The sequence below is a fragment of the Bombina bombina genome, chromosome 9 (assembly GCF_027579735.1).
Source record: "Bombina bombina isolate aBomBom1 chromosome 9, aBomBom1.pri, whole genome shotgun sequence".
Lineage (NCBI taxonomy): Eukaryota > Metazoa > Chordata > Amphibia > Anura > Bombinatoridae > Bombina > Bombina bombina.
The window spans coordinates 262,187,818-262,259,906 of NC_069507.1; the positions used below are offsets into that span (position 1 = coordinate 262,187,818).

A 72,089-nucleotide genomic window follows, 5' to 3' on the forward strand; every position below is an offset into this window, starting at 1 on the left:
GAGTTCAGCAACAATATGGCAATCAGCAGTTCAGGGGTTAATCAGGAGAATGGTCTGAGACAGGCAGATTTCAGCAACAATAAGGCAATCAGCAGCTAAGGGGTTAATCAGTAGGGTGGTCTGAGACAGGCAGAGTTCAGCAACAATAAGGCAATCAGCAGTTCAGGGGTTAATCAGTAGAGTGGTCTGAGACAGGCAGATTTCAGCAACAATAAGGCAATCAGCAGTTCAGGGGTTAATCAGTAGAGTGGTCTGAGACAGGCAGATTTCAGCAACAATAAGGCAATCAGCCGTTCGGGGGTTAATCAAGAGAATGGTCTGAGACAGGCAGAGTTCAGTAACAATAAGGCAAACAGCAGTTCAGGCAAAAAATAAGCACCCTGGAGCACACAAAGTAACACCTATACTTGGGCGCTGAAGGTAAGTAAAGCAGGTACTTATATAGGCACAGATTCGCACCAAGGAGGACTCACAGGATCAGACCGGCATGAGAGGGGAATTGAAGTGCGGCGATGACGTCATGGCCGCACGACCACAGCAACCGCCACAGCAACCGCCGCATCCCTGGCAACAGTCAAAGCAACGGAGCGGCATGACAATATCTTTGATAAATATGATAAACAAAAGAGGCCCCAGAACTGACCCCTGGAGAACATTACTAGTAACAGCCCCCTCGGCTGAATGTACTCCATTTACTAAGACACCCAGTTCTCTATCCTTAAAGGGACATTCTACTCCAAATGTTTTATTGTTTAAAATTATAGATAATGCCTGTATTACCCATTCCCGAGTATTGCATAACCAACACGGTTATATTAATACACTTTTTACCTTTGTGATTACCTTGTATCTAAGCCTTTTCTGACAGCCCCCTGATCACATGACTTTTGATTTATTATCTATTGACTTGCATTGTATCCAATTAGTGCAGTGTCTGCCACAACTTACCAGCGTTAGCACAATGTTATCTATATGGTTCACATAAACTAGCACTCCCCTGTTGTAAAAAGCAAAAAAAAAATACATGTGATAAGAGGCCGTCTGTAGTGCCTTAGAAACAGGCAGATATTTAGAGGTTTAAATGTAAAGTATATTAATATAACAATGTTGGTTGTGCAAAGCTGGGGAATGGGTACTAAATGCATTATTTTACTTTTTAAACAGTAACAATTCTGGAGTAGACTATGCCTTTAAGTCAGCATTCTACAAGTCTAGACCAAGGAGATACAGTTTGTGAATTAGTTTGTTGTATGGGACGGTGTGAAATGTTTTCTGAAATCTAGATATGCTACATCAACTGCTCCACCCTGGTCTAATACATTTGTTACATAATCAAAGAAGTCAATTAGATAAGTTCAAAATAAACAATCTGAAAAGTAACAGACAATTCAAGTAAACAACTATTTAAAATAGAAATGTTATATACCCCTTGAAATAACTCCAATATACTTATTTGTCTGATTTTTTTTTAAGCTTGATCCTTTTTTTAGCTAGCAGAGATAATGTAGAGCCCTTTAAATACCCACAGAAGGATAGGGTGGGTCCCTCCTAATTGCTCACCTTTGCAAAACAATCTAATTGTTATCTTACTGCAATACTAAAAGCCAGAATACACAAGATGTAAATTAACTCTACCTTTAACTATTAAATTGCTGTAGTGAAAATCTATTTCACAGTTCAGGCATACCACCTCCTGAAATAACTCCAACATCCTTATTTATCTGATCCTTTTATAAGCTTGATTCCTTTTTTTAGCTAGCAGAGCTAATGTTCATATTTGAAGGGACAGTGGAAGTAAATTAGAAAGTCAGTTGTTGTAAAAAGTTGCATTTTCTTATGGACATGCAGGATGCTTTAGAATTGTGATACAGGCACAAATATGGAGCAGCTTTTACAGTTCGCTGTTGAGTAAAGTGTCACATTGATGGAAGGAAAATGTCACCCCTTTTAGGGGATAACAAAAATTAATATTCAGGAAAAAAGGGGGAGCTGGTTCTCTTGAACTTGCTGATAGCTATCCTTTGGGAGAAGGGAGAAGACAGCTATTACATTGGACAATGCCTTAAGAGAGCACACCGTGTTTTTTAAATGGTTGTGTTGCTCAGGGCCTGCTCCATAATTAGACCGGGCAAAACCAGGGGACCGAAACAGCATGTAACATAGGGAAAGCACATAACATATATTAGTGGGTTTTTTTTAAGAAAATCAACTCTTATATAGGGTCCATCAGCTGGGTATCATCATGTTCTCATGTGCTAAACTTAAAGGGACAGTCTACACCAGGATTTTATATTGTTTTAAAAGACAGACAATCCCTTTATTACCCATTCCTCAGTTTTGCATAATTAACGGTTATATTAATACACCTTTTACCTCTGTGATTACCTCGTATCTAGGCCCCTTATTTCAGTTCTTTTGACAGACTTGCATTTTAGATAATCAGTGCTGATTACTAATTAACTCCACGTGCATCAGCTCAATGTTATCACATGTACTAACACCCTCTAGTGGTGAAAAACTTTCAAAATGCATTCAGATAAGAGGCGGCCTACCTAGGTTTAGCTTTCAACTAAGAATACAAGAGAACAAAGCAAAATTGGTGATAAAAGTAAACTGGAAAGTTGTTTAAAAGTATGTGCCCTATCGAAATCATGAAAGTTTAATTCTGACTAGACTGTCCCTTTAAGTCTTTGAGACTGATAACTATAATTGGGTATAGAATGTAGTAAATAGAGAGATAAGCTAGGCAACTATTTCATTCTTGGACCCAGGCAGCACAGTGTCTTGAGATATTCGGTTTCGGCATAAAGCTTTTATCGTATCAGACAATATACTTTAATGTTCAAAAAAGAGGAGAGAGACGCTGCCTGTCATGAATTAGTGAATAGGCAAGGCTTAAAGGGATATGAAACCCAAACTTTTTCTTTCATGATTCAGATAGAGCTAAATGTAGCCACCACGCAGCAGGCGCTACCCCCAGGGTGCTGAACCCTGGGAAGCATCCTAAGCTTACATTCCTACTTTTTCAAATAAAGATACCAAGAGAAATTGATAATAGGAGTAAATTAGAAAGTTGCTTCAAATTGCTGCTTTTCCTGAATCATAAAAGAAAATAAATTGGGTTTAATATCCCTTTAAAGGACCAGTAAATACAATAAATGTGCATAATCAACAAAGACAATGCAATATCACTTAGCCTGAACTTCCAATCGGTAATAGATTTTATTTCTGAAAATAATTCTGACAACAATATAAACAGACTGCACATTTAGTTAATTGACGTAAATTGGAAATTTGTTTCAAATTGCTGCTCTATCTGAATAATGAAAGTTTAATTTTGACTCATGGCCCTTTAAGGCTAAAATTAGGCTATTTTTTATCAGGTTGGGTTTTATGAAACATAGTTATTGATTATGTTGCAAGAGAGCTCTGGTACCTGATGCTGCTGGTGTCAGCTGCCTCGGGCTTAGTCAGCTAGACATGATGTAATGTAGAAGGGAAAATCCCGCTTCACTTTAGTTGCATTGCTAGCGTTTGTGTACACAGTGCTGGTGATGAAATAGCTGCTGGTATTGTCTTTATCTCTCAAAGCAAAATCATTTCAATGAAAGTCATTTCCTCAGCTGCTTCCCCCTTAGGAGATTCTGAACAGATAACATTTATTTTTGGTCTATAAATGTAAACTTAACATTCTACAATATGCCAAGCTTGCAGATAACCTTCATTTTGTTACTAATAGGATTAGTCATGAGGCTGACTAAAATGTGTGTTTTGCTCTTCCGTTGATCTGAAGAAAAGAATCAGGGTTGACTCTGTAAAATCATTGTGTGCATTAACATTTCACAGTGTAATTAGAGATAAGGAGGGTCCCGTATAGAAAAAAAATGCGTTTGCTGTTACAGAACATTTTTCCTACAGTTGCAAATATTCTTCTTTAATAAAATTCTTGATCAGAACAATGAAACGCATTTGAAGTATAATAATAATAGCTGAGTGAACGGTGGATCCCCCCCGAGTACAAAATAATTAAAGTGATTTATAAAGTTTCAGATATTGTATTCTGTTACAATGTTCTGTGTTTGTGTTAGTCACTAAGTTTTTATGTTAATATATAATCTCTTTATAAAATAATAAACGTACTATTCAGTTTCAGCATTCTTATACTCCGCACCCCTTCTACTTGCTTTTATTGGTGCTGATGCACTGCTGACGTTCGCAAAATTTATTCTGCATGTTCTATGCTTCCCATCCGGCTATTAATCGGCTATTAATAATGTTTTAATGTTCTTATTTATATGTATTCAAATGTATTATTCATCATTATACTAAATATGATTGTGTTGCATTTATATACTTACAATTATATTTCATAAAATATCTGCTTTGTTTATTCCCTGTATCGCAATAACTGTATGCATTTGGGTCTTCAAAAATGTTAATGCGCATGTGATGCACGCAGAGAAGAAGCATGCCGTTGTAAACGCATGCGCAAACATCCTGTTTTTTATTGTTTTCGTTTATTTTCATTAAAATATGCCAAAATGCCACAATCATCGTGATTGGAGAACGTGAAAACATCCGGAAAGATAACATTTACTAAAGTAAGTTTGCAAATTGTGTTTTCATGATTTATTATTAATTTTAATATTTACATCGAATGGCAAAAAAAAAAAAAAAACGGTTTTGAATTTACCATCACTTTAATCTTCAACATTCTTTAATTTGCACAGAAAACCCTTTTTTTTCAGCTCTGAATAATTTACTTGTATTCTATTGTATAGATTTGCTGGAAGGCTGTACACAGTGCAAAATGCTAGTGTTAAAAGATACCTTTTGGATTTATTAAAAAAATGTCAAAGGAAAAAAGCAGATAGAGAAAAATGGAAAAAGGTATAAATTAAAATACTTGAGAAACATCTTTTTAAAATTTTAATATTAAATGTGACATTTAAATGTTGGAATGCAACACTGAATGTTCAGCTGTAAAGAAAACAAACATTTGATAATTGAATATACCAAGTATCTGTGTATTCCGATTATCAAGAGCTCATCACTGGCTGTTCTAATCCAGCCCGCTCTATCTTGTATGGGGACAACTAAATGATGTAGTAATAATCAGAGCACAGAAAGAACAACATACAAATGTGTGGTAGCAAGATGTGGCATGTGCAGCCAGGTGGCAAGAGGGGATACCTTAAACAATTCAGATGGATCTAAGAAATTTAAGATGAAATATAAATGCTACTGCAGTACTACATACATGGTATATATTTTAAGCTGCAGATGCAATCTAATCTATATAGGCAGGACCAAAAGACACATATGCACCAGGTTCAATGAACATGTCACCAATATAACAAAAGGGCTTAAAACCCATAGTGTGTCAGAACATTTTCGGGTCCATCACAACTCAGACCCAGGAAGCTTAAGAATAAAAGTCATTGACTGGATACCACCAAACAGATTTCCAAATAGACTACTAACTCTATGACGTAGAGAGTCTTTCTGGATATATCAGTTAAATTCTATGCACCCACAGGGACTTAATATTGAATTGGACCTCCAAGCATTCATGTAATTGGGTTTGGGATATATCAGAGCTATACACATTACTCTTTTGATATCCCTTCTTTATATTTAGGCATTTTTTACACTTGGGCACATTTACTTAGAGATCCTACATTTGGTTTTTAGCGTACTATTAACTAGTTTCATATGCATATGTTGTTGTTGTCACCTTTCTTTTGTGTCATTTTAATGTGCATTTTTTATGAACTTGATATATGTTTTCTATGTACTTGATAAATCATTTTTTGCATTTTAATATTCACAGTGCTTGTATCCTTTTAACAAAGGGAGTCATGTATATGAGATGAAGTTGTTCATACTTAGGGGTTATACCCCTTATGAGTACTTCATAATCCAGCACACACACTGTCTATTGAGCAGTGTGACTATTAGTACTCTGTCGCAAGTAATTTATGAGCAATGATTCAACAGCATTCCATACATTTGTTGTGCAGAAAAAAGGGTCTCAGGGTCATAAATGTTTTTGAAAACCTTCATGAGAAGGGGACATTTATTTCTAAATAGAAACCAGTTACAAAGCTTCTATAATCATAATGTTGACTAATATCCCCACTCTATAATGTTATGTCCCTTTAAGTCTATGGATATCTTTTATTTTATGCATCAGGGTGTTAGCTGTGAGAAGCCAGACCTCATACGATGGATATGAATTCTCAAAATATGTATATTTTGTCCAAACGCTGCTATAGGAGAAGAAAAAAATAAGCTTTAATTTAACAAATATTTTTTTTAACTCTGATATCAAAAAGTTAAACAAATTATAGATAAGATTTTGTAAGTTTAAAACCATTTTTTTTGCTAGGTATATGAATGCAGAAGCCTTGTGTGAACATCATTACATATAGATCATTCATGTAGCGATAAAAAAAAAAACAGTTATAAAATAATAAAGTTGACAAATAAATTAATATCTAGGTTATCTTCGTTCTACCTGAATTTTTGGAACTGTTCCATAGTATTTAACTCAATAGGCCTTAGGGCTAAAGCTTAGTCTCACATTTCGTGTCATCTTAATCGCACGTGTTTGTTCTATTTTTGCAAATGTTACTTTAATTAAAGGGCAGCTGTTATGTAGCATATCCTTCAAGAAGACGACTGCTATTTTCTTTAGGTTTTGGGATTGTCAAAGTAATTATCTAGCAAGGTTTCCAAACAGCCTTGTTTGTACAGTCTCTTTATTGCCTGATTTATTTCTATCCCTAATTACCCTTAGCAGAGGAGCGGTAAATAGGAAACTTAAGTTTAAATATGGCGGCACCAATTACTTTATAGCAACTAAAGTACTTTAGAGAAACTAAACCTTTACGTTTACTTGTTTTATATCTGAACAACTAATATTAAAACAAAGTTACATATTACGCTATGCTATTTATTGCTTTAAACACATAATTATGTATACATGTATTTACTGTTAAACATTAACTAAGAGGTTCCTCCAGCCTCTCTGGTCTCATCAGTCTGACAGGTGCATTTAATATTGCAAACGTGGCTGCTTGTGCAGTGCTGCTCCCTGATCACGGAAGGCCAATCCGGTGTGATTTCAATACACCAGCTAAGAGATGATGTACACATTAGGAAACAGTGGTCTGATGGATGAAGGCGCTTAAATGCTGCACATGCATCTTAATAAATAAAGCCTATGGGGCCGAATTATCAAGCTCCAAATGGAGCTTGATGCCCCTGTTTCTTCACAAGCCTTCAGGCTCGCTGGAAACAGCAGTTATAAAGCTGTCGGCATTCATCAATGTCTGACGGACATGATACGCTGAGCGAATCATGTCGGAGAGACCGATGATAAATCGGCCCCTATAGCTTTAGTATGTTGCTTACAGTAACTTATGAACCAGGAGAGAGGCTGGTGAGAGCCACTATCTAATACCATTTGCTGTTGTTCTTCGCTCTGGCAACCAAATGGTTAAGGCAAAAGAGAATTATTTTATCTTTATACCAATCCTCTAACACAATAAGCAATTGCAGTGCTATATAAATGTAAAAGGAATCATACAAGATCAGTAAATGTAAATTTAATTTATATTCTGTTATTTTTCTCCTTTGTAAAAGAACTAAGTGCAATTTAAAAAAAATACTGAAACAGGATGTGGTTTTATAATGTTTTGTGGAAAATGGTTACATTATTGTTTAGTTATTAACCATTTGGCTGCTAGAGGGCACATCCCTATTAAATGAGCCCTAATATGATAGAAGAAACTCCTATAACTCCTACCTACCTGTATTTATAGTATTAAGTGAGGACAGAGCAGAGTTGCTGGGCATAAGGTTCTTATCTGCTTTCAAAATCTATCGCCTAGATTACGAGTTGTGCGGTAACAGGGGTGCATTGCTAACGCAGTTTATTGTCACCGCTCACTTACCTGCAGCGCTGGTATTACAGGTTTTTATCAACCCAGCGTTAACAGGCAAGAAGTGAGCGTAGAGCAAAATTGTGCTACACACGGCACTCCAATACCAGCGCTGCTTAAGTGTGCAGTGAGCTGGTTATACGTGCTCGTGTACGATTTCCCCATAGACATTAATGAGGAGAGCCGGCTGAGAAAAAGTCTAACACCTGCAAAAAAGCAGCGTAAAACTCAGTAACGCAGCCCTATTGATTCCTATGGGGAAACACATTTTATGTTTACACCTAACACCCTAACATGAACCCCGAGTCTAAACACCCCTAATTTTACACTTATTAACCCCTAATCTGCCGCCCCCGACATCGCTGACATCTACATTATATTCATTAACCCCTAATCTACCGCCCCAACATCACCGCCACCTACATTATACTTATTAACCCCTAATCTACTGCCCCCAACATCGCCGACACCTACATTATATTTATTAACCCCTAATCTGCTGCCCACAACATTGCCGACACCTACATAATGTTATTAACCCCTGATCTGCCGCTCTCAACTTCGCCACCACTATAATAAATATATTACCCCTAAATCGTCGTACTCCCGCATCGCAAACACTAGTTAAATATTATTAACCCCTAATCTGCTGCCCCTAACATCGCTGCCACCTACCTACATTTATTAACCCCTAATCTGCCCCACCCAAAGTCACCGCCACTATATTATATTTATTAACCCCTAAATCTAAGTCTAACCCTAACCCTAACACCCCCTAACTTAAATATAATTAAAATAAATATAAAGAAAAATTCCTATCATTAACTAAATAATTCCTATTTAAAACTAAATACTTACCTATAAAATAAACCCTAAGCTTGCTACAATATAACTAATAGTTACATTGTATCTAGCTTAGGGTTTATTTTTATTTTACAGGCAAGTTTGTATTTATTTTAACTAGGTAGAATAGTTACTAAATAGTTATTATCTATTTAATAACTACCTAGCTAAAATAAATACAAATTTACCTGTAAAATAAAACCTAACCTAAGTTACACTAACACCTAACACTACACTACAAATAAATTAATTCCCTACATTAAATACAAATAAATAAATTAAATAAAATTAGCTAAATAACCACAAACAAAACACAAAATTACAGAAAATAAAAAACAAATTACAAGATCTTTAAACTAATTACACCTAATCTAATAGACCTATCAAAATAAAAAGCCCACCCAAAATAAAACAAAACCCTAGCCTAAACTAAACTACCAATAGCCCTTAAATGGGCCTTTTACGGGGCATTGCCCCAAAGAAATCAGCTCTTTTACCTGTAAAAAAAAAAAATACAAACCCCCCAACAGTAAAACCCACCACCCACACAACCAACCCCCCATATAAAAGACTAACTAAAAAAACCTAAGCTTCCCATTGCCCTGAAAAGGGCATTTGGATGGGCATTGACCTTAAAATGGCATTTAGCTCTATTGCAGCCCAAAGCCCTAACCTAAAAGATAAACCCACCCAATACACTCTTAAAAAATCCTAACACTAAGCCCCAAAGATTCACTTACCAGGAGAAGTCTTCATCCAAGCGGCAAGATGTCCTCAAGGAAGACAGGAGAAGTGGTTCTCCAGACGGGCAGAAGTGGTCCTCCAGACGGGCAGAAGTCTTCATCCAGACGGCATCTTCTATCTTCATCCTTCCGATGCGGAGCGGCTCCATCTTCAAGACATCCAGCACGGAGCATTCTCTTCTTTCAATGGCTAGCAACGAATGAAGGTTCCTTTAAATGACATCATCCAAGATGGCGTCCCTTAGATTCCGATTGGCTGATAGAATTCTATCAGCCAATCTGAATTAAGGTTGAAAAAATCCTATTGGCTGATGCAATCAGCCAATAGGATTGAGCTCGCATTCTATTGGCTGATTTGTATCGATTTGTGTATGTATGTGATAATATTTGTAGTTAGATGTAGCTAGATGAGTGGATGTTCCCGTCTGTCTATGTAAGTCAATGTAAAATGGATTTGTGTGCCTTTTTTTTCAAACACCCGAGATTTTGTAACTTTGATCCATTCTATTTTGACATGAAAATTTTAAATCTGAATAATAAATATTGTGGCATGTTTGTATGAGTGTAGGTGTATTTTGTGTAATGTTTTTGAAGTGATTTGTGGATGTTTTTGTTAGCGGTATATGATTAACTACTGGGTCTGGGTTTACCTTATGGATTTGAGCGTAGATGGTTATTTTTGTTGCGTTACGGATTTTTGTTGCGTTACGAAGTTCAATCCTATTGGCTGATTGCATCAGCCCATAGGATTTTTTTTTCAACCTTAATTCCGATTGGCTGATAGAATTCTATGACTACGGGTAACACCTGAAATGCGTCAGTGACGTCATCGGGCCCAGATTGTAGCCGTTAAACGTTTTAACTGAGCAGTCAGCTGTTTGGTAAGATTGCCTTTTTGGTGTGCTAACCATCTTTTAATAATATTTTTGTACAATAAAGACGCTCCTTTTAATACTCAAGATGTGGTGCCGGTCTGGGTTTTTCTGCATTGATAGAATTCTAAAAAAATAGAAAATACACAGATTGAACAGCGCTAACTGCTACTGGAGGATGATCAACAACACAATAATTTAAAAGCAAAAATCAGTGGTGGTATAAAACACTAACGGCTAGATTTAGAGTTTTGTCGGTAACGACCCGCGTAGCTAACGCTGGCTTTTTTCTGGCCGCACCTTTAAAATAACTCTGGTATTGAGAGTCCACAGAATGGCTGCGTTAGGTTCCAAAAAAGGAGCGTAGAGCATATTTAACGCCACTGCAACTCTCGATACCAGAGTTGCTTACGGAAGCGGCCAGCTTCAAAAAGGTGCTCGTGCACGATTCCCCCATAGGAAACAATGGGGCTGTTTGAGCTGAAAAAAAACCTAACACCTGCAAAAAAGCTGTGTTCAGCTCCTAACGCAGCCCCATTGTTTGCTATGGGGAAACACTTCCTACGTCTGCACCTAACACTCTAACATGTACCCCGAGTCTAAACACCCCTAACCTTACACTTATTAACCCCTATTCTGCCGCCCCCGCTATCGCTGACCCCTGCATATTATTATTAACCCCTAATCTGCCGCTCCGTAAACCGCCACTACTTACATTATCCCTATGTACCCCTAATCTGCTGTCCCTAACACCGCCGACCCCTATATTATATTTATTAACCCCTAATCTGCCGTCTACAACATCGCCTCCACCTGCCTACACTTATTAACCCCTAATCTGCCGACCGGACCGCACCGCTATTATAATAAAGTTATTAACCCCTAATCCGCCTCACTAACCCTATAATAAATAGTATTAACCCCTAATCTGCCCTCCCTAACATCGCCGACACCTAACTTCAAACATTAACCCCTAATATGCCGACTGGAGCTCTCCGCTATTCTAATAAATGTATTAACCCCTAAAGCTAAGTCTAACCCTAACACTAACACCCCCCTAAGTTAAATATAATTTTAATCTAACGAAATGAATTAACTCTTATTAAATAAATTATTCCTATTTAAAGCTAAATACTTATCTGTAAAATAAATCCTAATATAGCTACAATATAAATGATAATTATATTATAGCTATTTTAGGATTTATATTTATTTTACAGGTAACTTTGTATTTATTTTAACCAGGTACAATAGCTATTAAATAGTTAAGAACTATTTAATAGCTAAAATAGTTAAAATAATTACAAATATACCTGTAAAATAAATCCTAACCTAAGTTACAATTAAACCTAACACTACACTATCAATAAATAAATTAAATAAAATACCTACAATTACCTACAATTAAACCTAACACTACACTATCAATAAATGAATTAAATACAATATCTACAAATAAATACAATTAAATAAACTAACTAAAGTACAAAAAATAAAAAAGAACTAAGTTACAAAAAATAAAAAAATATCTACAAACATTAGAAAAATATTAAAACAATTTTAAACTAATTACACCTACTCTAAGCCCCCTAATAAAATAACAAAGCCCCCCAAAATAAAAAAATCCCCTACCCTATTCTAAATTACAAAAGTTCAAAGCTCTTTTACCTTACCAGCATGCCCCAAGAAATTCAGCTCTTTTGCCTGTAAAAAAACACATACAATACCCCGCCCAACATTACAACCCACTACCCACATACCCCTAATCTAACCCAAACCCCCCTTAAATAAACCTAACACTAAGCCCCTGAAGATCTTCCTACCTTATCTTCACCTCACCAGGTATCACCGATCCGTCCTGGCTCCAAAATCTTCATCCAAGCCCAAGCGGGGGCTAGACATCCATCATCCGACGGCTGAAGAAGTCCAGAAGAGGGTCCAAAGTCTTCATCCTATCCGGGAAGAAGAGTAGATCCGGACTGGCAACCATCATCTTCCAAGCGGCATCTTCTATCTTCATCCGATGAGGACCGGCTCCATCTTGAAGACCTCCATCGCGGATCCATCCTTCTTCTCCGACGACTAGACGACAAATGACGGTTCCTTTAAATGACATCATCCAAGATGGCGTCCCTCGAATTCCGATTGGCTGATAGGATTCTATCAGCCAATCGGAATTAAGGTAGGAATATTCTGATTGGCTGATGGAATCAGCCAATCAGAATCAAGTTCAATCCGATTGGCTGATCCGATCAGCCAATCAGATTGAGCTCGCATTCTATTGGCTGATCGGAAGAGCCAATAGAATGCGAGCTCAATCTGATTGGCTGATTGAATTAGCCAATCGGATTGAACTTGATTCTGATCAGAATTTTCCTACCTTAATTCCGATTGGCTGATAGAATCCTATCAGCCAATCGGAATTCGAGGGACGCCATCTTGGATGACGTCCCTTAAAGGAACCGTCATTCGTCGGGAAGTCGTCGTCGGAAGAAGATGGGTCCGCGGTGGAGGTCTTCAAGATGGAGCCAGTCCTCATCGGATGAAGATAGAAGATGCCGCTTGGAAGATGATGGTTGCCGGTCTGGATCTACTCTTCTTCCCGGATAGGATGAAGACTTTGGACCCTCTTCTGGACTTCTTCAGCCATCGGATGATGGATGTCTAGCCCCCGCTTGGGCTTAGATGAAGATTTTGGAGCCAGGACCGATCGGTGATACCCAGTGAGGTGAAGATAAGGTAGGAAGATCTTCAGGGGCTTAGTGTTAGGTTTATTTAAGGGGGGTTTGGGTTAGATAAGGGGTATGTGGATGGTGGGTTGTAATGTTGGGGGGGGGTAGTGTATGGTTTTTTTTACAGGCAAAAGAGCTGAATTCTTTGGGGCATGCCCCGAAAAGAGCCCTGTTCAGGGCTGGTAAGGTAAAAGAGCTTTGAACTTTTGTAATTTAGAATAGGGTAGGGCATTTTTTTTATTTTGGGGGGCTTTGTTGCTTTTATTAGGGGGCGTTTAGTGTAGGTGTAATTATTTTAAAATTGTTGTAATATTTTTCTTATGTTTGTGAATATTTTTTTATTTTTTGTAACTTAGTTCTTTTTTATTGTTTTGTACTTTAGTTAGTTTATTTCATTGTAGTTATTTGTAGGTATTGTATTTAATTAATTTATTGATAGTCTAGTGTTAGGTTTAACTGTAGGTAATTGTAGGTATTGTATTTAATTAATTTATTGATAGTGTAGTGTTAGGTTTAATTGTAGGTAATTGTAGGTATTGTATTTAATTAATTTATTGATAGTGTAGTGTTAGGTTTAATTGTAACTTAGGTTAGGATTTATTTTACAGGTAATTTTGAAATTATTTTAACTATTTTAGCTATTAAATAGTTCTTAACTATTTAATAGCTATTGTACCTGGTTAAAATAAATACAAAGTTACCTGTAAAGTAAATATAAATCCTAAAATAGCTATAATATAATTATGATTTATATTGTAGCTATATTAGGGTTTATTTTACAGGTAAGTATTTAGTTTTAAATAGGAATAATTTATTTAATAAGAGTTAATTAATTTCGTTAGATTTAAATTATATTTAACTTAGGGGGGTGTTAGTGTTAGGGTTAGACTTAGCTTTAGGGGTTAATACATTTATTAGAATAGCGGCGAGATTTGGTCGGCAGATTAGGGGTTAATAATTGAAGTTAGGTGTCGGCGGCGTGCGGACGGCAGATTAGGGGTTAATAAGTGTAGGTAGCTGGCAGCGACGTTGTGGGGGGCAGATTAGGGGTTAATAAATATAATATAGGGGTCGGCGGTGTTAGGGGCAGCAGATTAGGGGTACATAAAGATAACGTAGGTGGCGGTCAGCAGATTAGGGGTTAAAAAAATTTAATTGAGTGTCGGCGATGTGGGGGGCCTCGGTTTAGGGGTGCATAGGTAGTTTATGGGTGTTAGTGTACTTTAGGGCACAGTAGTTAAGAGCTTTATGAACCGGCGTTAGCCCAGAAAGCTCTTAACTACTGACTTTTTTCTGCGGCTGGAGTTTTGTCGTTAGATTTCTAACGCTCACTTCAGCCACGACTCTAAATACCGGAGTTAGAAAGATCCCATTGAAAAGATAGGATACGCAATTGACGTAAGGGGATCTGCGGTATGGAAAAGTCGCGGCTGAAAAGTGAGCCTTAGACCCTTTTTTGACTGATTCCAAATACCGGCGGTAGCCTAAAACCAGCGTTAGGAGCCCCTAACGCTGCTTTTCACGGCTACCGCCAAACTCCAAATCTAGGCCTTAGAGAATAAATTTACAATATTAAACATACAATACATATGAATTGAATGAAAAGTAAAAAATAATAAATGCTGCAAGTTATATGCTAGTGCCGCCCAAAATAAAAAACAATAACATGTAAACCACAATAAATGAAATAAATATAATATAATTGAATACGAGACCTGCTGCTGCCGCTTTACCGGTGGTGTCCTGCGTGCCTCCCAGAGTACAATAGAATCCCAAAAATCGGTGAAAAAACAAAGCGCAAACAGACTCAAGTGTAGATAGGTAAGGCGCAAGATACCACGCTATTGAATTACACTTACAATGTTGAAAGTTTAATCAGGCATTTATTTAAAAGCATCAAGGATCCGGATGTATCATACAAAAATGATAAAAACAATATCAGTCCATAAAACTGTGCGAGTCCCTCAGGATGGTCGTCACAGAACAGGATAGTTCAAACCCTTGCTGGCTTCCATAGTCGCGGCTCTGGTAGCAATTGCCGTGTCAGAGTGTCAGATGCCAGTAACTTCTTCCACAGAGCACTACGGGTCCTCAGGTAGTCCTAACTTAACCCCAACGCATTTCAACCGCCAGCGTGCGGTCTTTCTAAAGAGGTAGGAACAGTTTTATGGACTGATATTGTTTTTATTGTTTTTGTATGATACATCCGGATCCTTGATGCTTTTAAATAAATGCCTGATTAAACTTTCAACATTGTAAGTGTAATTCAATAGCGTGGTATCTTGCGCCTTACCTATCTACACTTGAGTCTGTTTGCGCTTTGTTTTTTCACAGATTTTTGGGATTGATAGAATTCTATCAGCCAATTGGAATCTAAGGGATGCCATCTTGGATGATGTCATTTAAAGGAACCTTCATTCATCGTTAGCCATCGAAAGAAGAGGATGCTCCGTGCCAAATGTCTTGAAGATGGAGCTGCTCCGCATCGGAAGGATGAAGATAGAAGATGCCATCTGGATGAAGACTTCTGCCCGTCTGGAGGACCACTTCATCCCGTCTGGAGGACCACTTCTGCCAGCTTCCTTGAGGACATCATGCCGCTTGGATGAAGACTTATTCTGGTAAGTGAATCTTTAGGGGTTAGTGTTAGGATTTTTTAAGGGTGTATTGGGTGGGTTTATTTTTCAGGTTAGGGCTTTGGGCTGCAATAGAGTTAAATGCCCTTTTAAGGGCAATGCCCATCCAAATGCCCTTTTCAGGGCAATGGGGAGCTTAGGTTTTTTTACTTAGGCTTTTATTTGGAGGGTTGGTTGTGTGGGTGGTGGGTTTTACTATTTGGGGGGTTGTTTGTATTTTTTTTTACAGGTAAAAGAGCTGCTTTCTTTGGGGCAATGCCCAGCAATAGGCCCTTTTAATGACTGTTGGTAGTTTAGTTTAGGCTAGGGTTTTTTTTATTTTGGATGGGCTTTTTTTATTTTGATAGGGCTATTAGATAAGGTGTAATTAGTTTAAAGATCTTGTAATTTGTTTTTTATTTTTTGTTATTTAGTGGGGTTTTTTTTGTATTTTAGCTAATTTAATTTAATTTATTTAATTGTATTTAATATAGGGAATTTATTTAATTGTAGTGTAGTGTTAGGTATTATTGTAACTTAGGTTATACAGCTTAGGATATACACAATCTACACATACATACATACAAACACTGCACACATACATACACACACTACACACATACACACACAAAAACACATACACACATACATATATACACATATGCAAATTAAACACACACTCATACAGACATGAACTCACAACATATGCACATACACACACACTGCATACACAGAGACACACACACTGCATATACACACACACAGATACACACACTGCATATACACAGACATACACACAGAGACACACATGCAAGTAAAGACACACTGCATATACACACACACACACTGCATACACACACACACACATATACACACACTGCATATACACAGACATAAAAACAGAGACACACATGCAAGTAAAAACACACTGCATATACACAGACACACACACACACTGACGTGCAAGTACACACACACACAAAAATGAACAATGTAATCTTTTCTTCAATAGCATTAAAAATAAGACAATAAAAATGCAATATCCTGAGTTTGACACAGCCCAGAGAAGCCCTAGTAATATACCTCCTTATGGCTACAAAATTAATTATTGCCAGAATGTGGAAACATAAAGACCCACCCCCATATCTCAAGTTCTCACTGCGGTTCATTATATCAAACAGATGGAACTATACTCCCATAGAATTTTAGACAAAGTTGACTTCTACCAAGAGACCTGGTCCCCATGGATCGAGAAATACCCGGACTGATGTAGACTTTTATTTGCTGCCCTTGAGATGAAGTGGATTTCCACTAAGACACCTGGTCCCTAAGGACGAGACTTGCTCTAACTGACTTAGACTACTAGTAGCTCCATCTGAGACTTTCTCCCCTTTTTCGCCTTTTTTCCTCTTCCCCCCACTTCCTTTTTTTTTTCCTTTTATTATCCTTTCCCAAATACTCTGTCCCTTACACCACACACGGACCTCTATATATATTTTTGGAATTGTTCCTATTAAAGAAGCCTTTGTACTCTTTAGGTTTAGCTGCAAATGATATGATATTTTTTTTTTCCCTCTAGTAGTCTTTATGAAAAACTTTTTTCCTTTGGATATATATCTGAACCTGCTCCTCAAACAAAATACAAATGTAATAAAAAATAAAAAAATGCAATATCCACCTTCTGAAGAACAAATTCAAGCAATAAAAACAAATGTTTTATCTGTATTAACATGAATGTAATTTGTGTTGAAATTATGTAATAAAATGACTCCATACTATTTTTTTGTATTGCTTTTATTAGAACCAAGAACAAATCCTTCTCAGAACACCTGGCTGAGATGAAAATAAAGCTGTCAGCACTTATGGTTAGTCCCAGACACTTTGTATATTCTAATGTAGAAACTAAAGAGTTTAACATCATAAAGGTGTTGCTCACAAGCCTGTAGAAAAACTTGTCAACTCAGTTATCTAAAAAATGCCCATAGAAATTATTATTATTATTTTTTTTTAAACATTATACATATTTTTCTAAAGGATTATGGTTGACCCCTGAATGCCATCAGAGGTGCTGACTGTTAATAAATGGACATGAAACCTAAATATTGTCTTTAACAATTCAGGTAGAGCATGTCATTTTATAATTTTTCCAATGTACTTCTATTATCTAATTTGTTTTGTTCTCCTGGTATCCTTTGTTGAAAAGCATACCTAGGTTGGCTCAGAAGCTGCTTATTCTCAGGGGTAGGTAGATTCTAGACAAATCCTATTATTATATTTATTTTTTCTTCTGATTACCCTGGGAGAAAACCTGCACCTCTGGTATAGGGGTCAATTTATTAAAGCGTCAATCTCAGTGCATTCACCAGCGTCAATACACTCGGCAGACATTGCTGACGCTGAACTGAACATGCGCATCAAGTACGGTGTGAAGAGCATCGAACTTTTGTTAACTAACAGTCATCAATGTCACAGTTATTCAGGTTTTCCCCAACTTTATTTTACATCTTAGTACGGCTAACCTGCCGTGTTGGGAACATGGCAGGTTAGTCATACTAAGATGTAAAATTTGTCTTGAAGAAGGTTCAAGGATAGAGCCAAAACGTCGACTATGACTTCACATGCACTTTGTAATAAATTATTTGATTATTCAAATCCTGTGAGTGCCCTCCTTCTCCACATACTTTATATATATATATATATATATATATATATATATATATATATATATATATATATATATATATATATATATATATATATATATATATATACTGTATATATATATATATATATATATATATATACTGTATATATATATATATATATATACTGTATATATATATATATATATATATATATATATATATGTGTGTGTGTTGTTATGTCATAAATCTTTTGCTAACATATTTACATGTCCCTAAATTCCTTTTTTGGTCTAAACAATGTTGTCTTTCATATCTCTGTGTTTATTTTACCACTATATGTATATAGTGTAAATTTATTATTATTCTGAGGAGGAATAATTGCAAATATAACATGTAATCAGGGTATCATATGTATTTATTTGCAATCAATGTATATTTTAAGAGCTGGGCAAGTTTTCTCTCTGTACCTGTGTAACCCCTCCTGATTGCAATCTAGTTTTAAAAACCACCCCTAAAAAGGTGTTATAAAATGGGCTGGCATATAAGATGACATTTCTTACTGAAAAATAAATTCAAGAGAAGGAAGAAATACCCTGAACATAGCATGACAGTAAAGAGGTGATTTTAATTTCTGCTGTATCTGAATCATGACAGTTTAACGTTAGGTGGGCTATCCCTTTGAGCTATCCCTTAAGATTATATTGAATCAAAAATCAATTCGAATTTTAAAATCCTTGTCTAAAATATTACACTGTGTGTCCTAATGTCAGTGTAATCTACTGCAGCACCGATAGTACCCTAACAGCCCGGGGGTGGTGATCCCTAGCTATCACCGTGGAAACAGATAAAATAGAAAATGGAAAGAACCCAGGCGCCAAACCTAACGGAGGCTAAGTAAAATAGGTATTTATTACAACAAGTAAAATTAAAAATTAGATATACAAAATAACATTTACTCAGTGCAGGTAATTAAATAGAACAACATGGATCCATGTACAGGTACAATTGGTGAAATGGTACACTTAAAATAGACAGCTAAAATAACAATAAAATGGCAATAAATATGCGGATAAAAACAAAAACAAATTAGAACAAATAGTAGGCTGACTGTCTCTATAGATTCTCCTGCAGGGAGATAGAGGTGCTGGTGGTAATCCTATATAAGAAAAGCACAATACACAAGCTAAAGCGATGTGATAAAGTACTAAATAAAATAAAATAAAATGCAATAGGAAAATACTAAAACATAGAAAAATACAATAAATCACTTCAATGTCCAAATGTCAAATAAATGTCCAAAAATCCAAACAATGCAAAGAAAAAATCCAAAGAAAAATCCAAAGAAAAAATCCAGTTGTGCAAAGAGTGGTGCTATCTCCATGATAGATAACCGAGGCAAATAAAGCAAATAAACACAATGTGATCCAAAAAGTTAATTAAATGCTGTGTGGTCCAAAACAATAAATAAATCAATGTGATCCAAACAACAGTGTCCAAATGTCTGTGCTCCAATACAAAAAGATGTGTAAATAACACACAAACCTAAAGTGAAAAATAGATAAAATAGAAAAAATAGTGTGAGACAATGTCTTAAAGATCCTAGTAGCTGCCAATCACAAAAAGCTATTGGGCTGAGTGAAGATCAACCTAAGGGGAGAAAAAAAAAGCAATGTGTAGAACAATAATGAAATATTAATCCTATTAGAGTGAGGCTTACCAATGCAGGTCTACGCGTTTCGGCCCTTCCTAAACCTTTATCAAGACTGAGGGTAAGCTATGAGTGTTGGCCTTATATAGGGGTATTCAGCTTATGACCGGAAGTATACTTTGTTAGTGACTTCCGGTTTTTCGTGTTCAACAGAATTAATTATTCATTATTAATTGACATAGTATCTTATTTTAGACCATGTCTAACTTGTATTACTTAGTCGGTATATAATAGATGGTAATTTATCGACCTTGAGGTCTAAAATTTGTTCTGATAATCCCTAGCCTCCGTGTATCAGTGACTTCCCTTCCGGTGGGGATATACGGCCGAATGTAACAGGCCTGTATGACCATAAACAAATAAACTGATTACTACAATTGCTCAGAATTGATTTGGCTATCCCACTATCAAATAGTGGAGGTTCGAGTTGTTATATTACAATATTGAAGGGGGTTCCGATTTTCGGAAGCCCCCATTGGTAGTGATGTCACAACTATTTAACGCTGTTGATAGGCTAAGGGACTCAACTGTGTATTGATAGTGAGTGTAGATTATTTATGAATGGCAGAGGTGTGTCGAACCCCTGCCACCTAATTGGGTGTAAGTATTCCTAAGTGTATTCTCGCTGTTATCAATAATAACAGAAAGTAAAGTTGTTGAATCTTTATTATCTGATCGGGTACATATATTTATATTCCTGCTATTGTTACTAATAGCGTGCTGATCAAAGAAATATAAAAAGGGGAAAAGTGATTGCAATATTCAATGCTATATACACTTATGGTGTACCTGATATGATTTTTACGAACAGGGGAAATTTACAGATGTAAGGATGAAAAAATGTTTGACCCAATAAACTGATATATAATAACAAAAATATGTGAGATGAAAGGAATGTGCGGGTTAAAAGGAATAATATCCTATCTCAATTAGAAAAGAGAATATATATACCTATGGCGTACCTGATATATCTTTATGAACAGAGGAATTTTGGAATAATGTTTAACCAAATATACTGATATATAGTCAAGATAAAAGTGTATGAGTTAAAATTAATAATATCCTGTCTCATTTTCACAAAAGAGAATGGAAGTTTATATATAAGCAAATTGCTGTGTATGGTGTTAATCTCCATTGTAATTCAATACTTTAAGCCAAGGCTCTGTGAACTTATTATATGATAAGGAGAAGATACTATATGATTAGAAGAGTGACATATTTCTTATAATCACCTTCATTGTATGATGGCAGGCTTCGCTCTGCAGATAAAAGCCTGGGTTGGTGGACCTGGCTTGTTGCATCAATGAATAATGAGTGAAGGATAGTGATGTTAATCGTAATTTACACCATATACATCTAGCTTTCAACATGTTTGATTGAACATAAAAATCGAGGTTCTTATGTGAATCTACGAAGTGTGTATATGGGAGGTGAACATAAAGGCTTTATATCAGCCTGTGGGATGAGAAAAGAGAGGATAGGCATTATGTTTTCTATAATTGTCCTTCTCTGTAAAATGGCAAAAATGCGGTATGTGGACAACAATGTGGTTAAGTAAACCAGAGTAATTTCAATAGAACTCTAATATACACGAATCCAAAAGAGGCGTAATCCTCAGATGAGTGAGCCTAGTGTGGCTGGTTGCGCCTCAAAATTGGGCTGCTAGTTAAGTCATTGCACAATTAGGATCAGAAATATACAGTCTATGTTCCTTGAAAAAGAGAATCTGGGAATCTATAGATGAACCATATGTATCCTTTTTGTCAGTGAGGTGTGATTTCTATATCTTATATCATGCGCTTCATCAAAGAGATGTAATTTTTAAATTCATTTCTAGGGTCTAATCCAAAGCAGAAAAGAGATTGAAATTTTCTAGAGAATATCTTCCTTAATTATGGTAATTGTGAAAGATGATGTGTTGTAAAACAGATAAGTATATTACTAGCACCTATAAGTGTTAGTAATCAAGAATAGGTAAATAGGTAAATCTACAAGGGGACCACAGAGAGGGAATGCGAATGGTGTTCTTCTAAACTTAAGTAAATGAATGTTGCTTAAAGGAAATTTGCAATCCTATAATAGTGTTGGTCTGACTAGTAAATAGACTAGGAATAGTGGCAGAGACTACCACCCTTGGGTTAAATCTCCTTGTGGAGATTTTAGAGATTTCCACCCAGTGTGTATCTTTTGAGTCATGAATCTGTCGATGTCAAATGGCCCATCCTCATGTGACTAAAAATGAAGTAGAGGTTACAAATATATTGGCTGTCTCTACATCAACGCGGATGTATGTTGACTGTCTTCTGTACCTAGAATGTATGAAGCACTAAAGTTGTTATACACAAGAATAAGAAAGTAAGTGATATCAGAGTAGGGAGTAAATCTATTAACTGTCTCTCCATCTCAGTCAATATATGTTTACTTAACTTTCTTCTATATTGAAGGGAATGGAGCTGTCAATCTATATCAGGATGAGTAAATAGGATAAGTAAGATATATAAGGATCAGTGAAATATGATTCTGAGAGAGAGGATTTAGTCTTCTGTTTAATTTGAAAGGGACTAGAATAAATGGGAGAGATCTTCTTTATTATTCAGTCCTTTAGGGTAAAGGCAGTCGAGATTAAAGATCCACTTGGATTCGGCAGCACGTAGTTTATTCGTATAGTTGCCACCTCTCCAATCCTTTTTAACTTTCTGTATTCCCATAAAGGTTAGGTCTTTTACATTTCCCTGATGTTTCGTTGTAAAATGTTTGTATAGGGCTGTATCTGTGTTGAGTTTTTCAATGAGTCGCAAATGTTCACGTACCCTGTCCTTCAAGGTTCTTGATCTCTGACCGACATATTGCTGGCCCCATGAACATTGTAGCAGGTATATTATTCCACTATCAGTGCATTTAATTAGGTCTTGCACCTTATATTTTTCTTTGGTGTTGTGAGACATGAACGTTGCAGATTTAGTACCACGTTTACACGCCTTACATGATAAGCAGGGGAAAAAAACATTTATCTCATTCCCGAATACATCTTTAATTCATGGCTTTTGTTTCTTTTGTACACTGGGGACTAGTTTGCTTCTTAGGTTCTTAGTTTTCCTATAGACGAATTTCGGTTTTGCTGGTAACATCTCACCAATTACATCGTCGTCCTTCAAAAGTGACCAGTGTTTTCGAAAATATTTTCTATGATGTTTTTATTTTCACTATATTCTGTGATCATTACAATATTGAATGGCTCTTCCTCTTTTACAGTTCTTTCTCTGTACTTTAGTAGTTCGTCCCTTTTGACGTTACTAACTTCTTGGACCTTTTGGTCTAGCATATATTCATTATGCCCTCTCTCCAGAAATGTTGTTTTAATGAGTTGAGCTTGTTCTTCCCATTTGGTCTTAGTAGAGCAATTTTTCTTTATCCTTAATAGCTGTCCTTTTGGGATGTTATCTTTCCAGTTCTTGTGGTGGCAGCTCATTCTGTGAATGTAATTATTACTATCCACTTCCTTAAAATGTGTGGACGTCTTGATCTTACCATTCTTGACTTCTATCTTTAGGTCAAGGAAGATCAGTTCAGTGGGGCTCCATGTGTAGATTAATTTCAAACTCTTTGTGCTTCTATTCATGACATCGTTTTTATAGTCCAGATCCTCCTGGGTCCCTTTCCAAATGATGATAATATCGTCTATGTAATGGCGGTATAGGACCAGGTCCGCACCAGCTGGGCAGGACTCCCAGAAGATGTACTCCCACTTGCCCATATACAAGTTCGCGTAGCTGGGCGCGAAGCTGGTCCCCATCGCTGTACCGCAAATTTGTTGGTAATAGTTACCCTCATCACAAAAATAGTTGTGGGTAAGGATGTATCGTATGCCTTCCAGAATGAAGTACTTTTGATTATCAGGAAATTCAGGATCTTTAGCCAGGAAGAATTCCACAGCTTTCAGCCCATCTTTATGGGGGATACATGTATATAATGACGTGAGGTCACATGTGGCTAGAATGTAGCCATCTTCCCAAGATATATCTTCTAAGAGATTCAGTATCTGAGTGGAGTCCTTAAGGTAGGAGGGTAGCTGCCTGACATACCTTTGGAGATTGAGATCAATGTATTCAGACAAATTGCTGCTTAAAGAAACAATGCCTGAAATGATCAGCCTTCCTGGTGGTTTAACTAGTGACTTATGGATCTTCGGCAAATGGTATAATACTGATGTAATGGGGTAACTTATATTGATGTAATTATACTCTTTTTCAATGAGTATCCCCTGTTCTTTTGCTCGATCCAGTATCGTCAACAGTTCTTTCTTATATATCCTTGTCAGATTTGAAGGTAGTTTCCGGTATGTCTTTTGATCACTCAAAATTCTTACATTTTCCAATCTGTAGTCAGTTCTGTCCATAATGACAATCCCCCCTCCCTTATCTGCGGGTTTTATAGTTAAATTATGATTTCCTTCCAAAGTCTTGATCGTTTTCATCTGTTTGTTGGATAGGTTATGTTTTGTTAAATTCAATTTTTTAGACTGTATATTTCTTATTTCTTTACAGACTATGGTCTCGAATGACTCTATAGCTGCTCCTTTGCTAGTAGTAGGGTAAAAAATTGACTTTGGTTTTAAATCTGTGTGCTTGTAGTTGTCAGTATATTCCCTTGGTGTATAAGCCAATCTTTCGGCTGGTGTTCTTGTGAAGAATCTTTTTAGTGTTAATTTTATGATAAATTCCTTCATGTTAATGAAGGTTTGGAATTTATCCAAACTCCTTGTAGGAGCAAATGAGAGGCCAAACCTCAGGGTGGAGTTTTATTCCTTGGTTAAAACATGAGAACTTAGGTTGAATATACCAGCATTGCTATCCATAGTCAATGTGTTGTTCTTAACAGTATTTCTATTATTTAATCTGGCCCCTCCTCTCCTTCCTCGGTGGGTCTTCTTCTTCATGAGGTTGTTGGTTTTTCTAACCTCACATCTCTCTGTTGTTTTAGAGACCTTTCTTTCTCTCTGCTGTGTACATGATCCAACCCTAAAAAAGAGGGAGAATCAGCTGTGGTGGTAATGGTAGATGTTTGGGGTTCCTCTTGTGATTCCATCTTCTTAGTAAGCTGTTGTATTTTCCATTCATCCTTCGTATTCCCCTCTTTGGAGTCTTTCTCAAGGGGTGTATAACCTCCTTTCCTATTGGGTGTTTTGTATATTTTTCTGTTATATTGGCGAGTGTCATCCCTTCTTTCATGTCTTTTGAAGGGAGAAGATTCTCTTCTTTCATCATACAGGGGTTCAAATTCACTTTGTCTATATTGGTATGTTCTTCCCTCATAGTATTGACTTCTTGGAGGGTATTGGTATTCGTTCCCATTTCTTGGGTAATACAATGTTCTATTCTGAGTATAGTCCCACCTGTTTTGCAAGGTTTCTCTCCTTCTGTCAGGTAAGTATTCCTCCCTGAATCTAATGTTCCTTTCATTTTCATATTCCCATTGATGGTTATTGTTTTGTCTTCTATTCCCCTGGTTGGATCTATTCCTATAATTTGGGTACGGTGGTTGTGCATAGTAATTTGATTGTGTATAGTAGTTCTTATATGGTCTGCTCTGATCGTGGGTCTTAGCAGTGTAATAATCACATCTATTAGGATGTCTTCTGGGTTCCTGGTTGTATTCTAAATTGTGTGGTAAACTTTGTTGATTTATAGTCAGTTTTGTATGTATAGCTGTGGTCCGTGTGTCAACTGTATTTCTCTCTGTGTCTATTTTTGTCTTTTCCTCGTTGATGTTACCCTCATTCTCATCAACTTTTGTTTCTTTGTTTTCTAACTCCCTCATCAGTTTTTTTTGTCTTTTTTTGTATGACTTCATCTCTGACTTTTTTTTACTTTTTTGAAGAGATTATCTTTTTTGTCTGTTATATCTTTAGACTCTTGTCCGCAGTGTTCTAAATTTAATAAAATCTCTTCATTTTCCTTAATTTTGAAGTCCATGTTTGATGCCAAGGATTCTCTATATGCAATAATGATTTTTAGGAGTTGTCTTGATGTATTAATCAGGACCATTTTCCATTTTTCAGAGATGGAGTCAGACAAGGGAAAGGCACACTCTTTGTGAGTTACGAGGCCCTTAGGTATAATATCTAATTCAAGACATTTTTTCAAAAAGGAGATCTCGGCCTTATATTTTACTTCTGATATTAGAAGTTTTTCCAAGTCTCTGAATATTGACTGTATATCTACAGTATCATCCTCGTCTAGTTAAATACTGATCATTTTGGTATGTTTATTAACATCTATTAGCACATCCTGTCTTAAAGAGGCCAAAGATTCCATTTGTGAAAGATATGTACACTATAAATATACCTGTATGGTGGTAACGGCAGCTGGGGTAGTACTAGGAAATATACGATAAGTGTAAGTGTAATCTACTGCAGCGCCGATAGTACCCTAACAGCCCAGGGGTGGTGATCCCTAGCTATCACCGTGGAAACAGATAAAATAGAAAATGGAAAGAGCCCAGGCGCCAAACCTAACGGAGGCTAGGGTAAAATAGGTATTTATTACAACAAGTAAAATTAAAAATTAGATATACAAAATTATTACATTTACTCAGTGCAGCTAATTAAATAGAACAACATGGATCCATGTACAGGTACATCTGGTGAAATGGTACACTTAAAATAGACAGCTAAAATAACAATAAAATGGCAATAAATATGCGGATAAAAACAAAAACAAATTAGAACAAATGGTAGGCTGACTGTCTCTATAGATTCTCCTGCAGGGAGATAGAGGTGTTGGTTGTAATCCTATATAAGAAAAGCACAATACACAAGCTAAAGTGATGTGATAAAGTACTAAATAAAATAAAATAAAATACAATAGGAAAATACTAAAACATAGAAAAATACAATACATGACTTCAATGTCCAAATGTCAAGTAAATGTCCAAAAATCCAAAAAATGCAAAGAAAAAATCCAATTGTGCAAAGAGTGGTGCTATCTCCGTGATAGATAACTGATGCAGATAAAGCAAATAAACACAATGTGATCCAAAAAGTTAATTAAATGCTATGTGGTCCAAAAAAATAAATAAATCAATGTGATCCAAACAACAGTGTCCAAATATCTGTGCTCCAATACAAAAAGATGTGTAAATAACACACAAACCTAAAGTGAAAATAGATAAAATAGAAAAAATAGTGTGAGACAATGTCTCAAAGATCCTAGTAGCTGCCACTCACAAAAAGCTACTGGGCTGAGTGAAGATAGACCTAATGGGAGAAAAAAATAGCAATGTGTAGAACAATAATGAAATATTAATCCTATTAGAGTGTGGATTACCAATGCAGGTCTACGCCTTTTGGCCCCTTCCTAGGCCTTTATCAAGACTGATGGTAAGCTATGAGTGTTGGCCTTATATAGGGGTATTCATCTTATGACCGGAAGTACACTTTGTTAGTGACTTCTGGTTTTTCGTGTTCAACAGAATTAATTATTCATTATTAATTGACATAGTATCTTATTTTAGACCATGTCTAACTTGTATTACTTAGTCGGTATATAATAGATGGTAATTTATCGACCTTGAGGTCTAAAATTCGTTCTGATAATCCCTAGCCTCCGTGTATCAGTGACGTCCCTTCCGGTGGGGATATACGGCCGAATGTAACAGGCCTGTACGACCATAAACAAATAAACTGATTACTACAATTTCTCAGAATTGATTTGGCTATCCCACTATCAAATAGTGGAGGTTCGAGTTGTTATATTACAATATTAAAAGGTGTTCCAATTTTCGGAAGCCCCCATTGGTTGTGACGTCACAACTATTTAGCGCTGGTGATAGGCTAAGGGACTCAACTGTGTATTGATAGTGAGTGTAGATTATTTATGAATGGCAGAGGTGTGTGGAACCCCTACCACCTAATTGGGTGTAAGTATTCCTAAGTGTATTCTCGCTGTTACCAATAATAACAGAAAGTAAAGTTGTTAAATCTTTATTATCTGATTGGGTACATATATTTATATTCCTGCTATTGTTACTAATAGCGTGCTGATCAAAGAAATATAAAAAGGGGAAAAGTGATTGCAATATTCAATGCTATATACACTTATGGTGTACCTGATATGATTTTTACGAACAGGGGAAATTTACAGATGTAAGGATGAAAAAATGTTTGACCCAATAAACTGATATATAATCACAAAAAATGTGTGAGATGAAAGGAATGTGTGGGTTAAAAGGAATAATATCCTATCTCAATTAGGAAAGAGAATATATATACCTATGGCGTACCTGATATATCTTTATGAACAGAGGAATTTTGGAAAAATGTTTAACCAAATATACTGATATATAGTCAAGATAAAAGTGTATGAGTTAAAAGGAATAATATCCTGTCTCATTTTCACAAAAGAGAACGGAAGTTTATATATAAGCAAATTGCTGTGTATGGTGTTAATCTCCATTGTAATTCAATACTTTAAGCCAAGGCTCTGTGAATTTATTATATGATAAGGAGAAGATACTATATGATTAGAAGAGTGACATATTTCTTATGATCACCTTCATTGTATGATGGCAGACTTCGCTCTGCAGATAAAACCTGGGTTGGTGGACCTGGCTTGTTGCATCAATGAATAATGAGTGAAGGATAGTGGTGTTAATCGTAATTTACACCATATACATCTAGCTTTGAATATGTTTGATTGAACATAAAAATCGAGGTTCTTATGTGAATCTACGAAGTGTGTATATGGGAGGTGAACATAAAGGCTTTATATCAGCCTGTGGGATGAGAAAAGAGAGGATAGGCATTATGTTTTCTATAATTGTCCTTCTCTGTAAAATGGCAAAAATGCGGTATGTGGACAACAATGTGGTTAAGTAAACCAGAGTAATTTCAATAGAACTCTAATATACACGAATCCAAAAGAGGCGTAATCCTCAGATGAGTGAGCCTAGTGTGGCTGGTTGCGCCTCAAAATTGGGCTGCTAGTTAAGTCATTGCACAATTAGGATCAGAAATATACAGTCTATGTTCCTTGAAAAAGAGAATCTGGGAATCTATAGATGAACCATATGTATCCTTTTTGTCAGTGAGGTGTGATTTCTATATCTTATATCATGCGCTTCATCAAAGAGATGTAATTTTTAAATTCATTTCTAGGGTCTAATCCAAAGCAGAAAAGAGATTGAAATTTTCTAGAGAATATCTTCCTTAATTATGGTAATTGTGAAAGATGATGTGTTGTAAAACAGATAAGTATATTACTAGCACCTATAAGTGTTAGTAATCAATGTATAGGTAAATAGGTAAATCTACAAGGGGACCACAGAGAGGGAATGCGAATGGTGTTCTTCTAAACTTAAGTAAATGAATGTTGCTTAAAGGAAATTTGCAATCCTATAATAGTGTTGGTCTGACTAGTAAATAGACTAGGAATAGTGGCAGAGACTACCACCTTTGGGTTAAATCTCCTTGTGGAGATTTTAGAGATTTCCACTCAGTGTGTATCTTTTGAGTCATGAATCTGTCGATGTCAAATGGCCCATCCTCATGTGACTAAAAATGAAGTAGAGGTCACACATATATTGGCTGTCTCTACATCAAAGCGGATGTATGTTGACTGTCTTCTGTACCTAGAATGTATGAAGCACTAAAGTTGTTATACACAAGAATAAGAAAGTAAGTGATATCAGAGTAGGGAGTATATCTATTAACTGTCTCTCCATCTCAGTCAATATATGTTTACTTAACTTTCTTCTATATTGAAGTGAATGGAGCTGTCAATCTATATCAGGATGAGTAAATAGGATAAGTAAGATATATAAGGATCAGTGAAATATGATTCTGAGAGAGAGGATTTAGTCTTCTGTTTAATTTGAAAGGGACTAGAATAAATGGGAGAAATCTTCTTTATTATTCAGTCCTTTAGGGTAAAGGCAGTCGAGATTAAAGATCCACTTGGATTCGGCAGCACGTAGTTTATTTGTATAGTTGCCACCTCTCCAATCCTTTTTAACTTTCTGTATTCCCATAAAGGTCAGGTCTTTTACATTTCCCTGATGTTTCGTTGTAAAATGTCTGTATAGGGCTGTATCTGTGTTGAGTTTTTCAATGAGTCGCAAATGTTCACGTACCCTGTCCTTCAAGGTTCTTGACGTCTGGCCGACATATTGCTGGCCACATGAACAATGTAGCAGGTATATTACTCCGCTATCAGTGCATTTAATAAGGTCTCGCACCTTATATTTTTCTTTGGTGTTGTGACACGTGAACGTTGCAGATTTAGTACCACGTTTACACGCCTTACATGATAAGCAGGGGAAAAAAACATTTATCTCATTCCCGAATACATCTTTAATTCCTGGCTTTTGTTTCTTTTGTACACTGGGGGCTAGTTTGCTTCTTAGGTTCTTAGTTTTCCTATAGACGAATTTTCGTTTTGCTGGTAACATCTCACCAATTACATCGTCGTCCTTCAAAAGTGACCAGTGTTTTTGGAATATATTTTCTATGATGGTTTATTTTCACTATATTCTGTGATCATTACAATATTGAATGGCTCTTCCTCTTTTACAGTTCTTTCTCTGTACTTTAGTAGTTCTTCCCTTTTGATGTTACTAACTTCTTGGACCTTTTGGTCTAGCATATCTTCATTATACCCTCTCTCCAGAAATGTTGTTTTAATGAGTTGAGCTTGTTCTTCCGATTTGGTCTTAGTAGAGCAATTTTTCTTTATCCTTAATAGCTGTCCTTTTGGGATATTATCTTTCCAGTTCTTGTGGTGGCAGCTCATTCTGTGAATGTAATTATTACTATCCACTTCCTTAAAATGTGTGGACATCTCGATCTTACCATTCTTGACTTCTATCTTTAGGTCTAGGAAGATTAGTTCAGTGGTGCTCCATATGTAGGTGAATTTCAAACTCTTTGTGCTTCTATTCATGACATCGATTGTATAGTCCAGATCCTCCTGGGTCCTTTTCCAAATGATGATAATATTGTCTATGTAACGGCGGTATAGAACCAGGTCCGCGCCAGCTGGGCTGGACTCCCAGAAGATGTACTCCCACTTGCCCATATACAGGTTCGCGTAGCTGGGCGCGAACCTGGTCCCCATTGCCGTACCGCAAATTTGTTGGTAATAGTTTCCCTCATCACAAAAATAGTTGTGGATAAGGCTGTATCGTATGCCTTCCAGAATGAAGTCCTTTTGATCATCAGGAACTTCAGGATCTTTAGCCAGGAAGAATTCCACAGCTTTAAGCCCATCTTTATGGGGGATACATGTATATAATGATGTGACGTCACATGTGGCTAGAATGTAGCCGTCTTCCCAAGATATATCTTCTAAGAGATTCAGTATCTGAGTGGAGTCCTTAAGGTAGGAGGGTAGATGCCTGACATACCTTTGGAGATTGAGATCAATGTATTCAGACAAATTGCTGCTTAAAGAACCAATGCCTGAAATGATCGGCCATGTTTTAGTATTTTCCTATTGTATTTTATTTTATTTTATTAAGTACTTTATCACATCGCTTTAGCTTGTGTATTGTGCTTTTCTTATATAGGATTACCACCAGCACCTCTATCTCCCTGCAGGAGAATCTATAGAGACAGTCAGCCTACCATTTGTTCTAATTAGTTTTTGTTTTTATCCGCATATTTATTGCCATTTTATTGTTATTTTAGCTGTCTATTTTAAGTGTACCATTTCACCAGATGTACCTGTACATGGCTCCATGTTGTTCTATTTAATTACCTGCACTGAGTAAATGTATATCTAATTTTTAATTTTACTTGTTGTAATAAATACCTATTTTACCCTAGCCTCCATTAGGTTTGGCGCCTGGGTTCTTTCCATTTTCTATTTTATCTGTGTCCTAATGTCAGCATCAATATTTCTCTTTAATACTAATTTCACATATACATACTTTCAAAGTATAATACACAATGTAACAAATGGCACTTACAAGTTCTGATGAGTGATCAATGACACAAGTATCAAGCAATTTGATTAGTTAGTGGTAGTTTAAAATGTGTATTTGAATTAGATTGGCTGATGTCATAAATCATGTGATTATGCATATTCCAATCAAAAGTGCTGGAAAAAATAACTAGTGTGTGGGTTGTTTAGGAGTTTGCATCATAATTGGTGCGAAAAGTGTTGCGTCAAAATTGGTGCAAAGTAGAGAGTGGGACTTGTATTACATGGCTTAAACATGGTGCACATAGATTTTTCCAAAAAAATATGTTATGTTGTGTATTTCATTTTTATTTCTATATCTATTAGTGTGACAAGTTTGGGGCAAAAATAAAAAATAATTTTTAGAAATAATATTGTCCCCTTGCTTTGTAATGAGAGACAAATTTGTAACATAATCCATAAGTAGTAATGTATTTTTATTTTTATCCCTTTATCTACTAGTGCACCAAATGTGTAGCAATACTATTGTTTGATTTAGAAAGGGTATACAATTTTAATAAAGTTTCTAATTTACTTTTATTATGTAATATACTTCATTCTCTTGCAGCATCAAACATAAGCTTTCTGTGTTTTCAGACTCCCATTGACTTCAATGGCATCCGTGACCTCAAGGGTGGCGGATTGAAAACTAGGTACGCTGAGTTGGAATACACGCGAGCCTACCTGTTAAATGTTTGATAAATTTGGAAAACGTTCAAATAGAGTCAAATCTGAATTTGAAACATCTGTAATGACGCAAGCATCGATCTGAGTCGGACTGACATTGCGGGATCGTTTTTTACTTCACAAATTTCAACATTCGCCGATCTTGAAGCTTTGATAACTACGGCGGCTCAATCTCGCAACAAATATGACGCGGAATTGAAGAGTATTATCTGTTGACGCTTTGATAAATAGAGCCCATAGCCTCTACTGACTAACTAACTGGAATAATTAACTCCCTATATACCTAATGACTGGAGAAACTTGTATTTATGGCCCCATTTATCATGTCACCAACGCACATGGTTCTCAACAATGCCCTGCTAAAGTGCACAGGGCCTGTCAATCACCTCGAACAAACAAGTACAGCTTTTTAACTCTGCCACTTCTAAGATGGCAAATAGATGTCAGTTGTATGAGCGTTGCTAAGCAGGTTGACATCAGTGAGTCTGCATCACAAGGGCTACAAAGCAGCCTCTGCCTCTTGATAAATTGAGGCCTTAGCGTGAACTTAAACGGACAGTAAAGTCAAAATTCAACTTGCTTCAGATATTCAGATATGGGCATGTGATTTTAAAGTGATGGCAAATCCTAGCGTTTGTGAAACGCTCGGATTTACCAGTGAAACAAATAAAGGGGACTTTCAGTCATGAAGTATAAAATACTTCACACTGACAGTTCCTTTATTTGTTTGAAGCATTCGCTACGCTGAGCTCCTCAGGCAGTCCGCGGCAGAACGCTATTTTGCTGTGAGGTGATGTATCCACCTCTTAGCCAATAGCCGTGCGGGCCAGCTGGCTCTAAGCCTGATAGCTTTAACGTCCCAATTAACTTTTATCATGAAATTTGCTTAGTTCTCTTGGTATCCTTTGTTGAAAGCTAAACCTAGGTAGGCTCATATGCTTATTTCTAAGTCCTTGAAGGCAGCTTCTTATGGCAGTGCATTTTGACAGTTTTTCACAGCTAGACAGTGATAGTTTAGGTGTGCCATATAAATAACATTGTGCTCACTCCTGTGGAGTTATTTATGAGTTATTGCTGATTGGCTCATAAATAACTGATATAAGTGGGCAGTCTGCAGAGGCTTAGATACAAGGTAATCACAGAGGTAAAAAATGTATTAATATAACTGAGATAAGGGGCAGCCTGCAGAGGCTTAGATACAAGGTAATCACAGAAGTAAAAATTATATTAATATAACTGAGATAAGGGGCAGTCTGCAGAGGCTTAGATACAAGGTAATAACAGAGGTAAAAAGTATGTTAATATAACTGAGATAAGGGGCAGTCTGCAGAGGCTTAGATACAAGGTAATAACAGAGGTAAAAAGTATGTTAATATAACAGGGTTGGTTATGCAAAACTGAGGAATGGGTAATAAAGGGATTATCTATATTTATTAACAATAAACTTATGGAGTAGCCTGTCCCTTTTAGTGAAAAGTTCCCAGGTACTGATCTGAGGTCTGGTGTGAGCCTCATAATTATTGTGGTAAATAATTTCACAAATTAAGTATTCAACAAAAACAAACAGGGTCATAGAGGGTGTGTGAGAAAAAAATTCCAGCATTTATCTAATTTGCTGCACATAGAGAATTGCATTGTATGTTTTAATTTAAAGGGACAGTAATGTCAAAATTAAAAATAATAGTAATAATAATAAATCATATTTATTTCTATTATCAAATTATCTTCATTCTCTTGGTATTCTTTGTTAAAGAGTAAACATAGATAGGCTTAGAAGAGTGCAAATGTCTTTACAAATCTATGGCAGTAATGCTTGTAACAGTGTTAGCAACAGTGTATAGTATTGACCATAAACAATGATGCAAACACTGCTGCCATAGAGTGCTAAATAGACGTGCACACTCCTAGATCAACAAGAACAGGCTTATTTTTCAACAAAGGATAAAAAAAAAATTCCATTCCCTGTTCTAAATTAATCATGAAAGTTTACGTTTGATTTTACTGCCCCATTAATTAATTAATTAATTTAATCTGAGTCTTAGGTTTTGTTCATTCATTCTAAATTAATCATAAAAGTTAAGATTAAGATTTAGGGGCCTATTTATCATCGGTCTTGCGGACCTGATCCGACAGTGCGGATCAGGTCTGCAAGACCTCGCTGAATGCGGAGAGCAATACGCTCTCCGTATTCAGCATTGCACCAGCAGCTCACAAGAGCTGCTTGTGCAATGCCGCCCCCTGCTGACTCGCAGCCAATGGTGGTCTTTAGACCGCTGCTTCATAACTTGTGTTTCTGGCCAGTCTGAAGACTCACCAGAAACACGGGGCCACAAACTCCGTACGGAGCTTGATAAATGGGCCCCTTAGTATCATTTTTTATGTGCTTATTTATTCTGAGATTTAGGTTCAGTTCATTCTGTTCCCAGTTATGGTGAATTCTGCCGCACTGTGTAACAGAATAAGACATTGGTTACAATATGTTTATATTATTAAAGCTTGAAGTGATATCAGAGAAGGCAGAGGTATGAGACAGGCAACATCCTGCTTGTAAATATAGCAAATTCAACATGAATCCTAAAACTAAGATTTAATGTATTGCTAATGCAAACTGTGCAAGTCTCTGAAGTCACACAGACCTGTCTCACTAGTCTTTATACGTGCGAGATGTCTCTGAAGTCACACAGACCAGTCTCACTAGTCTTTATACGCGCAAGATGTCTCTAAAGTCACACAGACCAGTCTCACTAGTCTTTATACGTGCGAGATGTCTCTGAAGTCACACAGACCAGTCTCACTAGTCTTTATACGTGCGAGATGTCTCTAAAGTCACACAGACCAGTCTCACTAGTCTTTATACGTGCGAGATGTCTCTAAAGTCACACAGACCAGTCTCACTAGTCTTTATACGTGCGAGATGTCTCTAAAGTTACACAGACCAGTCTCACTAGTCTTTATACATGCGAGATGTCTCTAAAGTCACACAGACCAGTCTCACTAGTCTTTATACATGCGAGATGTCTCTGAAGTCACACAGACCAGTCTCACTAGTCTTTATACGTGCGAGATGTCTCTAAAGTCATACAGTTCAGTCTCACTAGTCTTTATACGTGCGAGATGTCTCTGAAGTCACACAGACCAGTCTCACTAGTCTTTATACGTGCGAGATGTCTCTAAAGTCACACAGACCAGTCTCACTAGTCTTTATACGTGCGAGATGTCTCTGAAGTCATACAGACCAGTCTCACTAGTCTTTATACGTGCGAGATGTCTCTAAAGTCATACAGACCAGTCTCACTAGTCTTTATACGTGCGAGATGTCTCTGAGGTCACACAGACCAGTCTCACTAGTCTTTATACATGCGAGATGTCTCTAAAGTCACACAGACCAGTCTCACTAGTCTTTATACGTGTGAGATGTCTCTGAAGTCACACAGACCAGTCTCACTAGTCTTTATACGTGCGAGATGTCTCTGAAGTCACACAGACCAGTCTCACTAGTCTTTATACGTGCGAGATGTCTCTGAAGTCACACAGACCAGTCTCACTAGTATTTATACGTGCGAGATGTCTCTGAGGTCACACAGACCAGTCTCACTAGTCTTTATACGTGCGAGATGTCTCTAAAGTCACACAGACCAGTCTCACTAGTCTTTATACGTGCGAGATGTCTCTGAAGTCACACAGACCAGTCTCACTAGTCTTTATACGTGCGAGATGTCTCTGAAGTCACACAGACCAGTCTCACTAGTCTTTATACGTGTGAGATGTCTCTGAAGTCACACAGACCAGTCTCACTAGTCTTTATACGTGCGAGATGTCTCTGAAGTCACACAGACCAGTCTCACTAGTTTTTATACGTGCGAGATGTCTCTGAAGTCACACAGACCAGTCTCACTAGTCTTTATACGTGCGAGATGTCTCTGAAGTCACACAGACCAGTTTCACTAGTCTTTATACGTGCGAGATGTCTCTGAAGTCATACAGACCAGTCTCACTAGTCTTTATACGCGCAAGATGTCTCTAAAGTCATACAGACCAGTCTCACTAGTCTTTATACGCGCAAGATTTCTCTGAAGTCACACAGACCAGTCTCACTAGTCTTTATACGTGCGAGATGTCTCTGAAGTCACACAGACCAGTCTCACTAGTCTTTATACGTGCGAGATGTCTCTGAAGTCACACAGACCAGTCTCACTAGTCTTTATACGTGCGAGATGTCTCTGAAGTCATACAGACCAGTCTCACTAGTCTTTATACGCGCAAGATGTCTCTAAAGTCATACAGACCAGTCTCACTAGTCTTTATACGCGCAAGATGTCTCTGAAGTCACACAGACCAGTCTCACTAGTCTTTATACGTGCAAGATGTCTCTGAAGTCACACAGACCAGTCTCACTAGTCTTTATACGTGCAAGATGTCTCTGAAATCATACAGACCAGTCTCACTAGTCTTTATACGTGCGAGATGTCTCTAAAGTCATACAGACCAGTCTCACTAGTCTTTATACGTGCGAGATGTCTCTGAAGTCACACAGACCAGTCTCACTAGTATTTATACGTGCGAGATGTCTCTGAGGTCACACAGACCAGTCTCACTAGTCTTTATACGTGCGAGATGTCTCTAAAGTCACACAGACCAGTCTCACTAGTCTTTATACGTGCAAGATGTCTCTGAAGTCACACAGACCAGTCTCACTAGTCTTTATACGTGCGAGATGTTTCTAAAGTCACACAGACCAGTCTCACTAGTCTTTATACGTGCGGGATGTCTCTAAAGTCACACAGACCAGTCTCACTAGTCTTTATACGTGCGAGATGTCTCTAAAGTCACACAGACCAGTCTCACTAGTCTTTATACGTGCGAGATGTCTCTGAAGTCACACAGACCAGTCTCACTAGTCTTTATACGTGCGAGATGTCTCTGAAGTCATACAGACCAGTCTCACTAGTCTTTATACGTGCGAGATGTCTCTGAAGTCACACAGACCAGTCTCACTAGTCTTTATACGTGCGAGATGTCGCTGGTTCATGGATTAGTGTAATTAATGGTGCTGTGAAGAGATAATTACACAAGATCTTATTGATGACAGTTCTTAAAGCTCATTTTATATCCTTCAGTAACTCCATCATCTCTGCAGAGGTTTAGTGGATTATTGTGTTTCTATTTTTATTAAATATCATTGTACCACTGACTGGGACAGACACTAAAATAATTTGATAATGTTGCTTAAATACATTTAAACTCACAAAAATCTAACATGAAATTAAAAGAATCATATAAACAACACATACTATTTTATTGCATTAAAATAATTTAAAACTGTTAAAATTATTTAAAATTATTATATATGCTTTAAAATATTCTAAATATTCCATAGGATATATATATATATATATATATATATATATATATATATATATATATATATATATATATATATATATATATATATATATATATATATATATATATATATATAGTATATAGTATATTGCAGTATGTTCAATTATTTTAAATAATTATTATTCATGTTTTTTTAATAGTTTATATGTAATGTTTCAATAACGCACATATGAAAATAGCAATTCTTCACATAGAAAATAATGTACTTTTTATTATTAAATATGTATATATATATATATATATATATATATATATATATATATATATATATATATATATATAAAGAAACAAACTTGCACTCGCTGGTCTTCCCCTGAGGAAGGGGATTTTTGTCCTTGAAACGTCACTATTTTGCAGTAAATTATTTCACTAAAAAAGACCAGCGAGTGTAAGTTTGTTTCTTTTTTCTATATTGATTTTCACTAGCACCCTGGCAGTTGTTACTAAGTGAGAGTGCACATCTTTGCTACTGATATATATATATATATATATATACATATATATATAAATATATATATACATACATATATATTTATATATATATATATATATATATATATATATATATATATATATATATATATATATATGATATTGTTCTTGTATAATACATATGTATACCTATATATGTATAGGCATAGATATACAGGTATAGGTATAAACATATATATATAGAAATATGTATTTACAATAAAAAGTACATTCTGTATGTGAAGAACATTGGAATGTTAAATATTCATAATTTATGTTGGGTTTAGTGCACTTAAATAAACATGAACAGGTTAGTGCGTGAGTATGAATGTTAGTTTTTATTCAGATCTTGTGATCCATTGAAGTATATGGGAGAATACATTAACATGGTTGCGATTTTTGAAGTTCAACTTTTTGCACATGTCAGGTTTGGGTTTTTTGCTCTCACACTAACTTTTTACTTTCAACTTGTAATACGAGCACAAACTGACGCCTGCAAAAACCCTCCGTTTAGCGAAGTTAAATCGTGAGTGGGATAGCTAAATAGTTCTCCACTCGTAATCTAGCCCTTGATATGGCCAAATCTGAAAGACCTTTGATTATTTTTTTCCAGATGATTAGAATAAATAAATAAATAAATTAAAAAATTACAGTTGGACAATCAGGGATTAGTGAATAAACACTTATGCGTAGAAACCCTGAAAATTGCGATAATTACAGTAACACTTATGCCCTCTCCAGAACTCTCCAGTGCTGCTCCAGATGACTCTTCAGACAGGGATTAAAGCCACAACTGGTCCTGATTTGGTCAGAAGCCATATTTGTATCTAGAGAGGAACAACTTTTATTTATGGGTCAAATCGAAAAAGAAGGTAATTTTAGTTTTCCACTGGAACATTAGTGAAATATACATCGTATTTTATTTATATTGTTTTCCTTGTATGTTGTGACAACTAAAACTCCTTATTGAAATGTTTTATTTACAAGAAATCCATTTCAGAATATTTTCACGAAACAATAACCCTTTAAACAAGTATTATTTCCACTGCAAAGTATTAGAAGCTTTTCAAATGTAATAAACTCATTGCTTGTATGAAACAGTGAATGGATAGACATGTGATCAACTGTCAACCTGTGTTGCCTCATTCATAAAAATTCTGCAGACTCATGCTCCCACCTCCTCACCTGTCTGTTCAGATCAGAAGATCTTGTCACTAGGGGTGTGTCCCAAGAGTCCTTTAAAGATAGCCTCAGAGTCCCATAGAAATTTAAGACCAAACATCCTCTCTACTTGTCCCAGCAACTGAAATTAGCAACATGAAGTACATCATCCTGGTGGCCCTGGTGATGCAAGTCTGGGCTCATCCCCCAGGTAAAAATGGTAAGTCAACGTTGACACAACAAGAGTGAATGATATTGTGTATCATTTATTCATTGTTTTACTACACCTGTGATGTTTGTGTTAGCAGAGGGGGTGCAAGGAAACCAGTGTTTATTGCATAGAACAGGTCACTCTCGTCTGACACATAGTTTGCACAATCTCTTCTAAGTGAACATTACCAGCAAAATGTAATTATCCAAAACTCTGTAAAAGATTGTTAAGACTTTTTTTGTACAGGATTTGGGACATACACTGAGATTGTATTTCAATATTTTTGTTTTGAAAGATGTAGCTTATATTTTGTATATTATGCATTCATTTACAGTGTGAAAAGTTAGTTAATATAAATGAATAGCTTTTAAATATATTATTTATGCCAAATGTCTTAAGTGTCTGGGATGTAACTTTCTGTTATGTCATACAATTTCCTGTATACGTAGCATTTAGTGTGGAAAAACTTTAAATTTTAAATCTCATGTATTTTGAAAGAAAATAAATATGAGATGTGAAATGCTAAATATATAAATAGACCATATCAGTCATGATATAGAAATCCACTGACATTGATGGTTATAATGAATAATAATCATGAAAACTGTGCGTTTTAACATTTAATAAAAAAAACAAACCTCCCTGTTTTTCCTAATACGTGACAAATGCATCCCAAATTTGCCTTTGTGCATTTTAATGAACAGATTTGCCTAGTAAAATGCAATGCAAAGTAGACACATTTCTGTGCACCACAGACAGACTGTAGTATGACATTTTTATTTTCACCAAACAGGTAGGAATTAGAATGGCTGGAGAGTGCACATATAATGTGCACTAAAACTGCAATTCAATTTCCTCCTATGCAGTCTAAACACTAGTAACTCTCCTTGTAACACCTTACTTGCCAAATTGTGCTGTTGTGATATCACCTGAAAACAAAAAAATCACAACATATTACTGTATTCATTTGAAATACTACGGTCACATATTGCTGAATTGGTTTGGCAAACATTCTTGTGTTGTGAGTAGTAAAAAGTATTAAGTATAAAAGTTATTAGTCCACTCAATGTTAACAATGGGAACCACTGTTTAGCTTTGTAAAGATTTATCATTTAATTATTTATGTAATATATTTTGTTGTTAATTAACTATAAGATGGAATTATTTCAGTTTTGCTTGTCTGAATTATACAAGGGTATCTGTATATAATGTTTAAGTACAATTACATTTATTCCCATTTTTAATATGACTTATTTTATAGAGTTTCATTGACTTTTACTTATAAATGTACAATGAACCTCTTCATTATTTTATTATTAAATATTATTATTATTTTTTTTTTTTTTTAAAGACAATCGGGCGCCGAAGAAAGAACCTCCACGTGGAGTTAAACCTCCCGAAGCTGCGAATCATGTCCACCCTTCTATTCCACCTTCTGGATCTGGATTCCATTCCCATTTGCCTCTCAATGTCACAGGAATCCCCCAACACCATAACTCATCTCATCCTCCCCATCTTATAAATAGTACAGATCGGCCTTTTCATAAAGGTTTACCTAAGAAACCCGAAGGTGGTCACCATAGACCCATTAGAGCATTAGGAGTTGCTGGCAAACCTAAACCAAACCCCCCTAAAGTAGGCACCCCCCCTCCCCATCAACCAGAGGGTAAGCCCCATCCTGCCGGGATAGGTCCCAATGCTACTGTCAAGCCCTTTAGTGAAAGACCAGATAAGGTAAGAACTGTGTGTTGTTTGCGTATACGTGTGCAATATGTCATATGTGTCAGCTTTCTCATAAGTCTTGTGATTTAACAGGGCAAAGACAAAGAACCAGATTACATTGCAGTTGTAATATATTTACTATTTTAGTATTAACAAAATCTGTATCAAGTTTATTGATTTTTATTTCAGTTAGCAAAACTTCCATTAGTGTCTGTCTTAGATAGTCGATTAAATAGATCAAGTGTAAATATCAGACTAATTAAAATAATTTAGTAAATTCACACAACATATCTATGTAGCGGGCCATAGTGAATTACCCTTATCATCCAGTGAGAGGCTAATACTTCTGCACATACCTAAATTATACACCTTTAAAACGCCACAGATAGTCATGTAACAACATATTTGTATGTTTGTGTGATGCTTTCAAATGTAAGAAATAACATATTAGAGTTTTAAGGGCCTTTAAAGTGAATGAAAATTCTAAAAAAAACACAGAACAAACAAAGATCTGTTGAGTATATCAGGGATAAAAACCTTTTTATAATCCGTTCAGGAAATTCTGTTGTACAAAAAACGAATACATTTAAAAAAGCCTCTTTTATAGGAAGCAAACAAAAATGACTTTCATGTTGTTATTACCCATAGACATTGGGGCTGATATATTACTAAGCAGTAGATGCGGCTTATTCTGCACAAGACTTCAGGCCTGCCGGAAACAGGCGTTAAGAAACAGCGGTCTTAAGACCTCTGAGGCGGCGGACTGTAATCATCCCGATCAGATACGATCAGGATTATTGACTCCCCCGGCTAGCGGCCGATTGGCCGATATTGTGCAGGGGGCAGCATTGCACAAGCATTTTACAAGAAATGCTTGTGCAATGATAAATGCTGATAGTGTATGCTGTCGGCATTTATTGATGTCGAGGAGACATGATTCGCTACAGCGAATTATGTCTGCCCGACATTTGATAAATCGGCTCCTTTGTCTTCAGTTTGGCCTCTGCTTATGCCTAAACATTATTGAACGTATTTGTGTTATTACTGTGCAGTATGATAAGATATTTTCTCACAGTTCTGTCACCATTCTAGGGAAGTTTTACATTTTTTAGTTGCTAGATGCTTAGCATTCTTAGCTAGAACTCAACTTTGTTCCATATTTTGCATTGTTTTTGCATTTTAAACAATTTATTGACACCACATGTACTAGGCTTGTGCATTCGGACTATTTGGAAACAAACGAATGGTGAATATGGTGGTCGCCAGTGACATTTGGCTATTTTCAGAGCCAGATTTCTTCTTGTGAAAGTGCAACACTGTATGATCTGGATTTGCATTTTTACAAGAAGAAAATAGCCAAATGCAGCTGGCGGCCACTTTATTCTCTCTTCATTTGCTTCCCAATAGTCTGAATGCAGAAGCCTAAAATCTACCAACCATCGTTCTGTCACTAAAGTGAAATTACATTTGTATTTAGGAAGATTGAAATGTAAAATGTTTGTAGTAAAATCAATAATGATAACATGGCTTATATTGACTCTCACGGCACGTACCCATATTCCTCCCTACCTCCTCTACTGGAAGACAGTTACAATTAATCTAAGCCTTTTTCTGAAGGGTGGTATTTTGGCTTACGATAACTAGTCTTGTGCTTAGGACAAAAAGGGGTAGAAAGTTTGTATGTGAAGTTTAATTACAAGATGCCTTCTTCTACTGTGTTTTGTTTTATTAATTTTATTACAATAAAATGATTCCCATCTGTCTCCGGAAGGCGCATTCCCCTCCATGCATCTCTGGGTGTGATATATATGATATATGGAATTGTTTGGGTTACGTGGGGTAGGGAAGGCAGCAGATACCCCAATGCCTAAAGCAGCATAAAAAAACTAAATACTCTACAATCATTAGGTATAGAACTAGCTATAAAGTGTCATCCTGATGGGGTATGGAGATGAGTATAGTTGTATACAACAATACAATTAACACTTCAAGGCTATTGACACTTTATGCATTTCTGTTTTCAAATCGGAAGCTTGCTCAGTCTATCTCCAGTTTATCTGTCATAAAATATTACAATAATTGCAAAGTTAAAGGGACACTGAACCCAAATTTGTTCTTTTGTGATTCAAATAGAGCAGCAATTTTAAGCAACTTTCAAATTTACTCCTATTATCAAATGTTTTTCATTCTCTTGGTATTTTTATTTGAAAAGCAAGAATGTAAGTTTAGATGCCAGCCCATTTTTGATGAACAACCTGGGTTGTTCTTGCTGATTGGTGAATAAATTCATCCACCAATAAACAAGTGCTGTCAATGTTTCTGGACTTTCTTTTTCAAATAAATATAGCAAGAGAACGAAGAAAAATTTATAATAGGAGTAAATTAGAAAGTTGTTTAAAATAGCATGCTCTATCTGAATCACAAAAGAAAATGTGTGGGTTCAGTATCCCTTTAATACTGACCAATATTTACACCAATAATGTAATCAGGAACCTAAACCAAGATATGACATGAATTTGTTTTTTTAATATTGCTAAGGCTTTTTTTTATAATTTTACTGTTGGGACTAGAAGACATTTATGTAAACAAATTATTATTATTACAGCTGAACAACAAGACCGGAGAAAAGCCCAGGCCAAAGAGAGACGTTCACCAGAAAGACAGTTCTGAATTTGATCCCACTGGTCAACCCCACTCTGCAGAGGATAGTAATGAAAGCAGACCCCCAAAGCCATCGCTGCCCCCACCTGGTACAAAGGGCGCCAAGTCTTTAGGAAAGGGACCCAAGGACAATCATGGACCACCCCAAGGGAAAAGGCCACACTAAACCAAATGGTGAATAGACAGACGAATCAGCTGTTGCCTATTAAATGATTCAGTCACAATGTGCAATAGAACAAACAAACACAATTTACTTCTGTTATCTAATTCACTTCTGTTATCTAATTCACTTCTGTTATCTAATTCACTTCTGTTATCTAATTCACTTCTATTATCTAATTCACTTCTATTATCTAATTCACTTCTAATATCTAATTCACTTCTGTTATCTAATTCACTTCTGTTATCTAATTCACTTCTATTATCTAATTCACTTCTATTATCTAATTCACTTCTGTTATCTAATTCACTTCTATTATCTAATTCACTTCTGTTATCTAATTCACTTCTTGAGAGCTATTATTGAAAGTCCCATGAAAACAAACTGGTATCATAAGTTAATGGTTAAACATTTTAGCTAAAACATCTTAATGCAACTAAATCTTTTTAGTGAGCCCCGCACCTTTAATGGCTATTGCAGGGAGCGCTATTAGAGAGCTTGTTGTGCTCATATTAGAGGGGAATTAAAGGGATACGAGACCCAATTTTTTATTTCATGATGCAGATACAGCAGCAATTTTAAGCACCTTTCTAATTTACTGCTATTATGAATTTTTCTTTGTTCTCTTGGTATCTTTATTTAAAACCCTGGATAGAGCTTGCTTATTGGTGGCTATATTTAGCAACCAATCAGCAAGCACTACCCAGATGCTGAACCAAAAAAATGGGCCTGCTCCTAAGCTTACATTCCTGTTTTTAAAATAAAATAAAGATAGCAAGAAAACGAAGAAAAATTGTTAATAGGAGTACATTAGAAAGTTGCTTTAAATTGTTGCTCTATCTGAAAGAAAAGATTGGGTTTAATGTCCCTTTAAGTGTTGCACTCAAACGTAATCCAAAATACTGCAGTAAAATGTAATGATATTTATCGCCTGACGTAAAACATTATTTATAGAACTGCACTGATTGTACTCCCTCAGTTTAAAGGGACATTAAACCCAAACATTTTTTATAATGATTCAGATAGAGAATACAATTTTAAACCACTTTTCAGTTTACTTCTGTTATCAAATTTGCTTCATTCTCTTGGTATCATTTGTTGAAAGAGCAGCAATGCACTACTGGTTTCTAACAAAACACATGGGTGAGCCAATGACAATCAGTATATATATACAGCCACCAATCAGCAGCTAGAACCTAGGTTCTTTGCTGCTCCTTAGCTTTCCTAGATAAACCTTTCAGCAAAGGATATGAAGAGAAGGAAGCAAATGAAATAATAGTGGCAAATTGGAAAGTTGTTTAAAATTCTAATCTCTGTCTAAATCATGAATGTCTAATTATGACTATACTGTCCCTTTAATATATCATGTGTTTAGCACACAATTAGTTTAGCACACAATCAGTTTAACACACAATCACTTTAACACACAATCAGTTTAGCATACAATCAGTTTAACACACAATCAGTTTAGCACACAATCAGTTTAGCACACAATCAGTTTAGCACACAATCAGTTTAACACACAATCAGTTTAGCACACAATCAGTTTAACACACAATCAGTTTAGCACACAATCAGTTTAACACACAATCAGTTTAGCACACAATCAGTTTAACACACAATCAGTTTAGCATACAATCAGCTTAACACACACCCATTTTAGCACACAATCATCTTAGCATACAATCATCTTAGCATACAATTGGCTTAGCACACAATCAGTTTAGCATACAATCAGTTTAGCACACAATCAGTTTAGCACACAATCAGCTTAGCACACAATAAGCTTAGCAGACAATGGGTTTAACATACAATCGGTTTAGTACATAATCATCTTAGGACACAATTAGCTAACACACAATTAGCTTAGCACACAATCATCTTAGCACACAATCATCTTAGCACACAATTGGCTTAACATACAATCAACTTAGCACACAATCAGCTAGCACACAATCAGTTTAGCACACAATCAGTTTAGCACACAATCAGTTTAGCACACAATCAGCTTAAAGGGACAGTCTACACCAAAATGTTTCTTATTTAAAAAGATAGATAATCCCTTTATTACCCATTCCCCGTTCTTGTATAACCAACACAGTTATATTAATATACTTTTTACCTCTGTGATTACCTTGTATTTAAGCCTTTGCAGACAGCCTCCTTATCTAAGTGCCTTTGACAGACATGCAGTGTAGTCAATCAGTGAAGACTCCTAAATAACGTCAGGGGAGTGAGCACAATGTTATCTATATGACACATGTGAACTAGCACAGTCTAACTGTGAAAAACTTTCAAAATGCTCTGAGCTAGGAGGCAGTTTTCAACTGTTTAGAAATCAGTTTGAGCCTAGCTAGGTTTAGCTTTTCAAAAATACCACCAAGGGAACAAAGCAAATTTGATGATAAAAGTAAATTGGAAAGTTGTTTAAAATTGCCTGTCCTATCTGAATCATGAAAGTTTAGTTTTTACTTTACTGTCCCTTTAACACACAATCAGGTTAGCACACAATCGGCTTAGCATACAATCATCTTAGCACACAATCATCTAAGCACACAATCAGTTTAGCACACAATCATCTTAGCACACAATCATCTAAGCACACAATCATCTTAGCACACAATCATCTAAGCACACAATCAGTTTAGCACACAATCAGGTTAGCACACAATCGGCTTAGCACACAATCAGTTTAGCACACAATCAGGTTAGCACACAATCAGTTTGACACACAATCAGCTTAGCACACAATCGGCTTAGCACACAATCAGTTTAGCACACAATCAGTTTAGCACACAATCAGGTTAGCACACAATCGGCTTAGCACACAATCAGTTTAGCACACAATCAGGTTAGCACACAATCAGTTTGACACACAATCAGCTTAGCACACAATCGGCTTAGCACACAATCAGTTTAGCACACAATCAGGTTAGCACACAATCGGCTTAGCACACAATCAGGTTAGCACACAATCGGCTTAGCACACAATCATCAAAGCACACAATCAGTTTAGCACACAATCAGTTTAGCACACAATCAGGTTAGCATACAATCAGTTTAGCACACAATCAGTTTAGCACACAATCAGTTTAGCACACAATCAGCTTAGCACACAAGCATCTTAGCACACAATCAGTTTAGCACACAATCGGTTTAACACACAATCAGGTTAGCATACAATCAGTTTAACACATAATCAGCTTAGCATACAATCAGTTTAACACACAATCAGCTTAGCATACAATCAGTTTAACACACAATCAGCTTAGCATACAATCAGTTTAACACACAATCAGCACACCATACAATCAGTTTAACACACAATCAGGTTAGCATACAATCAGTTTGACACACAATCAGCTTAGCACACAATCAGCTTAGCATACAATCAGTTTAACACACAATCAGGTTAGCACACAATCAGTTTAGCACACAATCAGCTTAGCATACAATCAGCTTAGCATATAATTATTTTAGCACACAATCAGTTTAGCACACAATCATCTTGGCACACAATCAGTTTAGTACACAAGCGGCTTAGCATACAATCAGTTTAGCACACAATCATCTTAGCACACAATCAGTTTAGCACACAATCAGTTTAGCACACAATCAGCTTAGCATACAATCAGCTTAGCACACAAGCATCTTAGCACACAATCAGTTTAGCACACAATCAGTTTAGCACACAATCGGTTTAACACACAATCAGGTTAGCATACAATCAGTTTAACACATAATCAGCTTAGCATACAATCAGTTTAACACACAATCAGGTTAGCATACAATCAGTTTAACACACAATCAGCTTAGCATACAATCAGTTTAACACACAATCAGCTTACCATACAATCAGTTTAACACACAATCAGGTTAGCATACAATCAGTTTGACACACAATCATCTTAGCACACAATCAGCTTAGCATACAATCGGTTTAACACACAATCAGGTTAGCACACAATCAGTTTAGCACACAATCAGCTTAGCATACAATCAGCTTAGCATATAATTATTTTAGCACACAATCAGTTTAGCACACAATCATCTTGGCACACAATCAATTTAGTATACAAGCGGCTTAGCATACAATCGGTTTAGCGCACAAGCGGCTTAGCATACAATCAGTTAGCACACAATCGACTTAGCAATCAAGCAATGTGCAACATGAATATTACTGCACGCCGAAGTGACTTTCCATTGAACAATTACAAAATAACTTTGCACTTTTGATTATGCTTGAGCAATGTTAATTGTGCATCGTTTTGCTCCAATTGTAACTTATCCCATAGTGCACAACACACATGCACACTCCTGTGCCTACCTTGTTATGCTCTCATTGAAAAGGAGTTACATTTCAAGCTACCAAATGAAAGAGGTATATTTCATTATAACAGAAAATGGGGGGAAACATTTTTTTAATTGCACACTTTATCTAAATCATGAAAGTTAAATGTTGACTTTATATTTCTTTAAACTATTTAATGGGCCATGCTTTATATTTTACTTCTTTGTACACTGTATGAAAGGAGGGTCAAGTACTGGAGTATTATTTTTTACACAAAAAATCTGAATATCATTAATTATTAAATGATGTATCGCCACAACGGTAAATGTTGCTGTAATTAATATATATGATTTTTTTTCTCTTATAATGCAGATCTGGGAGAAATTTACAGAATTGTCTTATGATGTCTGTGGTACCGAATCGTCCCCATTACAATTAATGTTACAGTAAAATAAAGAATTCAAATAAATCTGCTTTACAATTTAATGACTTGTACTTTATTTAAATCTGCTTTTAAAGTATAATGTATATTTAGTGTCCCATTCAGCAATGTCTCAAAAGGAATGAGTGAGACTGTTGTGTAACTAATGTAATTTACTGAGATTTATTAAATAAATGTGCAGTTAGACTATTATTGCACAATTATTCACATATAACTAGACATGTGCTTTAGTTTCCTTACAAATGTAAAATTATAATGAAAAAATGAGATTAATTTTATCTTCACAAAACGAATATTCAAACAAATGCACCAACTAGATTTAATGAAAACAAAGAAATACTGATGAAATTAATCAGTATTCATCCGTTTTCTTTAAATTACCTTCAGGGGTTAAAATACTCCTCTCTAGTGCACTGAAGAGCTGCGCTAATCCCACCGGTTCTTCAAAGAGCCATAGGCCGGGCTAATATGAGGCTTAGCGTAGCAGATCCCAGTGCCTGGGTTATAGGAAAAGGTCCTTTAGCGCAGGCCCTGGGATCTGCTGCACCAAGGGCTAGATTATGAGTGGAGCGCAAAATGGTGTTTTTGCCAGCTCAATATTTGAGCTCCACTCATATTACCAGAGCATGCAAATGCGTGCTGGTATTTGAAGTTGAGCGCAATGCAAACGTGACCTCCCGTTCACTTTGCATGGAAGCTTTGTGCTCAGGAGCACATGCTTCCATAAGCTCCAATGGTTTCCTCGTTCTCGTGCCGATAGTCACAGCAGACAAACTAGTGCAGTTAGGGGGTAAGTCGTGAAGTGATGAGAAGCAAAGTTTAAATACATATGTATATAAGAACACACATATATATGCAGGTGAACTCTTTCCACTGTAGCAAAGGAACATTTAAATCTTTTTAGCACAAACAAATGTAAAATATTCCCCAAATATTCAGTATTAATTTTATTAAAACAAAACAAATACCAAATATTTCAGCAGATGAATAGTCGGACACACTAACATCTAGATTTAGAGTTTTGCTGCCAAAGGGGTGCGTTAGCTACGCGTGTTTTTTTTCCCTGCACCTTTTAAATAACGCTGGTATTTAGAGTTCTCTGAAGGGCTGCATTAGGCTCCAAAAAGGGAGCGTAGAGCATAATTTACCGCCACTTCAACTCTCAATACCAGCGTTGCTTACGGTAGCAGCCAGCTTGGAAAACGTGCTCGTGCACAATTCCCCCATAGGAAACAATGGGGCAGTTTGAGCTGAAAAAAACCCTAACACCTGCAAAAAAGGAGCGTTCAGCTCCTAACGCGTCCCCATTGTTTCCTATTGGGAAACACTTCCTAAGTCTGCACCTAACACCCTAACATGTACCCCGAGTCTAAACACCCCTAACCTTACACTTATTAACCCCTATTCTGCCGACCCCGCTATCGCTGACCCCTGCATTTTATTATTAACCCCTAATCTGCCGCTCCGTACACCGCCGCAACCTACATTATCCCTATGAACCCCCTAATCTGCTGCCCCCAATGTCGCTGACACCTACACTATATTTATTAACCCCTAATCTGCCCCCCCAACGTCGCTGCTACCTTACCTACACTTATTAACCCCTAATCTTCCAACCGGACCTCTCCGCCACTATAATAAATGTATTAACCCCTAAAGCTAAGTCTAACCCTAACCCTAACACACCCCTAAGTCTAATGAAATAAATTATTTCTTATTAAATAAATTAATCCTATTTTAAACTAAATACTTACCTGTAAAATAAACCCTAATATAGCTACAATATAACGAAAAATTATATTGTAGCTATTTTAGGATTTATATTTATTTTACAGGCAACTTTGTATTTATTTTAACTAGGTACAATAGCTATTAAATAGTTATTAACTATTTAATAGCTACCTAGTTAAAATAATTACAAAATTACCTGTAAAATAAATCCTAACCTAAGTTACAATTAAACCTAACACTACACTATCAATAAATTAATTAAATAAACTACCTACAATCACCTACAAATTACCTATTAAATCAACTTAACTAAATTACAAAAACAAACACTAAATTACAAACAAAAAACCCCCCACTAAATTACAAAAAATTAAAAAAGATTACAAGAATTTTAAACTAATTATACCTACTCTAAGCCCCCTAAAAAAATAACAAAGCCCCCCAAAATAAAAAAATGCCCTACCCTAATCTAAATTAAAAAGTTAACAGCTCTATTACCTTACCAGCCTTTAAAAGGGCCTTTTGCGCGGCATGTCCCAAAGAAATCAGCTCTTTTGCCTGAAAAAAACCAATACAATACCCCCCCAACATTACAACCCACCACCCACATACCCCTAATCTAACCCACCCAAACCCCCCTTAAAAACCTAACACTAAGCCCCTGAAGATCTCCCTACCTTGTATTCACCCAGCCGGGTAACACCGATCCGTCCAGAAGAGTGTTCGAAGTTTTCATCCAATCCGGCAAGAAGAGGTCCTCCAGAGGGTCCAAAGTCTTCATCCTATCCGGCAAGAAGAGGTCCTCCAGAGGGTCCAAAGTCTTCATCCAGGCGGCATCTTCTATCTTCTTCCATCTGGAGCGGAGCGGGTCCATCTTGAAGCAGCCGACGCGGAGCTATCCTTCCTCACCGACGGACTAACGACGAATGAAGGTTCCTTTAAATGGCGTCATCCAAGATGGCGTCCCTCTAATTTATTGGTATTAAGGTAGGAAAAATCTGATTGGCTGATTGAATCAGCCAATCCGATTCAAGTTCAATCCGATTGGCCGATTGGATCAGCCAATCAGATTGAGCTTGCATTCTATTGGCTGATCGGAACAGCCAATAGAATGCAAGCTCAATCTGATTGGCTGATTGGATCAGTTGGATTCAATTGGATTCAATCAGCCAATCAGATTTTTCCTACCTTAATTCCGATTGGCTGATAGAATCCTATCAGCCAATCGGAATTCGAGGGACGCCATCTTGGATGATGTCATTTAAAGGAACCTTCATTCGTCGTTAGTCCATCGGTGAAGAAGGATGGCGCCGCGTTGGCTGCTTCAAGATGGACCCACTCCACTCCGGATGGAAGAAGATAGAAGATGCCGCCTGGATGAAGACTTTGGACCCTCTGGAGGACCTCTTCTTGCCGGATAGGATGAAGACTTCGGACCCTCTGGAGGACCTCTTCTTTCCGGATTGGATGAAGACTTCGGACCCTCTTCTGGACGGATCGGTGATACATTTATTATAGTAGCGGTGAGGTCCGGTCGGCAGATTAGGGGTTAATACTTGGAGTTTGGTGTCAGCGATGTTAGTGAGGGCAGATTAGGGGTTAATAAAATTTATTATAGGGTTTGCGAGGCGGGAGTGAGGCGGTTTAGGGGTTAATACATTTATTATAGTGGTGGTGAGGTCCGGTCGGCAGATTAGGGGTTAATAAGTGTAGGTAAGGTAGGGGGGGCAGATTAGGGGTTAAAAAATATTATGTAGGTGTCGGCGGTGTTAGGGGCAGCAGATTAGGGGTACATAGGGATAATGTAGGTGGCGGCGGTGTCCGGTCCGCAGATTAGGGGTTACATTTTTTTATTAGAGTGGCAGCGATGTGGGGGGGCCTCGGTTTAGGGGTACATAGGTAGTTTATGGGTGTTAGTGTACTTTATAGCACAGTAGTTAAGAGCTTTATGAACCGGCGTTAGCCCATAAATCTCTTAACTCCTGAATTTTTTCTGCGGCTGGAGTTTTGTCGTTAGAGTTCTAACGCTCACTTCAGCCAAGACTCTAATTACCGGCATTAGGAAGATCCCATTGAAAAGATAGGATACGCAATTGGCGTAAGGGGATCTGTGGTATGGAAAAGTCGCGGCTGGAAAGTGAGCGTTAGACCCTTTCCTGACTGACTCTAAATACCAGCGGGTGGTAAAAAGCAGCGTTAGGAGCCCTTAACGCTGGTTTTGACGGCTACCGCAGAACTCTAAATCTAGGCATAAATGTTTCTCTGCTGCACTCTACGTATAAAAAAAACAATGTTTTTCTACAGGAACCCTGCATTATTGTCTATGGGGATTTTGTAGGTAAATTTTGTGGTTTTAAAAGATTCGGATTGACCCCTATGCATGTAGCCTCTGCAAAAGGATTCAAAAAAATGTATTCTGTAATTTCAGGGATCCCCTTCATCAGACAATACTTTTCATAAAAATTTCAAATTGTAGTTCAGTTGGCAGCATTTAAATTGTTTTGCTGCAGAGTGACAGTTCCCTTTAAAAGACTCCTGAATATGTTTTTCTGTGGCCCGATTGAGCACAATAATAAATAAGCTCCTCTACCTGTGTATCCTGTTGCAGGGTCAGTGTTCTGTATTTTACAGGACTGATGGATAGACTTCAGTCTCTCTGGTGATTAAATTATAGCAAAAATATATACCGAATGTACATTTTTTTTGTTCTTTTGGTATATTTTGTTGAAAAGCAATAGAGATAATCTCAGGAGCATACACGTGTTTTGTAAGAATCTTATTCATTTGCAAGGGAACTAGAGGGCAGCACTGTTTCCTGCCATGAAGTGCTCCAGACACCTGTCTAGTCATCTCTTTAACAATGAATACAATGAGAACAAAGCACATTTTATAAAATAAGTACATTAGAAACATTTTTAAAATTGTATATTCTGTTTAAATCACAAAATACATTTTTCTGAATTTCCTATCCCTTTAATACTGAAGAGTGCACACATAGGCAGTGATAACACCTGTGAGTAACACTCATTAAATACATAGATATCACTACAGGGTCTGTTAGGTACAGCCGTCTGTTGGTCTCATATATCACAACTACGTGTTTTGTCATTTTTAGTTATTAAAGAGAACATAAAGATCCAAAAAGCAATAACTTACAAAATTCAGACAAGAGAAGCTTAAGGTCCCCACAAACAGCATCAGTATCTTTTACCAGTGCCAGTCCTTGGATGCAAATATAACTTCCTGAGGTCCGGCCAGTCCCCTATGAGTCTCCTGTGCGAGCCCAGAGCAGCTCTCATAGAGCTGATAATATAAAGTGCACACAGAGTTTCATATAGGGAGCATGAGTTCCTTACATATTATAATTTGTAGTTTCGGAAGGTTCCAGTTTCTGTCGGAAGCTTTTTACTCATTTATTTATGTTGCTGCTTGCTCTTTGTGCATCTATGGGTGAGTTTAATGTACTCGCTTCCTAAAGGGAACTCTTCTTTACTAGTGCAATGTGTTCTTCTTGCATTACTGTGCCCAGATACCTGTGTAGCACCCACACATGAGCTAAATGCATCTGCAAAGCCTTTTACTGTTGTGGATCCTGTAGGATTGTCACATGTTGGGGGATCTGTCCCTTCCCACCACAGTTTCTTGGCCTTCTAAGCTATCAAGGCCTGTCCCAGTTCTGCAGGACACATTCTGCTCAAGTCCGTGCATGCCCACACCCCTCCTGCCACATCCCCTTCTACAGAGCACCAGTGTTCCCTAAACTCCTCATAGCAGACTGCCTCTGGGAAAAGTTTGTTTAAGTAAAGCTTCACTTGTGAACCCCAAGCATTGCAGCTACCAAGCAGTACATGGGGTGAGTCAGTCAGGAGAAGAAATCCCATGAGCCACCCATCACCAGCTACATATTGATTAATGAAACATAATATATATGTGTTAATACATGCAAAACGGAATACATGAATTAATGCACTTGCTTATTTATATTTATATATTATACAGAGAGAAGCGCACTCACAGGAACGAACAACTAGCTCAATACCATTGTTAGCCTGTTCTATGGCGATTTACCACCTGGGTGCAGCTTTTTAGCCCAGTAATGCTTTTCACAGAGTAGAACTTTCCTGTAGTATATCAGTCTGATCCCGCCTATTACCTGTAGTATATCAGTCTGATCCCACCTATTACCTGTAGTATATCAGTCCGATCCCGCCTATTCCCTGTAGTATATCAGTCTGTTCCCTCCTATTACCTGTAGTATATCAGTCTGATCCCGCCTATTACCTGTAGTATATCAGTCTGATCCCGCCTATTACCTGTAGTATATCAGTCTGATCCTGCCTATTACCTGTAGTATATCAGTCTGATCCCGCCTATTACCTGTAGTATATCAGTCTGTTCCCTCCTATTACCTGTAGTATATCAGTCTGATCCCGCCTATTACCTGTAGTATATCAGTCTGATCCCGCCTATTACCTGTAGTATATCAGTCTGATCCCGCCTATTACCTGTAGTATATCAGTCTGATCCTGTCTATTACCTGTAGTATATCAGTCTGTTCCCGCCTATTACCTGTAGTATATCAGTCTGATCCCACCTATTACCTGTAGTATATCAGTCTGATCCCTCCTATTACAAAATATATAGATATGGTGTGTGGAAGCACACCAATCCTCAAGGGGGCGCTCTCAATCAAAACAAATGCAACACAATGTAATAAGAACAATAATAATGTATACAACAACACTCTAAAAATAAGCAGCAGAATACCAGAGGAAAAAAAATATATAATTTTGTGACTGGAAACACAATAAATGTCCAATAACTAAATGATATCCTGTAAGTCACAATAGCTCCAGAAGATTGCAAAGTTCAGCTCTTTGTCGTAGGGGGGTCAAAATCCTGATGATAACAGATGGTCTGAAAAAAGAAACACAGAGGCGCCCAATGGCCTAATACCACAATACCAAGGGACACGAAAAATATGTAAGACTAATATTCACAAACGAATAGCACCAAAAAGTGCAAGGAAGCAGACTGGAACCTCACAGTTGCCCAGCAAACTGAACAGACACAGAGATAATTCTGTAGTACTTCTTCACCAGTGAGGTCCTCCTGGTTCATGTAGCAAAGCACCTCCAGATCCAACCTATAAGCTGTAGTATATCAGTCTAATCCCGCCTATTACCTGTAGTATATCAGTCTGATCCCGCCTATTACCTGTAGTATATCAGTCTTATCCCGCCTATTCCCTGTAGTATATCAGTCTAATCCCGCCTATTAGCTGTAGTATATCAGTCTGATCCCGCCTATTACCTGTAGTATATCAGTCTGATCCCGCCTATTACCTGTAGTATATCAGTCTGATCCTGCCTATTACCTGTAGTATGTCAGTCTGATCCCGCCTATTACCTGTAGTATATCAGTCTGATCCCACCTATTCCCTGTAGTATATCAGTCTGATCCTGCCTATTCCCTGTAGTATATCAGTCTAATCCCCCCTATTACCTGTAGTATATCAGTCTGATCCTGCCTATTACCTGTAGTATATCAGTCTGATCCTGCCTATTACCTGTAGTATATCAGTCTGATCCCGCCTATTACCTGTAGTATGTCAGTCTGATCCCGCCTATTACCTGTAGTATATCAGTCTGATCCTGCCTATTACCTGTAGTATATCAGTCTGATCCCGCCTATTACCTGTAGTATATCAGTCTGATCCTGCCTATTCCCTGTAGTATATCAGTCTAATCCCGCCTATTACCTGTAGTATATCAGTCTGATCCTGCCTATTACCTGTAGTATATCAGTCTGATCCTGCCTATTCCCTGTAGTATATCAGTCTAATCCCGTATATTACCTGTAGTATATCAGTCTGATCCTGCCTATTACCTGTAGTATATCAGTCTGATCCTGCCTATTCCCTGTAGTATATCAGTCTAATCCCGCCTATTACCTGTAGTATATCATTCTGATCCCGCCTATTACCTGTAGTATATCAGTCTGATCCTGCCTATTACCTGTAGTATATCAGTCTGATCCCGCCTATTACCTGTAGTATATCAGTCTGATCCTGCCTATTCCCTGTAGTATATCAGTCTAATCCTGCCTATTACCTGTAGTATATCAGTCTGATCCTGCCTATTACCTGTAGTATATCAGTCTGATCCTGCCTATTCCCTGTAGTATATCAGTCTAATCCCGCCTATTACCTGTAGTATATCAGTCTGATCCTGCCTATTACCTGTAGCATATCAGTCTGATCCCGCCTATTACCTGTAGTATATCAGTCTGATCCTGCCTATTACCTGTAGTATATCAGTCTGATCCCGCCTATTACGGTCAGTCCAGCGTTGAAATACCAGGCAATTCCTCTCTGAACAAGGAATATAGCATGAATGTATTTAGTCTCTCTCTTCACCTCTCTCTCTCTCTGTATATATATATATATATATATATATATATATATATATATATATATATATATATATATATATATATATATATATATATATATATATAAAAATGTAACATTATTATATGTAAGTATATTCATAATATAGCACTATGATAAGTGATTATATAAATAAAGTAATCACAGGGAACGTTTTGTAACAAATGTTAGGATTGGATATCTTAATCTTAGTCAACACATAAACATACTTATTGTGTGATGAAGTCATTTGCACATCTTTACACTGTGGGCTAGATTACAAGTGGTGTGGTATTTTTTTTTTTCGTGATCACAAAACTCTGCTATAGTTAATCTTTTTGCGCTAGTCGGGTTGCGTTTGTATTACAAATTTAAAAAAAAACTTATTTGCACTAGCAGTAACCTGAATAGCGCGAAAAACCTTTTTGCATGATCATGAATGCATTCCCCCATAGAAATCAGTGGAGAAAAACTAACTAACATCCGAGATCTCAGAAACACCATTGACTTTTTGCATTTCCCATAGAAGTCAATGGAAAGAAAAAAATATAGAAAAAAAAACTAACACCCACTGCGCAAACAAAATATTTACAGTAAATACATAATTAAAATCTTTATTAAAGGGACAGTCTAGTCAAAATTAAACTTTCATGATTCAGATAGGGCATGCAATTTTAAACAACTTTCCAATTTACTTCTATTATCTAATTTGCTCAATTCTTTAGATATCCTTTGTTGAAGAAATAGCAATGCGCATGTGTGAGCCAATCACACAAGGCCTCTAGGTGCTTTTCAGCAAGTGATATCAAGAGAATGAAGCAAATTAGATAATAGAAGTAAATTAGAAAGTTGTTTAAAATGACATGCTCTTTCTAAATCACAAAAGAAAAAAAATTGGCTTTCATGTCCCTTTAAATATGAATATTGCAAAAATATGTTGTATCATGTTTTCATCTAATTAATGGCAAAGGGCTATACTACACATATATAAGTCTATATATGTGTTCATATATATATATTTATGTTTATATGTGTGTATATATATATATATATATATATATATATATATATATATATATATATATATCTGTAAATACATATATACACATATAAATACATTAATATATATGAACACATAAATTGACATATATATATATATATATATATATATATACTGTATATATACACATACAAATACATCTTAAGCAATGTATATGTATGTACTGTATCTCTATGTTAAAGTCATTTGCCTGCCTTTTTTTTTCTAACACCCAAGATCTCATATCTTTGAGCCCTTATAACTTTTTTGTGCAATATTTTTTATTAAATAACTTGTATTAGACGGTGTTAATATGAGAGTAACTGTACTTTGTAATGTATTTTTGAAATGTTTTGTCAACCTTTTTAATTTCGGAAAACAGTTTAAACAGCTCTGAGATCTCGCTAAGGATTGAAGCGTAAATCACAATTTCGCTCCACTTGTAATATAAGCTCAATGAAAATGGCTTGCAAAAACGTGATTACGCTAGCACAAAACTGTTTGCGTTTTGTAATCTAGCCCAGTTTAAAACAAATGGAAAGTTTGAGAATTTGTTTATTATCTTTGTAAACTATTTTAACTTGCAAATGTCTTTTCATTTCAAAACATGCAAACTAGTGTGGGTTTCTGTCACAAAGTATTTGCAAGGTATAATTTTAACTAATTCAAAGGTCATTTTAAGGGACACTCAAGTCAAAAATAAACTTCCATGATTCAGACAGAGCAGCAATTTTAGATAACTTTTCAATTTACTTCCATTAACAAAATGTGCGCAGTCTTTTTATATTTACACTTTTTGAGGCTCCAGCTCCTACTGAGCATGTGCAAAAATTCACAGAACATACGTATATGCAATTGTGATTGGCTGATTGCTCTCACATGATGCAGGGGTAGTGGAAATAGACACAACTTTGAATTTTGTCAGTAAACAATCTACTACAAATTTGAATTTCAGACTAAGTGCTATTGCATTGTCTTGTTATCATGCATTTGTTGATTATGCAAATCTACTGTATTTACCGGTTCTTTAACACAGATATCACTTTTCATAAAATTTAAATGGACACATCATAATAATAAATATATTTGCGATTTTTTTTCCCCCTATTGCTTTGTCACATTTGTTACAAACTGAAATATTCTCACAGCCTGAACTCCTTAAAACACCAGTCATATCTGGCACCAGCAATTACATCACAGGCCACATATGACAACATCAAGCATAAAATCTAGATGGTTTTTAACCCTTTCAGGACAGGGTTATAAAGTCTCCATCGGAACAATGTTCCGATGTAGACAAATTGAAATCAATTATGGGATCGGGTCTGGGGGCATCCCTATGATGCTAGGAACGCCCTCCAGACCGCGATCAAATCCTTCAAGCCTAGTAGGCTTCAGGACAGCCGTTTGCGATTACGTTGTATTCCGTCATAACGGCTGTAAAGCCCAGTGCCGTTGTGACGGAATACAACGGCATAACAGCATTAAAAGGTTAAATTAAATATCTCTGACATTGTTTTACTAAATACCGACAACTTTCAACTTTGGTTTAGTGTTCATGTTGCTGCCATTTAATAAGTCAGGCTGTAGAGAACACCAAAGTATTTAGCGAGACCTATTAGTATATATCATATATTATCTATGTGTCCTTTAAAGCAACACATAGAAAGCACCAAAATACTTCTATATTTTTCCATGTCACTGAAAAGTTCTGAGTACTATAACATTTAACTCTAGCACAAACTAGAGGTTTAACTGTGCTGCTTTATACGCTGTTTTAGTCTGAACTATAATGGATTCATGTAAGTTTTATACTATAATTCCTCATATATCAGGGGAAGGCTATGGGCCAGATTACAAGTGGAACGGTAGTTTGTGCTTGTGTTCGAGTGTTAGAACCACTAGATTTTTTTTTTTTGCATTCAGAGATTTACAAACGTATCACAAGTTAAAAGTAAAAAGTTTGCGCTCTCGCGTTCATGACGTTGTGGAAACAAAGAGACTTTGAGAAGTCGCAAAAGCAATATCACATTCCCCCATAGACTTGAATAGAGCTGAGAAAGTAAAAAAAAAAAAACACAAAATGTGGGCTGTTTGGGAGGGATCAGGTATGGATCAGGGGGTGAAAAGTGTCAGTTGGGAGGGTAATCTCTACACTAAAGGTAAAATTAACTTTACAAGCTACCTAATTAACCAATAAATTACTAATTGCTAATTACCATAAAGCAATGGAAAAGCCATTAATGTCTGCTATTTCTGAGCAAAGGGGATCCCAGAGATGATTTTATAACCATTGGTGTATGATTGCACAAGCAGTATGTCAATAATTTTAGTGAGAAACCCAAAGTTTGTGAAAAAAATAAAAAATAAATATTTGATCACATTTGGCTGTGAAATGGTGGCATGAAATATACCAAATGGGCCTAGATCAATACCTTCAGTTTTCTACTTAAAAAATATATATATAGTTTTCAAAGGTAAATAAAAAAAACAAGGCTTGATTTATGTTTAAATAGAGTGATAGCAAAAATGGTAAAAATTCTCTGTTTTTTTGGGCAAGTTTTTCTCTGAAGGGGTTAAAACCCATTGCCTGACTTTTTTTTTTTCTAACACCCGAGATCTCATATCTTTGAGCCCTTATAACTTTTTTATGCCATTTATTTTTTAAATATAATTTTATTAGATAGTGTTACAATATGTGTAACAGTACTTTTAAATGTATTTTTATGTGTTTTGTGACACCTTTTTGGCTCATGTAACAGTTAACCCTTCTAGTGTAAATCACAATTGCGCTCATGAGTTTGCATTTACTTTCAACTTGAAATTCAAGCAGAATTTAACTTGCGTGCAAACGGACTCAAAAACCTGATAGCCCTAGCGAGCAATTGTATTCCAACATTCATATAACTTCCATACTCCAAGTTTTGTAAAAGACCTTTATTTTTCAATTGGGCCCAAAGGTGCAAACAAACAACAAAGTTGCAGGCCTGCAATAGGCCCTTAGTCATCTAAATCACACACAGTTTTGTCTCTTTTATACCTGCACTTATCTCAACAATCATTCCCAGACTATATTCTACTGCCATCATGTGGTCATAGAATGATATGGCAATTACCACCATTATTTATACTTTAGTCTGAACTTACTCAATATATGGATATCATAAAATAAAATATATACAATATATAAAAATACAAAACCCATATTTGTATATTAAAAGAGGAATACTGCATACTATCACAAGGTAAATTACATGAACAAAGACTGTGCAAACAGTATCACTCCTCTCATAGGGGCCTATTTATTAAGCTCTGTACGGAGCTTGAAGGCCTGTGTTTCTGGCGAGCCTTCAGACTCACCCGAAACACCAGTCATGAAGCAGCTGTCTAAAGATCGCTGCTCCATAACCTGTCCGCCTGCTCTGAGGAGGCAGACAGACATTGCGGGAAATCAACATGATTGAATCCGATCGGGTTGATTGACACCCCCTGCTAGCAGCGAATCTGCAGGGGGCGGCGTTGCACCAGCAGCTCACAAGAGCTGTTGGTGCAATGCTAAATGCGGAGAGCGTATTGCTCTCCGCATTCAGTGATGTTTGTTGGACATGATCCGCTAATCGGATCATGTCGGACAGAAGGTTGATAAATCGGCCCCATAATGTAGCCTTAATTGTGTTTCTGAGTTGGGAAGTATTTTAATTTTACAAATTCATTTTCTGAGAATCTTTTAGATAAGGGAAGCTGCAAATCTGATGAATGGACAAATGATGCTAAATATATAAGGTCATTCTTTAGTCTGTTTTATCTCATATGAGGTTTTAATCAGATGACATCTCTCCTGGATTTTCACAAAAAAAAAGCCACAAAAATTTAGTTTATTATTCCCTTGGTTGTCAGAGCAGCTGTCCGTTCTTCACATAGCAAAGGAGAACTGCACATTTTGAAGAAAAAAATCATCTTATACTTTACAAAAGTCAATTTGTTCCTTAGTAGTCAAAAACGTAAAGCATTTTTGTTTTTCAACTTTCCTTTAAATAGATGTTTAAACCGTATTTTTAATTTGTTATTTCCATGGGTATTTTTAAATAAATTACAATTTTTAAATAAATGTTTCTGTTCCTAAAAAATCATCTGTTTGTTTTCGTGCTGGTTATTCAGGTCACTGTCCACCAATATAACGCCTAGATTACGAGTCTTGCGTTAGCCTTAAAAAGCAGCGTTGAGAGGTCCCAACGCTGCTTTTTAACGCCCGCTGGTATTACGAGTCTGGCAGGTACAGGTGTACCGCTCACTTTTCTTCCGCGACTCAAGCTTACCGCAAATCCCCTTACGTCAATTGCGTATCCTATCTTTTTAATGGTATTTGCCTAACGCTGGTATTACGAGTCTTGAAAGAAGTGAGCGGTAGACCCTCTCCTGGCAAGACTTCTACCGCAATTAAAAGTCAGTAGTTAAGAGTTTTATGGGCTAACGTCGGAACATAAAACTCTTAACTAAAGTGCTAAAAGTAAACTAACACCCATAAACTACCTATTAACCCCTAAACCAAGGCCCCCACCACACATCGCAAACACTATAATAAAATGATTTAACCCCTAATCTGCCGATCGGACATCGCCGCCACTTTAATAAATATATTAACCCCTAAACCGCCGCACTCCCGCCTCGCAAACACTAGTTAAATTTTATTAACCCCTAATCTGCCGTCCCTAACATCGCCGACAACTACTTACAATTATTAACCCTTAATCTGCCACCCCCAACGTCACCACTACTATATTAAAGGTATTAACCCCTAAACCTAAGTCTAAACCTAACCCTAAACCCCCCTAACTTAAATATAATTATAAATGATCTAAATAAAATTACTACAATTAAATAAATTAATCCTATTTAAAACTAAATACTTACCATTAAAATAAACCCTAAGCTAGCTACATTATAACTAATAGTTACATTGTATCTAGCTTAGGGTTTATATTTACTTTACAGGCAACTTTGTATTTATTTTAACAAGGTACAATAGTTATTAAATAGTTATTAACTATTTAATAACTATCTAGTTAAAATAAATACAAATATACCTGTAAAATAAATCCTAACCTAAGTTACAATTACACCTAACACTACACTATCATTAAACTAATTACCTAAACTACCTACAATTAATTACAATTAAATTAAATAAACTAAATTACGAAAAAAATCCCACTAAATTACAGAAAAAAAAATTACAAGAATTTTAAACTAATTACACCTAATCTAATCCCCCTAATAAAATAAAAAGCCTCCCAAAATAATAAAATTCCCTACCCTATACTAAATTACAAATAGCCCTTAAAAGGGCCTTTTGCGGGGCATTGCCCCAAAGTAATCAGCTCTTTCACCTGTAAAAAAAATACAATACCCCCCCAACATTAAAACCCAACACCCACACACCCAACCCTACTCTAAAACCCTGATTACGAGTTTTTGTCGGTAAGGCTTGCTGGGCCAACGAGCCTTTTTTTCCCACCGCTCCCTTGAGACAACGCTGGTATTACAGGTTTTTTTAGCCGCAAAAAGGTGAGCGTAGAGCAAAATTTAGCTCCACATCTCACCTCGATACCAGCGTTGCTTAAGTCAGTGGTGAGCTGGCTGAACGTGCTCGTGCACGATTTCCCCATAGGAAACAATGGGGCTGAGCTGGCTGAAAAAAAAATCTAACACCTGCAAAAAAGCAGCGTTCAATAAGATTTTTCCTAAATTAATTCCGATTGGCTGATAGAATCCTATCAGCCAATCGGAATTCAAGGGATGCCATCATGGATGACGTAATTTAAAGGAACCTTCATTCTTCGTTAGGACGTCGATGGAAGAGGATGGCTCCGCGTCAGCTGGATTGAAGATGGATCCGATCTGCTCTGGATGGATGAAGATAGAAGATGCCGCCTGGATGAAGACTTCTGCCGCTTGGAGGACCTCTTCTGCCCGGATCGGATGAAGACTTCTGCCCCTCTGGAGGTCCACTTGTGCCCGGCTGGGTGAAGACAGCTCAAGGTAGGGTGATCTTCAGGGGGGTAATGTTAGGTTTTTTTAAGGGGTTATTGGGTGGGTTTTAGAGTAGGGGTGTGTGGGTAGTGGGTTGTAATGTTGGGGGGTATTGTATTTTTTTACAGGTGAAAGAGCTGATTACTTTGGGGCAATGCCCCACAAAAGGCCTCTTTAAGGGCTATTTGTAATTTAGTATAGGGTAGGGAATTTTATTATTTTGGGGGGCTTTTTTATTTTATTAGGGGGATTAGATTAGGTGTAATTAGTTTAAAATTCTTTTAATTCTTTTTTTTTCTGTGTTTTTTTCCGTAATTTAGTTTTATTTCATTTAATTGTAATTAATTGTAGGTAGTTTAGGTAATTAGTTTAATGATAGTGTAGTGTTCGGTGTAATTGTAATTTAGGTTAGGATTTATTTTACAGGTATATTTGTATTTATTTCAACTAGGAAGTTATTAAATAATTAATAACTATTTAATAGCTATTGTACCTAGTTAAAAAAAATACAAAGTTGACTGTAAAATAAATATAAATCCTAAACTAGCTACAATGTAACTGTTAGTTATATTGTAGCTAGCTTGGGGTTTATTTTATCGGTAAGTATTTAGTTTTAAATAGGATTAATTTATTTAATGATGGTAAATTTATTTTGTTTAATTTAAATTATATTTAAGTTAGAGGGGTGTTAGGGTTAGGGTTAGACTTAGGTTTAGGGGTTAATAAATTTATAATAGTGGCGGCGACGTTGGCGGCGGCAGATTAGGGGTTAATAAATTTAATATAGTTGCGGCGACGTTGAGGGGCAGATTAGGGGTTAATAAATATAATGTAGGTGTCGTGATGTTGGGGGCAGCAGATTAGGGGTTCATAAGTATAATGTAGGTGGCGGCTGTGTCGGGAGCGGCAGATTAGGGTTTAATAATATAACGCAGGTGTCAGCGATAGCGGGGGCAGCAGATTAGGGGTTAATAAGTGTAAGATTAGGGGTGTTTAGACTCGGGGTTCATGTTAGGGTGTTAGGTGTAGACATCGATTTATTTTCCCCATAGGAAACAATGGGGCTGCGTTAGGAGCTGAACGCTGCTTTTTTTAGCCAGCTCAGCCCCATTGTTTCCTATGGGGAAATCGTGCACGAGCACATTCAGCCAGCTCACCGCTGACTTAAGCAACGCTGGTATCGAGGTGAGATGTGGAGCTGAATTTTGCTCTACGCTCACCTTTTTGCGGCTAACGCCAGGTTTAAAAAAAACTGTAATACCAGCGTTGTCTCAAGGGAGCGGTGAGAAAAAAAGGCTTGTTAGCCCCGCAAGCCTTACCGACAAAAATTTGTAATCTAGCCGTAAGAGTTTTTCTTATCTGCCAATGAGCAATCTGTCTCTAGCAATGGGCTGTGCACATACATGCATTTACTGTTAACTTTAATATCACTTTCAACAGCTTCAACCCTTTTTTTTTTCCTTTTTTAACTTTTTTATTGAGGCGTAAAGACGGTACAGTTATAAGCATCATTTGCTTCAAAAACAGTTACTAACATAGTCACATATAGTAATGAAAACAGAATAACATGACTACCATGTATACAAAAGTGAGTATATTACAAACATATCAGAGTTAGGTGGCAAGGCCACAAAATTTGACTATAAACAGATAAAGCAAATGTTCAATAACAGCCTCTTTTTTTATTATAGTAGTTCCCCTTACAACTGTATGAAATGTAACACCTGTTTCCCCAGTTAAACTTCAGCAGCATCTCTTAGACTGCTATAACCCTGTGAAAGAGAATATAATGGGGACTAGTAGGGGGGATAATAAATGGGGTTATAGGGCCACTTTTAGACTCTCAGGTCTGTAGTTTAACAAAATCTTGGTAGTAAGAATGGAAACTATAGGATCACTCTTGGACCCTTAGCAAATTTTGTGTATATATTCATTGTTTTTTATTATGTACATGAGATATATAACTAGCGGAGGCAATTTAGGGCCAAATACGCATAATATGAATTAGGAAGAGGGCTGTTCTTTGCTATCATATAACCTTGGAGACTGTACAAATTATAAAGTATAACAGTAGTAAATAGCTAACTTATCATGGAATATGTCGCTAGGTCCTTGATTCACATTTAAACATGTATACCAGTTCCTATACACACTTAAAAGCCTTAATAGCATAGAATTTGTTTAGAACATTACCCCACGCAGATTAAAGTAAGGAGGTCACTTTCAAATAGTAAGCAGCAAAAATGTACCTATTTCTACAAGATATCAGTTTTAATATATAGCCTATTCTATATTATCTCCTTTGGCTATAAATACACAGCTTCTACAATTATAATATAGACAGTATATCTTAACCGCATTAGCTTGAAAACATCATAAGAGCCATGACATTAACTATGTTTTAACTGACCATAACCCACTGTACTATTAATTATTAGAGGTTTATATACATCAGGTCTCTAGAACTTCTCTACATTAGCTCTTTAAGATCAATCTTTAGGGAACCCCGAGTACAAATCATCCACTTGAAATTATATGTCTCTGTGCAAGGATTTGGAATGGTTGGTCTGTTCAACTTTACCAGGCGGCCCCAAAGACAGCGCATGGATTAGCCCACTCCAGCCCTGTGGGCCGCTGTAGATTGTGATGTATGTGTCTCAGGCAGGTCAATTTTGCACTGCTGCATGGATCTTTCAAGCTCTTGTATAGCAAGGGTTCTAGGCATCTGGAGAACGCCCTGTCGCTGGGATCCGATAGAGTTGAGAGTCGCGATACGTGTCTCCAGTGGGTACCTTCAAAAGTAGTGGGGAAGGCAGAATTGAATAGATGAACGCTCCTCAGCTGCACAAAGGGTCGGCTAACAACACAGATTTCTGACATGAAGACTGTGAATATGTACTGCATCTCCGATAGCATCTCCCTTACTCCGCTAACACCTATTGTCCCTACATTAAGGACATAAGATAGCGATTCTCCATGACTGGTCACAAATAGTTTCGCTCTATCTCACCATAGATCTCAGACTGCTCTTCGTTGCGACCACTTCACCAGCGGCATCTGACAAAAGTTTGTTGTCAACCAAAGCGGGTGAGTTTATTGCTGAGGTGTTAGATCTTTTGGTTGTCGCCAGAGGTACATATTTAATGGGAGTCATCTTCGCTTGAGGCTGCATAGGGTTTCTCTTTATGCAGTCACGCACCTCAGTTGTATCGGTACTTCCCCATGCTAGTTTCAGTTGTTTCACCATGAGGTTAAGACGATCCGACAACCACTTGTCTAAAGCAATCACCAAGGATTTTTCTGCAGGTTGCATTTTGTACATCACAGGGAGGGGGAAATAACTCGTATTGGTTATTGGGAATGGGAAGTGTGCAGCATATACAGCTGTTCGTCCTGTGTCTGCAGGATAATAGGGAGGGCTAGATGAAGGCTTAGGCCGCTAGTAGGCATCCGTTACGCACCACATCTATTTAGATCGTCCAGGTTGAAATCTGTATATATAAGTATCTTTTCCTGTTCAGTTAATCTTAAGCTGTAAAATATTTTTGAAAAGTGCCTCAGATTGTAGGATTTTAGAACAGTAAATAGAGGCTTAAAGCTTCAACCCTTTTTAAGCAAAAAATATGTTTTTTACATATTTAATTTCTGTTTTTTGTAAACATCATAGAATTATTTAAATTTAAATTGATCCACTAATATAAGTTTTACTTGAACTCGAAGTTTATTTCCATATAAAAAAATTACTTTTTTTCCTGTAGGGTAACTGCAGTGGTCCCTAGCCTGGCCTTTGAGTTAGCAAACATTATGGGCCAGATAACGAGTGCCGCATTAACATTTACATGCGAGCAAGGGGATTATCACAGGTGTTTGTGCCCATCAGGTTGTCCGCTCAGATTACAAGTTGAAAGTAAACGTGATCACTTGAGTGCAACTGTGATTTACACTAGAATGATTGCTACATCCTCAGGGCTCTGGTTAACTGTTTCGCAAAACAAAAAAATGTCACAAAGCACATCAGGAATACATTACAAAGAATTGTTACACTCATAATAACACTGTCTAATAAAAAATATTAAAATAAATATTGCACAAAAAAGCTATAAAGATTCAAAAAAATGAGGTCTCAGGTGAAAAAAAGGCAGGCAAAGGGCATTAGCATTGAGATACAAACATATACTGTACATGTCTAAAGATATATATGCATGTATATAGATATGTTTATATATGTGTGCACATATGTATTTATATGTGTGTACATATGTATTTATATGTGTGTACATATGTATTTATATGTGTGTACATTTGTATTTATATGTGTGTACATATGTATTTATATGTGTGTATATATGTATTTATATGTGTGTACATATGTATTTATATGTGTGTACATATGTATTTATATGTGTGTACATATGTATTTATATGTGTGTACATATGTATTTATATGTGTGTACATATGTATTTATATGTGTGTACATATGTATTTATATGTGTGTATATATGTATTTATATGTGTGTACATATGTATTTATATGTGTGTACATATGTATTTATATGTGTGTACATATGTATTTATATGTGTGTACATATGTATTTATATGTGTGTATATATGTATTTATATGTGTGTACATATGTATTTATATGTGTGTACATATGTATTTATATGTGTGTATATATGTATTTATATGTGTGTACATATGTATTTATTTGTGTGTACATATATATTTATATGTGTGTATATATGTATTTATATGTGTGTACATATGTATTTATATGTGTGTATATAAGTATTTATATGTGTGTACATATGTATTTATATGTGTGTGCATATGTATTTATATGTGTGTATATATGTATTTATATGTGTGTACATATGTATTTATATGTGTGTACATATGTATTTATATGTGTGTACATATCTATTTATATGTGTGTATATATGTATTTATATGTGTGTGCATATGTATTTATATGTGTGTATATATGTATTTATATGTGTGTATATATGTATTTATATGTGTGTGCATATGTATTTATATGTGTGTATATATGTATTTATATGTGTGTACATATGTCTTTATATGTGTGTATATATGTATTTATATGTGTGTATATATGTATTTATATGTGTGTATATATGTATTTATATGTGTGTATATATGCATTTATATGTGTGTACATATGTATTTATATGTGTGTATATATGTATTTATATGTGTGTATATATGTATTTATATGTGTGTACATATGTATTTATATGTGTGTATATATGTATTTATATGTGTGTATATATGTATTTATATGTGTGTATATATGTATTTATATGTGTGTACATATGTATTTATATGTGTGTATATATGTATTTATATGTGTGTATATATGTATTTATATGTGTGTATATATGTATTTATATGTGTGTACATATGTATTTATATGTGTGTACATATGTATTTATATGTGTGTATATATGTATTTATATGTGTGTATAAATGTATTTATATGTGTGTACATATGTATTTATATGTGTGTACATATGTATTTATATGTGTGTACATATGTATTTATATGTGTGTATATATGTATTTATATATGTATTTATATGTGTGTATATATGTATTTATATGTGTGTACATATGTATTTATATGTGTGTACATATGTATTTATATGTGTGTACATATGTATTTATATGTGTGTATATATGTATTTATATATGTATTTATATGTGTGTATATATGTATTTATATGTGTGTATATATGTATTTATATGTGTGTACATATGTATTTATATGTGTGTATATATGTATTTATATGTGTGTACATATGTATTTATATGTGTGTATATATGTATTTATATGTGTGTACATATGTATTTATATGTGTGTATATAGAAGTGCTTTGGAGCCCTTTGCAGTTAATTAGATGAAAACAAATAAAAACATTTTTTAATGCAATACTTATATTTAATAAAGGTTTTAACTATGAATCTACTGTAACATTACAATGTTCTGCACATAGCAGAATATGTTTTAAGTATTTATATATAGATATTCCTATATATATCTTTATATATCTATACCTATATATACTCATCTATATATATATCTTTATATATCTATACCTATATATACTCATCTATATATATATCTTTATATATCTATACCTATATATACTCATCTATATATATATCTTTATATATCTATACCTATATATACTCATCTATATATATAGATATATTTGTGCAAAAAAAATAGAATAAATAAATCATACTCTGATATGTGAAGAGCATTGGAATGTGAAATATTCATATTTTTATGTCTGGTTAGTGCACTTGAGAATATGCGATCGGGTTTGCACACGAGTAGATAGTTTTTTTCCCACTTCTTTAACTCCATTGACTTCTATAGGGGAATATGTGAACGCACACATGATATTCTAAGTTCAGCTTTTTACGCACGCAAGTGAAAAGAGTTTACTTTCGATTCGTAATACAAAAAGAACCCGACGCGTGCAAAAAGCTTACATCTAGCAGAGTTAAAGCTCGAGCGGGAGCGTTAAATAGTGCTCCCCTTGTAATTTAGCCCTATATGTATGGTAAAGTAGAACACTCAAATTAACAAGACTAATTTTGCAAGCAATAAAAAGGTTTAGTTTATGATAAAGTTAAATGGTCTCATGACATATTTCTCTGTTAGTAGTGACAGATATAAATAATAAGTCAGACTGCAGGTCCCCAGCTTGGAGTATTGTCCCCTAATCACAACATTACAGCTAGAATAAATGTTTAAATCTGCAAACTACATTATTTGTTTCTTTGTATTCTGAAAGTTAGCCGAGGCTGATCAATACAGTTGGTTGTTACTGGAATATAGTCTGTCTGTGAATAGTGGGGGAGAATTTTTCTGGAGTGTCATGATATACACATAAATTAATGCTATAGTTTCAACCTTGCAGCTGTAGACAAATGGACATGGAGCGCAAAAAGAGAGAAACCATCATAGTGCAGAGTATCCAGTTAAAGGTATAATTTATTATTTTAAACAAAAAACAAACTCACAAGTGTAACCTCAAACAATATGAGGTATGTGTTTGGCGTTCATGCAGGTACTCCTACTGCATACAGGAGCGCTCTTTGTATCTCACAATCGTAGACAGTTGTAATGCTGGGGGATATCCCAAAAGCGAGGTCTTCAACTCCGCAGTAGGTCCCTCCTCCTGGATAGTAGAGTCCGTGCAATGGATCAGAGCCAAAAACAGAAGGGCATTCACGTCACAAAGACGCCTTAGTTGGCGTGGTCTTACGCGTTTCGCGGGACCCCTCTCACTTCATCAGAGGCTATGCCCACTCCTCTTTTCTCCTCCACTTTATACAGAGACTATGCGTAATGTCAATGAGAATTCTCAGTGTCTCCTATTTAATCAGTTGGAGTTATCTGACAGGTATTTACAATTCAATGTCAGTCATTTTTCCTCAGCTCATTAAACCTATATTCATAAATATACTCTAGCATAATAAAACATACAGCAGTTTCCCTAAAAATCAGTGATCAGATACTTAATAGCAAGTTGTTCATATTTGATATACAT

At 36.2% G+C, this 72,089-nt stretch overlaps 1 protein-coding gene across 1 annotated transcript; it reads left to right on the forward strand.

Annotated features, from left to right (window-relative positions):
• The first annotated feature begins 39,847 nt into the window (after nt 1-39,847).
• On the forward strand, nt 39,848-49,317 carry LOC128640302 (basic salivary proline-rich protein 3-like). Its single transcript, XM_053692795.1, has 4 exons — nt 39,848-40,006; nt 41,349-41,731; nt 44,325-44,554; nt 49,204-49,317. The coding sequence occupies exons 1-3, from the start codon at nt 39,943-39,945 to the stop codon at nt 44,544-44,546; spliced, it is 669 nt and encodes a 222-aa protein (XP_053548770.1). The 5' UTR covers nt 39,848-39,942; the 3' UTR covers nt 44,547-44,554; nt 49,204-49,317.
• The last annotated feature ends 22,772 nt before the right edge of the window (nt 49,318-72,089 follow it).

What these genes read in the sequence shown, in the direction of transcription:
- LOC128640302 (XM_053692795.1), top strand. Translation starts at nt 39,943, where the DNA reads ATGAAGTACATCATCCTGGTGGCCCTGGTGATGCAAGTCTGGGCTCAT. An exon ending in TCATCCCCCAGGTAAAAATG is followed by an intron (nt 40,007 to 41,348) that starts GTAAGTCAACGT and finishes TTTTTTTTAAAG; the next exon opens with ACAATCGGGCGCCGAAGAAA. An exon ending in TTAGTGAAAGACCAGATAAG is followed by an intron (nt 41,732 to 44,324) that starts GTAAGAACTGTG and finishes TTATTATTACAG; the next exon opens with CTGAACAACAAGACCGGAGA.